Here is a 72,089-nt window from a genome sequence, read left to right as displayed (position 1 = left end):
CTATGTACAGTCCGCTGGTCATGAGCCACACGGTGTTGTGGTAATGTATGGCAGTGTATTGCTGGTCCTGCGACATGGTGATGTCTGAGGGCTACAATGTATGCGGTGTGTACCTCTGTGATCTGCAGCTGAGACATCTGTGATGGCTCCTGAGTGTGTACTGGTCAGTACATGTGAGTGGCATTCATGTACATGGGGACAGTAACACCATACTGTGCCCTTCTTTGTTTAGAATCTGTGTGTATGCAAGATGGCCCTTTGCAACTGCTGAAGGCCCTTTGCAACAGCTAAGTGTGTGAACATGCCCAGTACGCCGTTGTGTAGATGGACACACAGTACATTCAAAACTGTGCCCTTCCGTGTTTATAATCCGTGTGCATGCAAGACAGCCCTTTACAACTGCTGATGACCCTTTGCAACTGCTAAATGTGTGAGCATGCCCAGTATGCCATTGTGTAGATGGACACACAGTACATTCCAAACTGCGCCCTTCCGTGTTTAGAATCCATGTGCATGCAAGACGGCCCTTTGCAACTGCTGATGGCCCTTTGCAACTGCTAAGTGCGTGAGCATGCCCAGTACACCATTGTGTAGATGGACACACAGTACATTCCAAATGGACATGTGATACTAAGCGTGTGGGCATGCCCAGTGACACCTTGTGTTGGTGATGTGCCTCTGTGTATGGGCATGGCCATTGACATCCTGTATAGCGATGGTGGTCATCCAGGCAACAGATGTCCATTGTCTACGTCACGATGGATGCCTACATTGAACTCACTGGTTGACTGTCATGAAGGATGTACTGTCTGTGGCGCGTCACGTATCTATGTAGTGCTCGGTAGATATTTAGTTGCCCCGATCACACTACTGCCGTGTGTTTGTCTATGTCTACCTTGGGACAGTAATATGCTTTTAGACTGCTCACTATCTATACTTTCCCTATTGGCATCCTTGCCTTTGCAGATGATGTCACCTTCCCAGACGTATGCCTCTGGGAGTGCTGTGTTCAGAAATCTTGGTAGTGCATTCTGTAACTGCGTAATGCTGTAGTGTGATAAGGTAGTTAGGTGTATGTTCGACTCCCAGCCCTGTCAAGTGTGTGCCTGTGCGCGCGTGTGTGTGTGTGTGTGTGTGTGTGTGTGTGTGTGTGTGTGTGTGTGTGTGTGTGTGCGTGTGTGTGCGTGTGTGTATGTTTCCAGCTGCCTGGGGTCATAGTAATGTTTTTAGACGGCTCACAGCACATACATTCCCTATTGGCGTCTTTGCCTTTGCGGATGATGTCACCCACCTAGAAGTATGCCTCCGGGAGTGCTGTGTTTAGTAATCTCGGTAGCTCATTCTGTAACTGCGTAATGCTGTAGTGTGATACGGTAGTTAGGTGTATGTTCGACTCCCAGCCCTGCCAAGTGTGTGCCTCTGTGTGTGTGTGTGTTTCCAGCTGCCTAGGGACAGAATAATGCTTTTAGACGGCTCACAGCACATACATTCCCTATCTGCGTCTTCGCCTTTGCGGATGATGTCACCCACCTAGAAGTATGCCTCTGGGATTGCTGTGTTTAGTAATCTCGGTAGCGTGTTCTGTAACTGTGTAATGCTGTAGTGTGATACGGTAGTTAGGTGTATGTTCGACTCCCAGCCCTGTCAAGTGTGTGCCTCTGTATGTGTGTGTGTGTGTGTGTGTGTGTGTGTGTGTGTGTTTCCAGCTGCCTAGGGACAGAGTAATGCTTTTAGATGGCTCACAGCACATACATTCCCTATTGGCGTCTTTGCCTTTGCGGATGATGTTACCCACCTAGAAGTATGCCTCTGGGAGTGCTGTGTTCAGTATTCTCAGTAGCGCGTTCCGTAACTGCATATTGCTGTAGTGTGATAAGGTAGTTAGGTGTATCTTCAACTCCCAGCCCTGGCAGGTGTGTGCCTGTGTGTGTGTTTCCAGCTGCCGGGGGACAGAGTAATGCTTTTAGATGGCTCACAGCACATACATTCCCTATCGGCGTTTTTGCCTTTGCGGATGATGTCACCCACTTAGAAGTATGCCTCTGGGAGTGCTGTGTTCGGTATTCTCGGTAGCGCATTCTGTAACTGCGTATTGCTGTAGTGTGATAAGGTAGTTAGGTGTATGTTTGACTCCCACCCCTGGCAGGTGTGTGCCTGTGTGTGTGTTTCCAGCTGCCTGAGGACAGAGTAATGCTTTTAGATGGCTCACAGCACATACATTCCCTATCAGCGTCTTTGCCTTTGCGGATGATGTCACCCACCTAGATGCAGATGAGGATGACTATGGTGTATCACATTTATCACCAGGGTGTGCTGTTGGTCCCTGGAGTGTATGTGTGTAGTCAGCCAGGTGCAGGTCTCGCATATAGATGATACTGTACGTACATTGCAGTACTGTGCCTCGGGAGTGCTCCTGCCCTAGCAAACCTCAGCTAGGGGTGTGTCTATACCTGCCTGGTGATGTTGGGAGGGATGACAGCAGTGGTGGGGTAGTCAGGGTGTCCAGGCTGCATGCACAGATGTTAATCAGCACAATCAGCTGATGACATGGCCAGCCTGCACATGAACAGTACACTAATGCGAGCAAGCAGCATACACACATATATCATCCACACTCTATACCACCAGTGTATACCTGCAGAGACATTTCATGACACAGTCCAAACAAATGACATGGGCTGCAGCAGCCAACATACACCAACATGTGCAGGGGGCTGGGGCAGTGCAGATGTGTATGCTGCCGAACAACCCTTACTGGGGTGACATACGACTTTATTGACCGAGGGTGACTTACCAGGGTCTACATGGGCTGAGGATGTTAGAGCACTATGGTGTGGACAGAGACCTCCTACAGCAGCTTGTTGACCTGTGCCTAGCACATCACACAGGCCGAGGGGAACGCATCACAGTGGATACCATGGGATGTGTTGTCCTAGGAGTACTAGCCACAGGTACCTCACACAGCACAACTGGGGATATCATGGGTATCTCACAGGCATCTGCATCCAGAGTATTGCACCAGTTCACAGATGCCATGTCAACACATGCTAGTGAGCATGTACAGGTCCTCCACATACGTGATTAGTGGACCTACAATATGAATCTGTTCCACCACATGGATGAGTACCCTGGGATACTGGGTGCTATAGCCTGCACATGTAGCACCACCTAGGGAGCAGGGTAGGGCCTACAGTCAGTGCAGGGGCATACCCTCCAACAGCTAGGCCCTATGCGATGGCCAGGGCATGACATTGAATGTGTGTGCTGTCTGCCCTGGAAGCTGTGATGTGTCCGATATATGGCGTCTGACACAGCGGTAGCACACTAATGCCTATGTGGACATCCCCTACAGTCTCCCAGTGGTGGATGCTAGGTAAACACTGGTGTAGTGGCTTATAACACCCATCAGCAATGCCCACACACCTGAACACTCACACCATACTGAGGTGGATGCACAGGCAAGACATATACATGTGCATGTGTTTGGGATGCTCGGTTCACAGTTCTGGTATCCAGACACATCTGTAGGGGCTCTGCAGTATTCACAAGTTACATGCATACATGTTGTTATTTTATTTGCTATGCTACACAATGCTAGCCTGCAGTAACAGTTGCAGCACAAATGGCATGGGGCAGGGCCACACAGCCCAACACCACTGCCAAGGCCTGTACAGGCACAGTGTGACTTGGTGAAGGAACTACCTGTGTAGGGCACAGTCGGCGACAGCCCGTGCACAGTATGACCTGCCCTTGGCAAAGAGGCAACACACGGCATATGCACTGACACAGTAGGTACACACGGATTTCCCCTCTCTGACCCGCACACAGTACAATGGATCACAAACATGACAGTTCCTGTGCTCGGCCATGTAAGGGAGGTGCACTGTGTGCATCCGTAACACAACCAGGGTATGTCTATTGACCTAACAAGAGGTAGTTGTATTACAATGTGTACTTACCCATTGCTCTGGTATGTATGTGAGCATACAAGTGACTGTGGTGGCCAAATGTTAGGGCAGCAGACAGTACGCATCCATAGTGGCAGCATGACCTCTGTAGCACATACGGGATTCACAATGGTAGGCTGTAGTACACAAGGTGTCCTACCCACTGCAGATTATGGGCTGACCATCATGTGTGTCCGTACAGCCCACACACATCCCATGCAGCTGGACAGATGTGGACCAATACAGACAAATGATATATGATGGCCTATGGATATGCCCACTGACAGACCCCAACCCCATATGACACACATAGATGACAACAGGCCAGGCTGTTTGATGTAGGATGTGTAATAGGACATCCAACACCACTGTGCTGGTAATTAATGCTGGGAACTGATGTACCCTGGTATCCCTCCAACCAGCAATTTAGGTAGGTCCACACACTAACATGGAGTACCTGGCAGACCTGTACAGTAGCAGCAGATGTGTACAACTGTTGGCTGTGCTCACCATCACACCTACACATGTGAGTCATGTGCACCACCCACAGTGCTGTGTAGGACTGTGCTTGCATGTCCCCCCACACTATACAGACATGTAGCAACTGTCAATGCCACATGACCACTAGCTACCCTACAGACACAGCATGTCACCTGTCTGTGTAGAACGGAGGGGTCAGCAACACAGTACTAACTATCTGGACATGTGACACATGCAATACAGTTGACCATACTTTGCATTCTCACACAGATGACGGTATTGTCAGTCTACAACATGCACAACAGTCATACTGGGCATGCTCACACACTGATACACAGGACGGCCAAGCATACACACACCAGTGGTCTGGACATATGTGCCAGTACATTGCTATACTGTTGGATGTCTGCACTGTATGGTGTTTGTGGTCTATTGTCTGTACATCTGCCATGGTCTATTGTTCAGTCACATGAGCTATGTGCACAGGGTACATCTACCATCACATGTATAGGGCGGTTCTTTGTTTGCGGACATGCCGACCCCTTTGGATACAAACCGGGTAAGGCACAGTCCAGCAGGTGGGAGCTGTTGTGCGTGGGTTTGCACAGTGTTAAGCACTGCTGACCTCTGGTCACAGCACCTTATACACGTTTACACTCCACATTTCTTTGACAGGGCACTACTGGCATACTGGTAGTCAAACACACTTACAGCCGCTCGCTCTCCAACATGTCCACTTACATTTGTCACCCACGCTGGGTGTGTGCGATCCCTTGTGATGCGTATTACATCGGACTACATGACTACAGTATCGGGTATGTGTAACCATTTTGCAGCGGCAGCCATTCGACTGTACGGACTTGGCGGCTTGTCCAGTGACGTAATCATATTATATGTGTGTTCCTCATACAATCTGCATGTTGACCACCTTTCAGATTGCACGATGGGAGACTGTAGGAGTGACACCTTTCCCACTTTGCATGGGACAGTCCCTCATCACACATCACATGTGACAATACATTGGGGACACATTTCTGCAGACTTAGGGACGCATCATGAAAAGCAGGGACACATTTACAAATGTAGTGCTATTAACTTGACACATTGACAGAATCAGAGCATATGACATAATACACATATTGTGACATGACAGTTGTTTATAACTCCTACTTATTGTCATTAGTCAGTGAGTGTAATTCACCACCTTTTCTTCAACAGCCACTACATTTAGGAGGGATTAAGAGGGACGCAGTTAGACTTTCAGTCGAACGCAGGGACGTACCTGACATTCAGGGACAGTTGAGTGGTATGGACAATACTCTTGCCATTGCAACTGTCCTGATTAGGGGACTTTCTCAAGTTGTAGGTGTCTGTGCTGGTTGCTTGTTACAGGTCTTGTATACCTGACACGTCAATATGCCATATATAGTAGCATAAGCAACTTATACTGCTGCTAGACTATGCTTTGATTTGCTCCAATATGTACATTTCTGTACTATGCATGGCTGTATGCATGTTCTGCCCTGGTACATCTGACAGTTCTACAGACCAGGTTCCACTTTGGCTGTTCAGACTGGTGGCGGACCTATTGACCCTATATGTAGAGCTATCACATGTATCGAGGCAACACATACCCACAGCATACATCTCAACTGTCCCTGATTTTCATGGTCGTCCCTGACTTTGAATCATATTTTCACCCTGTCCCTCTTAATCCCTCCTAAAACTAGTGACATTTGGAGGAAAGGTGATGAATCACACTTAATGAATAATGACAATAAGTAAGAGTTACAAACTTCTTTTACTTCAGAAAATGTGTATTCATTTATATGCTCTTATTCTGTCAATGTTTCTAGTTAATAGATTTAATATTTTAAATGTGTCCGTGATTGTCCTTGTGTTTTCTTGACTTATCCATGATTCTGTTGAAATTTGTCCCCAACTGGTTGAGAGGTCTGAGCCACAGCCAGTAGTACACGGACGACCTCCACGATTTGCATACGTTAAGGTTATTCATGTAGCATTATAATTGATAATACTGTTTCCTATTACATGTAGCTGTTACTGATTCAACAAAGTGATGTCTGACACCACTACACACACTATATAGCCTCCATTCCCGAACTCACAGGCCCAGACCTCTCAACCAATTGGGGACAAATTTCAACAGCATCAGGGACAAGTCAGGGAAAAACAGGGACAACTTTAAAATATTAGTGCTATTAATCTGATACATTGACAGAATCAGTGCATATGAATTAACACCCATTATCTGAAGTAAAATTTTAACTCTTAATTATTGTCAGTTTTCATTAAGTGTAATTCACCACCTTTCCTCCAAAAGTCACTAGTTTTAGGAGGGATTAAGAGGGACAGAGTTGAAATTTGGGTTGAAATTAGGGACGTCTGTGAAATTCGGGGACAGTTGAGAGGTATGCACAGGCCATGTGCCAAAACTGTCATTTTGCAGGACACAACTGCCCAAACGGGTGTGTCCCTCGCAGGCGTATGGGTGTTTAACCTCTTCTATTATGCTATCATCTACCTGAAGTGGTCAGCAACTTATGCGGTTTCCGTCAGTAGCAGAACTCACATACCAATGGGTGTGACTGAACACCATATCAGGAACAATGCATAACACCCTGCGGGACACATTTAGACGATTGGTTCTATTAACCAGACCCATTCACAGTCACAGAACATACGCATTCATTCACATTTGTCAAGGTACATGCTGCTTATGACTCATACATGTTGTCATCTGTCATTACCTGTATTCTGCCACCTGTTCACCTAATATCAGTAGTTCTGGCAGTGTTTCTTTGGACTTTGGTACATTCTGATACATAACTATGGACGTCCATGCTACTCAGGTACAGGGCACTGTGTAGGTCTCTCTGTATTCCCCGATGGTTTACAAACTAGCTGGTAGATGTGCTCTTCAGGTTTGGGAGGTGTAGGCATATGCTATGCCCACATAGGAATATTAATGACTTCCACTGGGTGGGCCTACTACATCTCTGCCAACCAGCAACTGCACACGTAAGCCCATTAATGCATACCCATGGTCCACCTACCTGGCAGCCGTCTACAGCAGTCCTGGCAAATACTTACTGCGAGCGCAGCTGGGGTATGTGCACACCCCTACACATTGCCCACTCTCCCCATCTCGGGACACATGTCATACGTTTTGTCAACCCATGTATTATCATACTTGCACAACCTACTGTTCCATGTACACCTACATCCTGCTCGCATTGATGACTACAGGTTCACACGTACCCTGAATTTTTGGGGACCCGCAAGGGACACCATTATCCATGTTTAAAATGTAGACCTTGCAGAACTCTCCCACTGGTCCTTTCCTACTGGTGTTTTGGACAGCGGCAGTGTATTGATCTGTATTGCCTGTCTGTATGTCTGTCCGGCCTAGCTGGGCGATGTGGGTGGTACAAGATTTCTTTATTGGACCTCCCAGTCACAAATGCCTGGGCTGTAAATATGTTACCCCTAATTGCTGTGAAGTAACCTATTTATGTGAATGTGTATATCTACACTGACATATAGTTTGTTTTGTGTGTATGTGTATATATCACTACCTGTTGTTTGTGTATATATATCTATCTATATCCGTAGTATATCCTTGTGTGTGTGTGTGTGTGTGTGTGTGTGTGTGTGTGTGTGTGTGTGTGTGTGTGTGTGTATATATATATATATATATATATATATATATATATATATATATATATATATATACATATCCGTATGGATATATATGTGTATGTCAATTATTATAGCTATTTGTATATATAATCGTTTTTATCTATATATACATATGTGTGTCCGTTAACCTATACATTTCCCGGACATGGCCACTTACACAGGCGTATTGGTTTTATCCCTGCTTCAACAGCATACTATTGCCTTAGTCATTCTGACACCGGCACTTCACTCCGGAGAACTTGTGCTCAGTATATTGCACGTTGTGCAGTGGACAAATGTCGCAGGATTTTCATGTCTGGGGTGTTGCTGCTAGCTGGGTTCTGATAGTGTCATTCGACCTATTCCTTGTATGTGCAGCCTATTATTCCTGCTATTGTGTTTGTTTCTGTACACATTCATATTATTACTGTTGAAAGGATGTGTGTTTGTGTTACTGTGACTGTATGTCGACAAATGTCTTCATGTAGTTGTGTCTTTCTGCTTTTCCCGGTTTGGGGTTGTCACAGCAGAACTACGTTCCGCTCATGAGTGGCGTATAGGTTTTACATGCCATGCTGCCAGACCTGATGCACAATGTCTGACAATGATACGCCCAGTCATGCATGTCTCCACGCAAACAACGCTCTATGTGGGAATCGCAACTAGGTACTAGCTAGGGTTACCACCTGTTCCACTTTGTGAGGGACAGTCCCGCTTTGGGCAGTTGTGTCCTGCGAAAAACTGACATAATGGCAGGTGTCCTGAGATTATTATATGAAAATATTTCCTACGTTTTCTTTCATAGTTTCATAAAACAGTTATTTTTTCTCTGAAACACCTACATGTGATATGGAATAGCATAAGCAACTCAAATGCTACATGAATAAGATTTTATTTTGGCAGAAACGTGAAGTTCTATCATTTGTACTGGTCATGGGTATGTTTTGTCCTGCAAATCTGACATTTCTAGAGAAAATGTCCCACTTTGAGCATTTGAAATGGTGGTAACCCTACTAGCTGACCTCCAAGGGCCGCTCCATTGCACCCGGCTCAACATACCCTATCACTCCTGTGTCCATACTCGCATATCCATGGTTTCTCCTGCACACCCGTGTTGAGTTTCCCTGCATAACAGACATTATACACCTGATATCGCAGCCATGACACACCTTTACACTTTGTCCTCTCATGAGCATTGGGGCCCTCGTGTATTCACAGGCTCACCATCCATTACTATTTGCACATATGTGCCTTTCCTGGTGATATGCATTACGAACATTTTGAGTGTTACAGGTGTAGGTGGTCGCAACATGTCCTGTCTGTTTACAATGTTGACGTAGCACTTCAACAATGTTATGGCCACTGGTATAGCCCTGCCTCTGGTGTGGAGAGCGGTGCTCTACCCACACTTGTGCAGCTTTATGTGACATATGCTGCGAGCACTTCATACTTCCTAACTTGCTCTGGATTTCCTTCACAACCCTTAGGTTTGCTTTCATCTTTCAGCGTTCCTAACATATATATATATATGTATATATATATATATATATATATATATATATATATATATATATATATATATATATATATATATTTATTTATATGTATATATATATATATATATATATATATATATATATATATATATATATATATATATATATATATATATATATATATATATATATATATATATATATATAGATATTTGTATATATATATATATATATATATATATATATATATATATATGTATATATAGATAGATATGCAGCTATATAATTGCATATTTCTGTTATGCCGGTGGATATTTCTCTATACACACATCTATATAACTATATATATATAGCTGTAGAAGACAACATACATTTGCTATGCTAAGAGCTGCATACATCCACGCAGGCCCACTTGCATCTACTTATTCTGAGTTACATATGTTTACAGGCACGTCTTTAGGATTACATGTGCCTTATTCCTTATGACAGTACCACTTTGATGGAATCCGGTTAATGGACCCATGCAAACGCAGTCACCTTTACATGTATAACTGTTGGCTTTACAACACAGTGGCTTTTATTACACAATTAATATGTGCTATTGTCGTACTTGCACCGGGAATGCCTTTACATTGAGCGGTTGCTGTAACCACTGCACTATTGGTGTTCTGGCTCATTTATATGTATACCCATGGTTCATAGCTACTCTGACATATGCCTCACCACTTTCCTTACACAGCAGGCATCCATTATCCTGTTGGGAAAACCACAGTACTACAATTTGGACATTCCCTGTTTCCTACTGCTCTAGACCCATGTTGCGAGTCTACTTACTCCAAGGATATTCATAATCCCTACGCTTATAGTCCTCGCACATACGCATGTTGGATTATCAGGGTTTTCATGTGCTGGTCTGGGTTTAGGCTCAGCTCAGTTATTGTCCAAATGCTCTGACCATTGGTATCGTTGACATTGTCATATGTACGGGTTGTGCTGTATTCTGGTGACTACAGTTGGCACCTTTTCACATGGCCAGGATGAGATATTTTCAGAACACACCTGGTTTTAAATGCCGACACATACCCACGGTCAGTACAACGGATAGAACTTTACTTATTTGCCGACATAAAAGCCTATTGTTGTAGCGGTTTATTTGCTTATTCTGTTTTTTGTAACATTTAGGTATTGTAGATACTGCAAAAATTATTTTCTGCTACTTTTACATCACATATGGGACATAATTATGTCCTACAATCCCAGGACATTTGCCATTTGATATGTCTTTTGTCAGAACACAACTGTCCAACGATGGATTATCCCTCACAAAGCGGGACAGATGACAACCCTACTGTGGACACCAGATTTTGTGGGCCAACACATAGCCACGGTCACTGCAGGTTTAGAACAGTCATTTGTTTCCTAGCTGTAAGCCTTATACCTTCGGCACTTTTGTTGTTTGCCTGTTTCTTGTATGACTTACGTTTTATTCTATCCTGACGTGACCGCTTTAGGCAACTGTTACATGCAGGATGGTGCATAGTTATTCCCTACTGTCACAAGACATTTGGCATTGTACCATTGTTGGTCAGGTCACACCTACACACACATTTATTGTCCCTCACACAGTGGATCAGGGGTATCCTGTTTACGTCAGTGCCTTCATCACCCTTATACCATGTGCCACTATGCGAATGTGTGCAATATATTCTCCCGCTTATTCATGTCAGGACATGTGCATCACAGGCAGGTGTTTGATCCTGGGTGGTAGGTTATGCATGACCACTTAGGGCTGGACAGTGTCGTGCACCTCTAATGCAAATTCCAATTTGTGTCCAGATATCTACTGGAATTTGTGTCTTCCATTCTAATGTTTACACAGGTTACATATCCCATGAGGGATATCCAAAAATTGGACCGATCCACAAGGAAATAACAAACATCTTTTTGGCTATATGAAAATGTGCTGGGGGTTTTACATGCCAGGGATACATAGTGTGCACTCCTGCACCTGCCTAGGGTGACACTACCTACCACATATGCGTAGTGGTCACTATGTGTAGCTGTGGCTGCACCAAACCAGTAGGCCAAGTATGGCTGGATTTGGTGGACGCTCAGGTATGGGAGCAGGTTGTGTGATGTGGAGGGGATGCTGGGTAGTCCATTATGCATCCAGGTGTGTTGCATTTGTTATGGCCAGTTCCATCAGGACCAATCTGTGGGTATGTGCCAGTGATATGTCTATCGATTTGTATCGCACATTTCAATATTCATATGTTTGTGGAATTGTGTTCTACAGTATGGCCTGTCTGGTTGTATTGCAGCTGTTTATACATATGTTTGTGTTTCTTTCAGCTTCACCCGCTGCTCCCTCATACACCTCCAGTTCACCTATTCTGCATATGATACAGTATCGCCTTGGAGGATTGTACCATTACCCATCCCCACTCACACACAGATTCCTCACACCTCATAAATCACTGCTTTGGTTGTTGGCCCATGACACGGCCAGAGTAACACATTGAATTCCCCACATGTGTCAGGTACCTTTATGGTTGTGTGGACTACCCTGCCATGTTTGCTTTCCACATGCTATGCCTCATGCACATAGGTAGTCACCCATACTTAACTTTCATTACATGGTTGGTATACCCGGGTACTACCCGTTCAACTGTGACATATCCTGACAAGTTTGGCTTGTACCTCTGATTTCCAGATTTTGGCAGCCTGTTCTACTCATTGGTAGGATGCCACCTTTTCCTATGTCCAGGATGGGATATATTCTGTACACATATCTGACTGTACTAGACAACACGTCCCCACTGTCGACAGTATGGATAATACTGCTCCTTTTGGCCTACATGTTTCCTTATTGTTGTAGCTGTTTATATGCTCCTTCTGTTTCATTTACATGCTTATTCTATTTCCTATCACATTTGGTATGTGAACTATGGACATACCTTTTGTATGTGACTATTACATGCCTTTTGGGATATGATTCGGACATAGGGTTGCTAGATATCTACATTTATCGTGTATTTTGTTATGGACACATCTGCCCAGCTGTGTACCCTCCCTCACATTATGGGTCAGCTGGTGACCCTCACCATTGGGCTGGATGTACCTACTGGTGGCTCGCTAATATATGATGCGTTTCACTTCCACTTGGTATAGCTATCTAAATGGCATTGGACTACGGCCACACGGTCTTCCATGTCATTTATTCGTGGGATAGGGACCCGTTATTCCCTGCCATGCATTTGTGTTTGCTTCTTCACTTTCTGTTCACAGGAACTTTCTTGCATGCTTTGCATATGTTTCAGTATCCAGGGACACTGACAGATGTGATTACTATCTTGCAACTTGTTATATGCAAGCATTTTAGGTTGCACGTCGGCAGCTGCCATTTCCATGCCTCCGTGTGTCACTTCGACATGCCCTATGCACTAGCGCTCCTTGCCTGTGCATGTGGCTGTGGCAGCAGTACGCCTTCATTAATATGCATTTGGCGCTACTGCGCCATCTTCACGCCCACTGTTGGTGCAAGCCTACCGCCGTCCTTGTGTTGAGCTTCATGAATCCCGGGGAATGTGTTTGTGTTTGACAATAAGTACTATAGACAACGTACAGGTGTAGCGATGGAGACATCATGTGCAAATACGTCAATAGTGCAGTCATGCAGTGGGAGATAAAATATGTTTTTATAGCCAATATTCTTCACTTATACACTTTTATAGGAGGTTCGTGGATGACATCTTCCTTATTTGGAAAGATTCTTCAGATCAGTTCAAACATATTTGAGTATCTGCAGTACACTACTGACTTTTTGAGTTTTACTAAACAAGAATCTTATGATAAGATTGAATTTCTTCATGTTAAGTTATTTAAAAATGATAGTAATAAGCTGACTATGAGTAGATATAGGAAGATGGTACACCATAAACATGTCTTACACAGGAGTAGCAACCACCCAAGACATATTTTTCAAAACATAATAAGAGGTCAAGCTATGAGGATTTCACCCTTAACCAGTGAAACACATATTTTAAACAGAGATATAGCTCTTATGATTGAAGAGTTTTTGACTAGAGGCTATGACAGAACAGAGATAGATTCCGAAATAAGGGCTGTGATGACATGGAGGCAAGGAAGAGCAGCACCATTTTATTCTAACCTAAGGCAGTATCAATCTATGAGAGTACAAGAACATGACAAAGCAATTGCTAGATACGCTCCTCCATTATGGATACACTATTCTACCGATGTTTATTTTATTTGTGTGGCTATCAAATAGAATTGGCACATTTTGACTTCTGACAGTGATATGAATATATTAATAGGAAAAGAACCTTAATTTGTATTTAAGAGTAAAAGATCTCTCAAATATATATTGTGTTATGATCTGAGGTCAAGACACCCAGTAGATGAAATACAGGGTACTGTTGGGTGTGGGAAATATAATTTTTACCACTTTATTGATATCAATAATTGTTTCAAGCATCCAGTTACCAGGAGGATGTACATGTTTAGAGTAAATGCTGTTAAACTAAAAATGTTGCATATTTGGTGAGATGTGCCAGATGCTCCCATTTCTATGTTGGGAAAACAAATAGAATGCGTTATGAAAGGATTAGAGAACACATGAGATGTATCAGACAAGGTGATACTAATAATCCTCTAGCTAAACATGTACATGTTGCAGGTGATGAACACAAATTTTTGTTTCAAGTCAGAAAGGAAGTCTTTGAAGGGAATAGATTAGGTGATATTTCCAATCAAATGGAATGTATGGAATTATGGTGGATTTTACAGCTTCAAGCTGTTAAGAAATTTGGACTGAATGGTAAAATTTCCATTAATCCAGCCCTTAAGGCTAGAGGTATACATATGAAATAATAAGTATAATGTTCCCCTTTTAAGATGATGATTTAGATGTCACTTTATATTTTTAGCCTTATATGGGTGAGGTTCAAATGTCTAATAAAGCTCTAAGAATGGTTTTTGAATTAATGAAGTTCAAGCTTGTGGTTATTGATTATTTGATCTTATTATATTGAGTACATTCTATCTAATTCATTGCATGTTTGTTGATAAGTGCATCTGACTGGGATTTGGTTATATCTGATGTACTCTTCCATGTATATCTATATTTTGAGTGATTGCTGTCATGATGAGTTGGTTGCTGTCTCTGATGCTTTTCCTTCGATGCTATAGTACATTCACTTATTTTTTTATAAGAAATTTTGTTTTGCTTTAATGCCTTTTTACTTAGATGTTTGAGCATGCTGCTATATGATTTGTTATTAGTTTTCATTGGTATATTTGACACTCATTTTGTAGATTGGACATGATAGGTTTAATGTTCATTATGAAGACGTCCATTGGTGACTGTGCTTGAAAAATGACATCCAACAGTAGTTGTTTGACTACTACTGAGCTAAGAAGCATTTGATTGGCTATCATCAATGATTTTGATCCCTGATTGACTGTAGTTTTATCTCTGAGTGTTAGCCATTTGTAACTGTCTTGGCGTTAGAATACACGAATAATATGCATTTCTATATGCCACATTTTTACTGATCACTAATAGTAGTTGACCTGCTCATGCTTTTACTTCTTCAGTGTACAGATTTCCAAATCTGCAAATTAGTTTTGTGATGCTGATGTTTTATGTTGAGGTTAATACATATTGTTGCCTTGCAAATGGGTTGTTGTTTTTTTGAATAGTTTGTTTTTAATACTACTATGTCAAAAGTGGACAACAAAGCCACTGTTTATTAGCAGCTTCTTGATTTAGTGATGCATGCTAGTTCTTTCCTGCTATATGTTTTTTGTGAGCCATTTCAGTACATCTTTGTTATGTTTGATATTGCTTCTCAGTGCAATGGCATTGATAAAACTTCACATTGATTGGAGGAAGTTTTGAGACTTGGATCTTTATAGGTATGTCTTTATCAGATACATGGTAGAGTTAGAGTTCTCAACCAATAAGAGAACAAATGTGATGAATACTCTAGATTGGTTGTTTTTTGCCTTTGCCAGGTTGGATTGGTTACTCCTATTTAATGCATTAGTGGGGACGTCTTCCTGTATGGTGATCCCAAGTCTTTAGATTAACTGCTCTTTACATAGAACAGTATGATACTGGGGCCATTGCAGGAGTTGTTGCTGTCAAATTAGCTGGAGCATATTTACTTCACTCAGTCTATGAGAGCTGATGATGTATATACATGTTATAATACTGGATTTGCTCTAAGTTGCCAAAATTTGACCGAATTCTATTTGAATACTCTTGTGCTGGAGTTTTTAAATTATATTAAAGCAGTTGACATGGTCACCATTGATTGGTTATCTTTGGTGTCCCTTTAAAAGGTTGAGAGATGTTTTTGCAATTATGGGCATATATTTGTGAGCTAAGTAATTATATTTTTGAAAAAAATCAGGCTGAGTTGTTCGTGCTGGCACTTTTGACATATATGTATGGCTCCTATTCACCTCATTCTGATAGGGTGTTTATGATGAGCCTATATTTTGATTCGTTAATTGTGACATATTCTGATAGGATGTTTAATGTGCCCTTACCAATGGAAAAGTAATCAAAATGACTATCCCTATTGGCTGCTATGTATGTTAGCCATTGATCATTTGCTGTATTAGAGATTGATGGTATTTGCAATATGAATTTGTGCCAATAAATGAACAATTTCATTATTACTCTCATAGTTTTAATCAGTTTTCAAGGGAACATGTTATGGATGTGCTGCTAATACTTTAAGATTATTTAGGAACACAACTGTATTTTTTATGTTAATTGATTATTTGAGTTACTACCTGATTTGCTGTTTGTTCGAATAATTCTTTCAGAGTGCTTAGATAGGCTATTTGTATTTTAACATGTATTTTGATTGGTCAAAATGTTAACTGTTTATATAAGTGGTCAGAGAAGTTAGTTATAAATATTCATTATGCAAAATAAATGTTCATGGTTTAATTGTTAGCTGCCTTTGAGTGGATATTATCCAATCATTTTTACTATATAATCACTGTGCTTGGTTGTATTTTTTGAATGATCTGAAGAAGAAACTTTAAGTTGTGAAAGTGCTTACCTCTGTTTTTAACATTTTTTATTTTATTAAATTTTTCTATCTCCTCACAGTGGTGTTGGATGTTATTGGTGTTTACTGTTCTTGCACTGCATCACTGGGTTGCTGTTGGAGTGCTACTTTTCATTTGTATTTATTTGATATATATATATATATATATATATATATATATATATATATATATATATATATATATGGGATCGGTACTAATCCCCGAAGGAACTTTTCACAGAAGTAGAAACAGCTGGGCATACTTCCGCAAAAGTGCTTTTTACTGAAAAAGCACTTTCGTGGAAGTATGCCTACAGCTAGAGGGAGTCATGGGGAATGACTGTTGCAGAGATTGTACTACAGTGCAGATAAGGGAATATTCCCTTTTCCTAACTGTAGTGCGATCTTGGAGTGAGAATATTAAAGTAGGGGAGTGTGGGTGGTACAGCTCCTCACATGGGGGGTGCAGGGGGGCTTACCCCCTGCATAAAAGTAGATTTATTGGGGTTTTTTTTTAATGCACTTTAATTAAAGTGTGTTCAGTGATTGTGGATCGGTGATTGTGGATTCGGACTATTGAACTTCCGTTCAATAGTCCTAGATGCATATATATATATATATATATATATATATATATATATATATATATATATATATATAGTGTGTGCATGGTCTTAACTGTCCAAAAAATTATGGTTTTGCATGCATTGCTGATATCTAAATCTTATTTGGTAAGGCTTTTGGGGTATTTAGTTATTTATGTTGTAAAATTAGTTTTTTTAAAATTAGTTCTTGATGTGTAAGAATTAATTATTCATGAGAAGGTGACTTTAATAAGTTAATTTGCATTTATATTTGCAAAGAAATTGGTGTGTTTATCACTTGTTATTAACTTTGAAAGTGTTAAGTTAATACAAGTTTTCCAGTGCTCCTCGTGAATTATTAAAGGTGTGTGAATACATTTTGCTGTATATTTTATTGTGTATTCTCTGGTTGAATTGTGATTTCAATTCCTGGTTCTAGGCATTCTAGTCTCACTGTGGTCAATGTATGTGTGTGTGTTTGTTTGTGCTTAGTTAATTCACATTCTAAAGACAGTTTTAGAACAGCATGCGAGACACTCCTACTACCATCTTCTTCTCACAAGGCATTGCTGATGTCATCAGCTATAGATTGTTGTCTGACACTATAAAAGCCAGAAATGTGCTGTGGTGCTTGTTTTAAGTACTGTCTTCAGTAGATAGTTAGGTAAGAGTTCTAATCTCACTACAGTCAACTGATGTCTATGTGTGTTTGTTCATTTAGCAATCACTCTGGTGAGAATTTTAAAATGGCATGTGAATACACAACTATGTGAGACAGTCCTAAAATATTTTCTTGTTAACATACACTGATAATGTCATCCTTTATAAAGTGCACTCTGACATGACTCAAGTTAAACTTGTGCTGTGGCCAAGCTGCGACTCCACATCTGTGTCAAACACTCCTCCCAACATCCTCTTCTCAGCAGGAAAGTGTACTTGATTTTCCTTATAGATTACTGAAAAATCAATGCAGACGTACAAGTGTGTTCCTGTAGAACATGTATAATAACTCACAATCACATATTTTATATCAGTGTCACAGATTAATGGCTGTATTATTCGGATATTGTCCATGATTGTATGTGTTTCAAGTTCACAGTTCACGGTTTAGAGACAAGGAGCTTTTTTCACCCTGGAGATCCAAAAGACTGCAGCAAAAACACCAGGAAAGGAAATGTTGCACCTTTTCATCAAATGGCCAGTCAAGACTGGCAGACAGCAGTCCACCTATTCCAATTCCAGTAATGTCTTGTCAAACAAAGTGGGCACAGGTAGCAGGAAGAACTTCAGAAACACCTTTCCAAAGGAATGTTCAGCAAGCCTAAAAGTCAAGTACAGCATACTCACAGGAGGTAATATCTTTGGAATATAAAACATTCAACTTGACAGATAAGACTTTGACTGAAGGAGAAACTAGTGGGTTTTTCCTTCATACGTACAGCTAGATCCAATTTAGTAGAAACTATCATTGACTTAAAAGGTTACACCAGGAAACTGAATTTCGGAATGGTATTCAAAGATAGGAATTTCACACGTAATGGTGATTTTGTTCATCCCAGCACATTTAACCCACTCCTTCATGCCACAATAAAATCTTTGGAAGAAAGTTGTGACAAAGATATCAGGGCTATTTTAAAACAAAAGAGTGGCAAAAAGTTTTTTTTTTAAATTTAGTTTAAGGATATCATCAGTGATTCAAACATCAGCATTATGAAGGCATAGAAAGGGGATCCATGGTGGTGGTCCACCAGAGTGATTACATCAAGAGAATGCAGTGTTTATTAGAGGACTCCGTGTTTTATGAAAAAGTTAGTAAACGTGTTATTAATAGGCTTACAGATAGATTTATTCTTGGTTATATAGCAATTTGACTGAAGTGGTGATAGAAAATATATTCTCCTTTTCTTATACCTCTAAGCCTAAGATAGGAAAATTGTTTGAGATTCTTAAGATTCACAAAAATGTATTATGTCCACCTTATAGACCCACTGTGTTGGCACCGGCCTCTAAGCTAGAGGCTATATCTAAATTCATTGACACGGCTCTAATTATGTTGGTTAAAAATCTGTCATCTTTCATCATGGACTCTTGACTTTTTAGAAAAAATTTAAAACATCCAAGTAGAAAAAGATTTGTTAGTAGACTCAGTCTTTATATACCAACATACCACATGAAGTAGGAGCAGAATGGACAGCTTTCATGTTAAATGAAAGTAAAGATCACATGCTAGAGGAAATAAAGTTTTTAATGGAGTGTATTGATTACATCTTAACCATTTTTTTTTTTTTTTTTGAGGGTTTTTACTATCATCAAAAAAGGATGGTATCAATAGGAGCCTGTATGGCTCCAAATTATGCCAGTTTAGGAATGGCATACTCAGAAACTCATGTTTTGCCTTACATTAGTGGATATGGAGTTGTTAAATATTATTTTCAATTTATTGATGGTTTATTTTTTTACTTGGAAAAGAGATATGCCAGAATTATTTTTTTTTTAAAAAAAAATGAACGAAAGTACAGTTTTATTTAAAGTTTACATTCATTATGATATTTCTAGGATTAGTGTCTTGGATATTGAAATACAGGAAAAAGATGCAAAAACTTGTATTCAGTAGTTATAAAAATGTTTCCAGCACTGCCATTTTGCACTGTTCTAGTATGCACCCCACATATTTAATGCATAACATCATCAAGGGTCAGTTTGTGAGGTTAAGACATTTGACTACAGATTAACAGAAATGTTAACAGATAGATTCTCCAAAGCATTGCATGATCAATTTGTAAACAGGGGATACCTTAGTGATATAGCCAAAAGGGTGATGGAAGGCAATAGCATGGACAAGAACAGTGTTTTGTTTAACAGCATACAAGATTGGTCCCTTTCAATACTCCTTGCCTTTTCTTTGGAGAGTGGAGCTATTAGAAGGGTGATTATTAATATTTGGGGGATTTTGACCACAAGTGAAGAAGTAAGCAGGGTAGTGGGAGACAACCCCTTTTTTATTAACAAGAAAAGTCAAAATATAAAATCATTATTGAAAGAAGTAAGGAAAGATGCAAAGGAAAACATAAGGGCACTTTTAAATGTTTGAATTGTTCTATGTGCTGAAATATGTCAGAAAGTCCATATTTTATAGATATTGTTCTTGTGAGTCATTCTATATTTGGAAGATCAACAGAGAACCCATAAAACATGTTTACCAGCATCAATATGCTGTTAAAACAAAAAATATTGACAATGCCTTAGGCAAACACTCTATTGAATGTCAGAGTTGTAAAAGGCTAGTTTTATTTTCTGTTATGGATCATGTGCCCAGTGACTTTAATGGAGACAGAGAAAGGGAACTGGAAAACAAAGAATTGTAACAACAGATTTTGTTGCACACCTGTAATCCACTTGGTTTAAACAGTAGTATTGATTACAAGGTGGTATTACATTTTAGACAAAATTTTAATACATGTAAATAAATAATTTTTTCATTGATATTTTAATATTATTTAAAAGGAGAGTATTTCATTGTTATGCATTTTTTACACAAAAACATGTCTGTTTTATTTTTTTTTTCAGTGTCTCACTGCTATTTTTCTGCTGTGTCAAGCATTCTCTAGTGTTTCTCACTGAAACTAGGATTGCTAGTAGCTGTAGCAAAGTCCAGATCCAGGCCTGCTGCTTCTGGAAATGTTTGTAGTGGTTTGTTTGTTTTAAGCATGTTTGCCAGGTGATCTTGGATTGGAAGGGGCCTATCTGCACTTTTGTGAAAGAATTGTGTTTGATTGGGACCTGACTAGTAAAGGAAGGCTGGTCTAGGACTGGAATAAACATCCTCATTGCTCCTTTTGAATTTTGTTAGAGGTTTATTTTTTACAAGTTTTACCTTCAGTTTAAATACTTGGAGTCAGTAGTTCAGAGTAACGGTGAGTGTGGAAGACATGTGAAGAAGAGAGTACAGGCAGGATGGAGTGGGTGGAGAAGAGTGTCAGGAGTGATTTGTGACAGACGAGTACCTGTAAGAGTGAAAGGGAAGGTCTACAAGAGGGTAGTGAGACCAGCTATGTTATATGGGTTGGAGACAGTGGCATTGACAAAAAGGCAGGAGTTTGAGCTGGATGTGGCAGAGTTAAAGATGTTAAGATTTGCACTGGGTGTGACGAGGTTGGACAGGATTAGGAATAAGTATATTAGAGGGTCAGCCCAGGTTGGTAGGTTTGGAGACAAAGCCAGAGAGGCAAGATTATGTTGGTTTGGACATGTGCTGAGGAGGGATGCTGAGTATATTGGGAAAATTTTTTTCCCATTTTTTTATATTATCTGGTTAACTTGCTATGATGTCATGTGAACTTTTATGCCAATGTATTTTTTATCTGATTATATTATTGTTTTTACTTGCTATCTTTCTTATGTAACCATTTATGCCTTTTTGTAAAAGTGTACAACTGATGGAGCTTTTCTCCCCGGGCCTCTACTGAAAACGGACATATATCCAGTTGGACTAGCCCGGTCAACAAATGTAAAATAAAATAAATAAAATAATAAAAAGATGCTAAGGATGAAGCTACTGGGTAACAGGAAAAAAGGAAGACCTAAGATAAGGTTTATGGATGTGGTAAGAGAGGGCATGCAGGTGGTTGGTCTGACAGGGCAAGATGCACAGGACAGGAAGAAATGGAAACAGGTGATCCACTGTGGTGACCACTAATGGGAACAGCCAAAAGAAGATGATTATGACCTTCAGGTATTTAGGCCCTGCAACTGAGAAAGTTTATACCTGTTTGTACTGAGCTGAACTGAGGTGGGCTACCAGCCACATCTCTGAGCTGAGATACCAGATAACTATAGGCTTTTGAGCTTCCAAAAACCATAATTTACCAATCTTTTTGCTTATTTATACTATTTACTGCACTTTTCTATTGTCTGCCACCTACTTTTATACTGCATTTATTTACTGTGTACTAAACCACACTGCTATACTGCAATTACCTGCTACGCTGTGCCTGTAAAATCAATTTTTATTGCTTTTTTTCACTGTTTAGCAAGATATTGTGCTGTTTCCACTGTCTGTTAAGTATTAACTGGTGTTTTTTCACTGTTTTTCCTGCTCTGGCTTTCCCTCCAAACAGTACTTAATTAACTGACCTTCTAACTGTTTAAATCATTCTTTAGACGTCCTGGCTGATTTTCTGCCATTTTAATTCTTTTTTTTTTCAGTGTCTCACTGATACTGTTCTGCTGTGCTAAACATTCTCTAGTGTTTCCCACTGAAACTAGGGTAGCTAGTAGCTGTAGCATAGTTCAGATCCAGGCCTTCTGCTTCTGAAACTGTTTGTAGTGGTTTGTTTGTTCTGAGCACATTTTCCAGGCCATCTTGGATTGGAAGGGGACTATCTGAACTTTTGTGAGAGAAATGTGTTTGATTGGGACCTGACTAGTAAAAGGAGACTGGTCTAGGGCTTAGAATAAGCATCCTCATTAGTCCTTTTGAATTTTTTTAGAGTTGTTTCAAGTTTAGGTTCTGGTATTTAGGACCTGCATTTTTGCAGGTTTCTTCTTGTTTACGCATCATGCAACACCGCACATTGCCTCGTAACAAATTTTCCCAGGTAGAAATATCCATTTGCCATGTTCATCTGTAATAGTTTCTAAAAAATCCACCCCTAGTGACAACAGTCTTCAATCTAGCATTCTGGACAGTTGGACTACCCTTGTTTCTCCTGACACCCTTGTTGGCTTGGGTCTCTTGAGGCAGTGTAGCAACTGCCTCATGTACACAGACAACCCTCTACTAATAACACAATATAGTACAGAGTGCAAGAGATGTATTTACACCAAGAATCTAGAATCCATGCTCTCTTTCTCACTCAAAACAGTAACACGGAGAAGGTTGTCAACTCACCCTCCACTACATATTCACATAGTACCACTACTCTTACACATACCATTACTCAAATACATAGTACACATCAAACTTGTAAATCCACATATGCAGAGGTTCTCTCAAAAATATTACCGAAACACCAGAGTCCTCCAAAACACATTTGCTACAGCTAACACAGTCTCCACAGCACCCATGGCACATACTAAAACCAGTGTCTCACTCACCAAGCCCATAAGGCATAACACGCAAAAAACAAGTTTTCTTGTCATGTGAGATTCAATCATGAGGTACATGGATGTCCCACTCATCAGGTTGAACAAGGAAAAAGTCATGGTCAGCTACCTGTTCAGTGCCAGGATTCACCAAATCACACATGCACTCAGTTCTCTCATCAACAAGTACCATTATGACTCTGTTATAGTTCATGTTGGTGTGAATGACCTGAGAAGTACCTCACTGAACTATATGAAGAGAGACATGGTCGAGCTCTCTGAGTATGTGTCCCAAGTAGGTATGTCCCTAGGCTTGAGCTGCATACTACCCTCACCTAGAATAGTACCACAGTATAAACAAAATTGATTTCAACAATTGGCTTAATTTTTGGTGTGATTCCAAGGGGATCCAGTTTCTGTCTGCCTGGGAAGCCTCAATGCTTTGCCAGAGATGGTTTGCATTTGACACCCGTAGGCTTTTGGCTGCTGGTAAAGGCTGCTGCCTCCCCATAGTGCTATTTTTAGGCAAGGTCTTGAAAACAACATTACAGACATGAAATTAACCAATCAGAATAAAATAAGGGTCATGCTGCTAAATGCTAGGAACTCAAACCAAAATCTGCTCTTCCTGGAAGCACTTCTCTCACTAGAAGTTGTAGATATCTGTGCAGTCACAGAAACCTGGTTTAAGGCCTCAGAGAGTACCGCAGCACTGCAAGGTTACAATGCCTTCCACACATTTAGACCACAAAATGAATGTGTGAAAACCAAAGGAGGCAGTGTTTCAATCTATATTAAAGATAAATCCACCTCCTGTCTAGATAGACTTGACAACTACATGGAGTTACTCTAGATCCAGGTTATGGTGGGTAAGACCCCCATTCAAGTCCTAGACAGTTATAGCTCCCCCTCAGTGGGTCATGACACCCACAAAGCCTACTTAACAAAACTGAAGACAGTCCAAATTTTACCCAACACATTGGTTATGGGAGATTTCAATTATCCCACCATCAACTGAAAAATTTACTCTAACCCAAACTCGCTAGCACAAAATTTCCTTGACTCTGTAAATTTAAATGCCCTGGAGAAAATTGTCCATACCCCAACAAGAGGAACAAACATTCTAGATCTGGTCCTCACCAACATGTCAAACAGGTGCACTGCTGCAACTGTTGGATCCTCATTAGTTAAAACTGACCACAAATCATTCACCTTCAAACCAACACTAACACCTGAACTCACAAAGGTGAAATCAGACTAAAGAACTTCACCAAGGCAAACTATACCATCTGAGGTGAAGATATCAATGCATTCCAAGCCCCACCACTAGCTGAAAGAGGTAACTAAGCCAAAGCTTACACTAATGCCCTATACAATCACTTGCATAAGTGTATAAACTTGGCTGTACCAGACAGAATCAAAGCTAGAGCCTAAGTAAAATTAGGCTGCCATGGTGGACTTCCAGCATCAACAAACTCTACAATAACACAAAAAGTTGCTGTCCAAGAAAACAAAGACAAGGACCCAACAATGGAAAAGCACCCTCCTCAGCCTTAACAGGCAAATAAGACAACTTGTCAAATCTTCCAAGAGTTCTTTTGACAGAAATCTAGCAAGTGCTGCCAAGAATACCCATAAGGCCTTTTACTGCTACATACGTAACCTAAAGGGTAGGACCCAAGCATGTGCAGAACTGGTTGTCAACTGTATCACACACACTGACCCTACAGAGATAGCAAACCTGCTAGCGGATATATTTGGTGTAAAGTTCACTCCTTTATCCCCTCATAAGTTACAACAAATCCTCCCCCAAATCCCCCCCCCACCTTTCTTATCTGAAGATCAGGTCCTCAAAGCCCTGTCCAAGGCAAAGAACATGGCCTCTATGGTAACAAATGACATCCCAAACTGTCTTCTAAACAAGCTAAAACATGACCTAGCATCACCACTAAGTACCCTTTTCAATCACAGCCTAACCACAGGCTTTGTTCCTGTGGAATGGAGAACAGCTACAGTTATTTCCATCCACAAAGGCAGTCTAGCAACAGACCCAGGGAATTACCGACCCATAAGGCTGACCAGCCTCATCTGTAAAGCTATGGAACATATTATTATGGCCCTCATAAATAAAGATACAGGTGACCTCCAAACACAGGATCCTACCCAATTCAGCTTCATGAAGGATATATCCTGCCTGTTAAATCTGGTGGATTTCTATGAAAGTGTGACCAGGGCCATTGATGAGGGCATATCTGGCCCATAATTGAGTATAACTCCTCATTCGTTATGTACCATGCCAAGCACTTGCAGCAATAAGAGAGACCTCAGAGGTTTCTAACAAATAAGATCAAGGACCTCCAGCAAGTGCCTTACATGGACTGACTAATGTCCATGTCAGTATACTCCATATTGTGTAGACTTCTTAGGGGAGATTTATGCTTGGCTTACAGAGCAACTCAAGACCCACATCTAATGAACTTACTGCATATCTACAAATAAAATGAATCCAGGGCTACTCATTCCACAGACTTAAATATGGCCTGCAACTTAAATGGGACATGCTGGAGGGGCTCTGCTAGGCTCTGACAGTGAGCTATTTATCTGCACTCCTGTAGGTGGCAACAAATTCTATGTGTCAAAGCCTCCTCACTTCCCCCAGGATGGATGATTCATCATTGGCCACTCACTGTATTCCTCTCCACCTGGTTCCTTTAGTGCCTGAGTGCTAGCTGAACAAGGTCATCTGACTTCCATACAATTTTTAAAGTCTATTTGATAAGTATTACAGCTTTATTTTATGATGATAAAAGTTAGGAGTGACATGCCTTTATTAAACTTAAGCTTTATTTTAGTCTTGATAAAATAATCCATTATATCCTTAAATTGTATGTGTCGGGAAGAATGGTGATTTCCAACAGCACTCTGCCCTTATTTTAGTTGAACTCATTGGGGCACTGGAACTGCAAATAAAGGTAAGGGTTTCAAAACTGTAAGTAGCTCAAAACAGTATCTTGTTTTATTCAACATCATTATGTCCATAGAGAATACTTTAAAATGTTGCACTGCTATTTTGTCACTTGCTCAGCAACACAACACTGTGGTACAAGTTCTGCCAAACAAGAAACTTATTGTGTGAATAGCATTTATTGCCTAATCAAATATAGCCATAGATGAGTGACATCAATACATTTAAACATAGGTAATATACTTCTATGTTCCTTGTCAGTGTTCATAATTATTTGAGACAATGCAGTCAGTATGAAGGCTTGTACTGCGACGTCAGTGACATTATCTGCCTTATTAATTTTTAAAATGCATAAAAAAGTACAGCTTTGTCCTGAATGCACACACACACACACACACACACACACACACACACACGCACACGCACACGCACACACACACACACACACACACACACACAGATGCACACAGGCACACACATACACAATGCATTCTTGAATTTCAGCTCCTCTGTCAGCAGTGTCAGCAGTTCTTTTCATACAGATATTTAATGCCACAGTGACACATTTTATGCTTCTTTCTGAGTGAAATTATATCACTGTGAGATTGTCCAAAGAGGGTTACAACCTTTTGATTTCACATAATGGTGCTGCAGTTATTTCAGAACTTAGTCAAGGTTAACTCTTTTGCATAATATATCGCATGGGCCTTCACCATGACCTAAGACACATCTCAGTTAAAGTAAGAAATGTACTCTTCAGGCCTTTAAGAGGACAGTACAAACAGTCTTTATAGAGACACTGGCAGTAAAGGTATAAACTTGGTATTATTATAGGTCACTTCACATATACTAGTGATATCTGCAATGTAAAACCAAAGTCTGTTTTTTTATTGTCTCTCTTTGAAATGCTTGCAGCAACACAAAACAGTTATAAAAAATAAAAATGTAGTAAATGTATTTGTGTGCATGCATTTGTGTGTGTGTGTGTGTGTGTGTGTGTGTGTGTGTGTGTGTGTGTGTGTGTGTGTGTGTGTGCGTGTGTGCGTGTGTGTGTGAGCTCATGCATGGGTGTGGATATGTGAGAATATGTATGCATGCATTTGTGTCTGTGATGTCTGTGTGCTTGTGCATGTATCTCTTCAGTGCCACCTGTCTTTTGAATGATTACTGCAGCTTTTTATTTTTTCTAAATAGCATTGTTGTATGTCAGATTTAGACCCATGATTTTCAGAACATTGTCATTTAATGAAATGCCGGGGTTGTTCATGGTAAGACTCTCAGGGAATGAAAACAAGGGTATAAATTAGTATCATACATATTGGATGAGGATCATGTCATGTAACATGAGAATGTGGATCCAGAAAATCAATAAAATGTTAATACTTTACAGAGAGTAATAAAGTCAGACTGCACCTTTACTCAAATGACATCTGGCACAGATTTTAAAAGGATTTTGTCAGAAGCATGACACTGATTTTACTAAATATTAACTTTTCATTTTTGGCAGTTACTCATAGTAAGATTACAGAAACTGATAAGCTCTATTTATTTGCAGTTCTTATCTAGTAGCTGTGACTATTACAAACTGTACAGCAACAGAAAACACATTTTTATCATGAACAAATTAACCTGGTAAATTGATTCACTATCACACTGACTCACTGCAGCTGCTTATTATTTTGCACACCATGCTCATTATGTGCAACTTATGAATATAAAGTTGTTTTATACAGCAGAGGTAGTATAGTTAAACAGCTTTGCCAAACCAGTCTACATACATTGTTCTATATCAGGATGATTAAAATGTGTCTGATAACAATATTGGTGGCACCAAAATTTTTATTAAACATTTGGTTCATGTTACTGATTCTGTATATTAATATACACGTTAATCAAAATGAGATTTACACATCCTTCAAGATGAACCTCAGTGATGTGATGGGCATCTGCAAATTCATCCCTTCTTTCCTGGAGTGGGGGGTGGGATACTGGATGATACTACCACTCATTTAGTGACTAATGACTAGAAAGGTTTCAGCCTTCACAATAGAATTAGGAATTGGGGGCACCCTGGCATATCTCTGTGGGATTCTTCAGTTCCATCATTTCACATCTTGTACATGGAAAAGAATCTGTGGGTATCACAAAAGCTAAATAAAAATAAATATACATCTTTTTGACAGCAGTGTGATGCTGCATTGTAATGTCATCGACTGTCTAGCCATGTCTACCAAAACAGTTCCAGGGGACCACTTAATTCTGGGGACCAGGAATTTGAGAAAAGGTCTCAGGGGGAGCAATGAAGACATATACATATATATATATATATATATATATATATATATATATATATATATATATATATATATATATATATATATATATATATAGATATATATATATATAGATATATATATATATATATATATATATATATATATACACGTGTGTGTGTGTGTATTTATATGTGTACGTACATACACACACACACACACACACACACACACACACACACACATACACATATATATATATATATATATATATATACATAGATATAGCTAGATATAGATATAGATAGAAATAGATACATATATATTTTATATATCTATATATTTATATCCATGTGTGTGTGTGTGTGTTTGTGTGTGTATATTATATATATATATATATATATATATATATATATATATATATATATATATATATATATTTATATAGACGTCTTCTTCTTCTTTCGGCTGCTCCCGTTAGGGGTCGCCACAGCAGATCAACTGTTTCCATTTCCTCCTGTCCTCTGCATCTTGCTCTGTCACACCAACCACCTGCATATCCTCTCTCACCACATCCATAAACCTTATCTTAGGCCTTCCTCTTTTCCAGTTACCTGGCAGCTTCATCCTTAGCATCTTTTTCCCAATTTACTCTGCATCCCTCCTCAGCACATGTCCAAACCAACGTAATCTTGCCTCTCTGGCTTTGTCTCCAAACCTTCCAATATAGGCTGACCCTCTAATATACTTATTCCTAATCCTGCCCATCCTCGTCACTCCCAGTGCAAATCTTAACATCTTCAACTCTGCCACGTCAAGCTCTGACTCCTGCCTTTTTGTCAATGCCACTGTCTCCAACCCGTATAACATGGCTGGTCTCACTACCCTCTTGTAGACCTTCCCTTTCACTCTTACTGGTACTCGCCTGTCATAAATTACTCCTGACACTCTTCTCCACCCACTCCATCCTGCCTGTACTCTCTTCTTCACCTCTCTTCCACACTCACCATTACTCTGAAATGTTGATCCCAAGTACTTAAACTAATTCACCTTCACCACCTCTACTCCCTGCATCCTCACCGTTCCTCTATCCTTCCTCTCATTCACACACATATATTCTGTCTTAGTCCTGCTGACCTTCATTCCTCTTCTCTCTAGAGCATATCTCCACCTCTCCAGGGTCTCCTCCACCTGTTCCCTACTCTCACTACAGATCACAATGTCATCTGCAAACATCATAGTCCATGGGACTCCTGTCTGATCTCGTCTGTCAACCTGTCCATTACCATTGCAAATAAGAAAGGGCTCAGAGCTGATCCTTGATGTAATCCCACCTCCACCTTAAATGCATCTGTCACTCCCACCGCAGACCTCACCGCTGTCACACTACCCTCGTACATATCCTGTACCACTCTTACATACTTCTCTGACACTCCTGACTTCCTCATACAATACCACGACTCCTCTGTAGGCACCCTGCCATATGCTTTTTCTAAGTCTACAAAAACACAATGCAACTCCTTCCAACATTCTCTGTACTTCTCCATCAACACTCTCAGAGCAAACATCGCATCTGTAGTGCTCTTTCCTGGCATGAAACCATACTGCTGATCACTAATCATCACCTCCCTTCTTAACCTAGCTTCCACTACTCTTTCCCATAACGTCATGCTGTGACTGATCAGTTTTATCCCTCTGTAGTTACTGTAGCTCTGCACATCACCCTTATTCTTAAAAATCTGTACCAAAACACTTTCTCCATTCCTCAGGCATCCTCTCACTTTCCAAGATTTCATTAAACAATCTGGTTAAAAACTCCACTGCCATTTCACCTAAACACCTCCATGCTTCCACAGGTATGTCATCTGGACCAACAGCCTTTCTGTTCTTCATCCTCTTCATAGCTATCCTTACTTCCTCCTTGCTGATATAGACAAAATGTAAAAAACTTACTGCTTCTTTCTCTGATTGCCGGCATGGTGCAGAATACCTTTTTTTCTAAAAAAAAGAGTGCCACATCAGGCAACCTTATCTTAGTATGAGAAAGACTCCTTACACTAACTGCAACAAAGAAAGAACTACTTAACATAGCAATCAGAAAACACTTGTAAAGCTTTGTTTGCATAATCAGTGCTTAGTATGCCTAAGAAATGTATTTTCAAAGTGCTGTTATTTGTATCCTGTATTCTTGAATCTCTTCCATTATTCTAGTCTATTATGTTCAAAGTTTTCAATACTGCATATAATATAGAAAAACAAAAATCTTACACCCTGAATGATAAATCCAGGTAGAATCGCTTATAGGAACTATATCAATGAACAAAATTCCTATGAACCTATGAAAAACAGTTTGGTCAAAGTAAAATCTTTTTAATGTCACTAGTCTAACTTTCGTAATAAGCTTCATCAGGCATAATCCACTACAAATGCATTCACATTTAAATATCTTTTAAAACATCACATGATCAACATTGTATTAAAGTCACATGGTCAGTTTCATCTGAAATTAAAATCACTTGATCTAATATACAAAATTCTTAAAAGTCATTCAACTTACTTTATTATATAGTTCTTTTAACATTAATTTTATTGACACAGTTCCATTTTAACCTGGAAAAAGATGAGCTTTAAAATATAATATCCATTTCAGCTTACTGTTTTCAGTCCTGTTAATTAAATCACCACCTCTCAAGCATTGGTGTATGACTTGAAGAATCATAAATTTAAATGAGTGAGAAGAATCTGTTTAATTAATATATAATTATCATTAGTTAGAATCTGCCTATTTATTTAAGCTAATAATTAACTTACATACAATTCTTTAAATTACACTATTTGAGCTATTGTAACTATTAGGGTAAGACAAAACTATATACATTTAAATTAATCTTACCTGGAAAGATAACCTCAGTTATCTCGTGGTTTGGTTAAGCCCAGGTCTGATCGCCCTCCCTACGTTCGGGCTTGCTTCGCACCCCACCCTGCCCCCAAATTCCACCTTCCTCCACTATCTCTACATTTGTACTTTAAAGACACTCTCCCTCTTTCAGAACCAATCCCCATCACCTAGGCCATTAACATACTCCTCCCTAATTACGTATCCTAATAATCCAACTAATTAAGTAGTATAGCAGCAGTAGCTCACTGCTGTGCAACACCTCTATTATGCCAGTTAAACATTTCAAATTAGTTATAATTACCAGCCTACTACCCCTGCTGATAATTTTATATCTCTTTACCTTATATTAAAATACATCCCATCAAGGCTACCATTACCCGAGCCACCAAACTTTCACCTCAAAAAGAAAAAATGAAGTAGACTACTTTACAACTCCCATTAACACTAACTCCTTGAGCTCAAAATTGTACCAGCCCATCAGAAGCAGATATTTAAATCCCAAAACCAAGAATCACCCAACACTTTTGTTAAAATTCCTGAAACTAACAACTAGTCTGCAAAGCAACCTCACAAGAGATGGGGACATTCATTCAAACTCAGGCCCATCAACACAAGTCAATACTAACCCTAGTACTACTACTCCCACCACTCAGGCATTAAACAAACCCTCAGATTCACTTCTGGTTAGCAACCTAAATATCAGAAGCCTAAACAATACGGTTCAACACCTACATGCATTTAGACACATATTCCCCAGATATACTAGGTCTTACAGAAACCTGGTTAAAACCATCTACCTCAGATAATGAAATTCTGCTGCCAGGCTGCAACATACTAAGGAAAGACTGCACCGACAGGAAGGGTGGAGAGGTTGCAATACTTTATAAAAGTACATTGGATGTGACCTCATATTCCACACAAACACTCCATGTTAACAATGCTGAAATCCTTATTTCTAGGCTCCAAGTCAATAAAAACAAAAGTATATATATATATATATATATATATATATATAGTATGTCTCTACATTCCACCAGGTAATAATACAGAAACCCTAGAAAACATCTCCTGTTGGCTATCTGGTAACTTCCCTCAGGAAACCATTGTTCTAGGGGACGTTAACATTGACTGGTATAATTGCTCCTCAGAAACTGCAGCTACACATGTAAATTTACATGGATTTACTCAAATCATATCCTCTCCAACTAGAATTAGCAAACCTAACAACAAGGAAAGTATCCTAGATTGGATGCTTATTAACAGCCAACCCCATATGTATAGGGCAGGCATTCTACCTGAAGACATAAGTGACCATTTTCTTACTTACATTATCAGGTGTAAAGTTGATATCCCTTTCAAACCCACCTACAAGACAATTGGAAACAACAAAAAAATCAACCCTACTAGTTTCCAAAATGAACTCAAGGCATGTAACTGGACCGAACTAAAACAACTTCCACTTGAAAAGCTGTACTGAGTTTTAACACCAATTTTCTTGCCATCCCTAATACCCATGCACCAATGCACTCTATTAGACCCAAATCTAAAACTGCATCATGGCTTTCTAGTGAAATCTGACAAAAGATCTCACTTAGAAATAAGGTATGGGCAACCTTCCATGCCACTAAATCCCCCTTAGACCAACTTAAATATAAAGAACTTAGGAACAAGACAAAAAGCTTGATAACCCTAGATAAAAAAAATATTACTACCATTTACAACAGAAACATCAAAACAATCCTCAGAAATTTTGGGCAGGTATTAATAGACTTATACACCCTGGACAATCCACTACTCCTACCCCTGCAGCTACTTCCCAAAAGCCCTCAGAGGACATTGCTAACCAACTAAATACCAGTAGTACATGTCCAAAAGCTACCATAACTAAGCCAATACCCCCCTTTAACTTTCAACCAGTCCCTACAACCCTAATCTGTACTATACTTAAGAAACTGAAACCAACCAGAATTGCAGCAGATAATATCCAGGCTGAGTATCTAAAAATAGCAGCGGATGCCATAGCATACACAGTTTCTATACTAATCAATAGAACCATATCAGAAGTCACTATCCCCATCATTTGGAAGACATCCCATTTCATTCCACTCCACAAGGGAGGAAGCTCCACCGAATTTTCAAATTAAAGGCCCATAGCTATCTTATCACCTCTGGCTAAAATTATGGAAAAGTGCATCCATAAACAACTCCTAAACCATCTCATTCAGAACAATCTTCTGGCCAACTCACAACATGCCTTCAGACCTTCCCACAGTACAACCACTACTCTTCTCTCCTTCTGCAGTGTTATTAATCAAAACCGCAACAGCAATAAGCTCACTTCTGCTCTCTTTCTTGATCTTTCCAAAGCCTTTGACATGGTCAGTCGCCAATTACTCATACACATACTTGAAACTATCCCCCTAGGGGTCCAAGCTATCCAATGGTGTAAATCTCACCTGAGCAGTAGATAACAGGCAGTCCTATGGCAGAATAAACTATCTACACTTCTTCCCATCACCACTGGGGTCCTTCAGTGATCAATACTAGGACCTCTATTATTTTTCATATTTATTAATGACCTCCATAAGGCCATTCCAACAGCCACCTGCATACAATATGCAGATGACTCTACTTTGATTTGCTTTGCTACCTCCCCCTAAGTCTGCAGGCTCTTTCCCAAAATGTATTTAACACTGTAGAAAAGTGACTACACAATAGATGTCTCCTGCTAAACCCCAACAAAACAAAGCTTCTGCTCCCCCCACTCGAAACCCCCCCACCCCCACCTTGACTATAAAGTTTAACAATGGCACTGTCATAGTCCCAGAATCCTGCAACAAACTCTTAGGTTTAATTATTGACAATAACCTCAACTTTGATACACATATAAATCAAACCATCAAAAAAGTTAACAAAAAACTTGGCACTTTATACAAAATCAAAACTTTTTCTCACTCCCACAGCTAAGACGGTTATTGCCAGGACACATCTACTTTCCACTCTCCTTTATGCATCCCTCCTCTTCACTAACCCTAAGTCTGAATGAAATAAACTCTCTACTTGCTTTAATCATATTACTAGATTTGCCACTGGATCCACATATCAAACACACTACAGTCTGAACTTACAGACTCTAGATTGCATAACCAAATTCAGTTCAATCAGCAATTAGTAGCCCATAAAATTTTATATCACCCAGAAAACACTCCTGTACTGACAAACATTATCACCCCTTACAGTAACCTTAAAGTACTACACTCATCCAGCAAAATTCTAGTTCCAACAGTCAGTACCAACAACTCAGCTGGAGATTCACTCTATGCTAACTCTGTTGGCAAAGCCTGGAACTTACTTCCTGCTGAACTTACTTCCATGCCTATTCTAACCCAATTCAAAAAAAGCCTAAAACAGTATCTAAAAATTAGATGTCTTTGCTATTGTGCTAACCCTGACTAACACATGCAATATAATCATGTCATAAATAGGTCTTTTATTCAACTCCATACTGTGTTTTTTCCAGTTTGAAGAAAGTAACACGCTATTTTTGTATAATGCTGAAAAAAACAATATGTTTATCTGTAACAATGATTTTCACTATGTGTATATGTTCAAAAAGTGTATTGTCATAATAAGTATGTAACTATTCTTAAAGTCATACGTGGAGCTTTTCTCCCCAGGCCTCCACTGAAAATGGACATGTATCCAGTCGGACTATCCCGGTCAACAAATGTAAAATAAATACATACATACTTATTTCTGAAAGATGACTACTTATCCATTCCTTAAATTTACGGTTCAATCTTACCCACATAATGGACATCTCATGCCTCACAATTAGTTAGGTAAACTATCACAGTTACCATAGGCATTCAGATTGAATTTATAACCAGATACTGGATGTTGTATAAATTTATCAGTATTTATACAAGGACAACATTTACACTTATTACACTTGTAAGTACCAGTTTTATTACTAAACAGTTTTCTTAATATTTTTAGTTGTTCATTGTAACACAGTTTATCCTTTAAATTATAGCTTCTCTTATATCCAAAAAAGGAGAATGTCACTCAATATGTCCTTAAATTCCAGTATCTGAGAAACCAATGTTCAATATTTCCTAATAATATTTTTTGTGGCCTTAGTATTCATATTATATGTCAGCATGCATCTACACTTATTCATTTTCACCTTAACATTCATATCCACTGAATGAGACTCAGAAAAAAAACTATTACATCTGTATCCCTGTTATTAATTACCGCCTGTTTAATGAAGTTAACTATGTAGAGGGAAGTAGGGTAGGAAGTTACATGAGCAGGGAGAGCAGTTGTATTTTCCTTGAGTCTTGTAATGTGCTTTTAGTTCTGATTGGAAATGGGGGTAGGAAGAATTATCTTTAAGAAAACAGGAGAGAGATTCTCATATGTGGGACCAAAGACTGAGAAAGTTTGGTTTGTGGACTGAAGCCAAGTATGAGGGTGGGGCATTTAGAGGAGAGGTCCTAAGTGGTTGAGGCTTCTAAGGTCATATGTTTGTGCAGAGTTAGATATCACCCTTATGTCATTAAAGCATTTAAGAGTTCTACTACCCCTTTTAATAATGAGGATGAAGTGGATGTGATGTTCAATAAAAGTTGGGTGTCGGCAGCACATAAAAGTGGTTCAGAATGGTTGGAAATATTGATAGAGTTTGACACTGCTAAATATAAAAAGATCACAGAAGAGATTATATTAACATATAGCCAGCTTAAAAGCAACTTACAATTAGGGAAGTGAAAAAGTTATCTCAGATATTAATGTAAAGTTGAAAACATTGGAGAAACAGCCACACGTGTAAACAGAATAAGCTGGAAAGGGATATTAAAGATTATGAATTAGGAAAGCATATAAGGGAACATCCATTAGCTCTATGGGTTCTACCTCTTCAGTTGCTATGTTGGGCCTGAGTAGATCAAAAGAGAGTGTTTTTTCAGACAGAGGTAGAAAAGTGTTGCTGCAAGTAAATGATTTAAATGAAGAACAGTATAAAAGAGGTAAATAACTGAGAAAAATGCAATAACATTCACATCCCTTTATGGGACAAAAACAAGGGTATCATGATGCTTTCCAATAAGAAGGTGGTTACCAATTAAATTTCAGTGACACAAGACATAAGATACAGTTCTTGGCTATGACTGTATTTTTTAATGCTTTACCATTGGACAAGTTTGTGTTAGATACATACAGTAATGATTTGGGGATAGATAATCATATTGTGGACATTTGTGGACTACATGTTACATATATAGACATTTTTCTTCGACAAAAGGGTTTAAAGTTCATACCAATGAACTTACCCAGGGAACATTGTTTAAATGGGAAATATTTCAGTTTGCACATAAGTTACATTTAATGTGTTTCTTTGAGAGTGGTTAATTGAGTCATAGTATAATTTGATAATGATAGTTTTTTATGTGAATATAATTTCAGTAATGATATTGATACTGCTTATACTTTGACATGCTTTTTTGATAATATAAATAATGTTAGTAATTTTATTCCTCCATTTTGAAATGCTAAAATGAATATGTTTGTTGAATTGATGAATTATTCTATTCAAAACTTGATAAAAGAATGAGAAGATAGTGCTTGTGTTTATTATAATTTAAAGTGCAAAGGATAGCACTTACAAATATGTAAAATAATCATCATTTGATTGTTAGACTGAGTAATAAAGTTCAACGTATAGTTTTGCTAAATAGAGTATAATATGAAATTGTTTTCAACATTTAGATGACAATGACACCTATGAGAAAATTAGTAAGATGCAGTAAAGCTTAACAGTTTCCAATTTAATATATAAGGTAGTTGAAACTGATTTGTTTTACACATGATAAAATGTGTTTGTTTTGTAATAAAAAGAATAATAAGCCCCTTTATTTTTATTGGAACTTCAAAATACACAAAGATAAAGAAAGACTTCTATGGACACCATCTGTGAATGCTTGTGGTAGTTATATGCAAAATTATAGCAAATTGGTTAGTATTTTTAACCCAACTTGATAAAAATATGTTCTTATGTAAAGAACCATTTATTGAATTAATTGAAAAAAGTCAAACTGAATGAAGCATACCTCTCAATAAATCAGGGATAAATCTAAAAAAATCAAATAGACAAATATAGAAGTAATCAGCGGCAATCAGGAACAATTTAAATTATTAGTACTATTAACTTAAGATATTGACAAAATATGATATTGTGAATTAATATACATTTTTCAAAGTAAATGAAGACAATAACTCTAATAATTGTCAATATTTATTAAATGTAATTCACCACATTTTCTCCAAAAGTCACCAGTTTTAGGAGACATTTAAAGGGACAGAGTTAAATTTGAGTCAAAATCAGGGAATGTAGAGAGACATGATATGAAGATATGTTCTGGATGACAATATAAGTGAATTGTTTGTATACAAATATGCAGTATTGATTTTGATTACAAGCATTGAAGAATATTTAGGAGCTAGTGGTTTAGCAAATTATATATGAGAACTTGGGTACTTTTGTCTTACTAATAGTTATTTTACATGCAATGAGGATACATTATAGAGACAAAAATCAAGTAAAACAATGGGTGTGCACTTTGCCCCCTATGCTAATTTAATTGGCTTTAGTTGAAGAGTTGAATAAGAATATGTATAGTCACATCAGTTTTATTTAACAGAGGGGATGCATTATTTTAGATACATAGATGATTTGGTGCTTATATGTAAAGGAAACATGAAAGATGTTATGAAATTTGCTACAAAGCTCCATTCTAATAGCTCTGAATTAAAACTTGATTTTCAGATAGGTAATGAGAACACTGATTTTTGGATGTTACTTGTAACAGTTGTTAAGAATAATATAAAACGTGTTTTGTATAGGAAAATGATAAAGCATAGCAATCCATTAAAAGCAACTACATGTCATCCTCTTCATAAAATAACAGCACTCCCTTATGGAGAGCAGTTAAGAGCAAGAAAATCATGAAGTAACAGAAAAGAGTTTTTATGATGAGCAGATGGAATAGTGGGTAGATTTTACAGAAAGGTTATGATATAATAAGGTTATGATATAAATGTTGTGAGAGAGGCCTGCAAAATGGTAAATAAAAAAAAGAGATCAAGTTTTATGTGATAGGTAGAAGATATCAAGTTTTATGTGAAAGTGATGGGATAGGTGATAGGTAGATGTCTAGTGTAGAAAAAAAAGAATGAGGAAGGTGATTACAGTTATTTTGTAACAGTTTATGGAACTGATAGCATGGTACATGTGATGAGAGAGGGTTGTGCATATGTTTAAAAAGAGATGTGAAATTGCAAAAAGAAATCTTTCAGAAAAATTAAGAATTTCTTATAGAAGAGAAAAAAATCATAAAGAATATTTGGTAAAAAGTAATTATAAAAATGACAGATAAAGATGGGGGATTAAATTGTATGCAGACATTTAGTTGTAATAATTTGTCGATATGTCCCTTTACAAGTAAAACTTAATTATATTAATGTAAAAGGCTAAGATGCTAAATATAACTTTACATGTAAGTCATATGTGTGGTTGTGCCTTCTTTGAAGGTTGGGTGCCGGGTTGGCAACTCGGCACCATAAAACATTACTGCCATTCAATCTCTGGACAACAGATCCTCTGTAGTGACCCCTAACTGGGATAAGCTGAAAATCATTATATAAGCAGTTATCTATGCCATTAAATATTCCTACATTTTGTTTTACTTAGGGGAAACAAAGAGAAAATGTAAAGACTGAATGCACCAACATTTGTGTGTTATAAGGAATGGGAAAGTCCTTTGACCAAACACATATATGTCATACGTGAAGGAAAAGCTATGGATTTAAAAATGACAGTTTTAAAACAAATTATAGTAGAGAAAGAGAGTATGGCATACCTCTCAAGTCCAGATTTTTGCTTCATATTTTTGGTCTGTTTCTCATAAAATTTCAGCTCTCTGACAAATCACTAGCAAGTCATTGAGAACTGAAGTCAGAAAATGGTACTCATTCAATTTCAAACTGCATACCTTTCAGAAAATCCATGTTAATGCAAATTCCACTATTCTATCAACTTTCTAAGTTTATAAGAGCGCTATTTAAAACTTGTCCCTATTTTTGGGCCTTTCCCCCTTTATTTATGTCTTTGTCCAGATTTCAGGCTGAGGGGTATGAAGTATGGTTAAAGAACAGATACTGGAATAAGAAACATTGTTTATTTTAAAGTGTGACACTGAACCCTAAAGGATTAAATAATAGATATTCATTCAAAAGTTTATTGTGATTTTATTGGATAATTAATTTAAGTCATGTGATTTTATTTGTATATAAACATGATTCTGTAGTGATAGAATAAACACTGCATGGATTGGTCCCTTTTTTCATCTGGTGTTTTTACAGTGTTAATCATGAAAAATGTATGTTGGTGCATCCCTAATTAGTTTAGAGATTTTTTTTTTTGGGGGGGTCTCATTTTGCATACATTTAAACAGCTGAGAGGGAAGTATAAAGTTAGCACATTGTTTCATTGGTAGCCACTTAGCTTTTTCAATGGTTTTGCAGTGAAGTTTGTTTCTTGGGGAGAGATTGATGAACCTGCATATGGTGCTTGAGATGGTTTGAATGGAGGATGCATTTCTTTTAAAGGCTGATGTAATCTGCAGGAGACCATATTGTTGCTGAGCTGCTAAGATGACTTTCATATAGCATTCTAACAGGATTGGGAAAGAAAGGGGAAGTTATTATTACCCCAGAATAGGAGAAAGTTGATTTTTTGTGTATACAGTTCAGGTGGAAATGAAAATTTAGAGAGGGGCCCAACCGGATCCCTAGGTTTTCAGTAGTGTTAATCAGATGATTGATAATTTGTAGAGGTCTGGAAATAGAAGTGAGCTTTCCCTTGGGACAAAGAATGAGTAGTTTGTTTTAAAGGAGTGAAGCAGTAATTGTTTATCATTGCTCCATTGAATAAGGGCATGCAAATCAGCCTTAAGATTGAGTTATTTCATTAATAGTAGGCTCAAGTGAACTAGCTAAGTGGAAATAGGAGCCACAGTTTGTTAACATACAAGTGGTTAAATTTTATTGTCCCACCTTCCCAAATGATACATAGTAGTAATGCACATATAATAAAGTCCTGCCACAAAAGTCTACAGTGAATAAATAAACATACTTAGAAAATAAAGCAGTGTATACATAGATTAAATATGTATAGACGTGATAATATGCACAAAAATATAAAAGTAACAATTAGTTACACAGATAGCATATGTATAGAAGAATCTGAAGAGTTACTAGGCCTAACCACCCTACGATAAAGAAATTAATTAATAAAAAATGCATATATAGACAGACCACACTTTTTCACAGAGGTTCACCAAAATCTCCCATGGTATGACAAGACATATCAGGATAAGACCAAGTCCAGATTTAAATATGTATATACATTTCAGGTAATCACTTCTAAAAGCCTGAAATAATCAGATTACTTCATTTTCTTTTTACAGAAATAAGATTACTTCAGACTACATTGGAAGAACACGATATTTCACTTTAAACTACACACATACAATGAAACAGCTCATCTAAAATAAGGCGAATTATATAGCCATCTTCCATACCTCGAAATAATAGAAACTACCAGTAACACTATCTTGCATACATCTCTTGAACATAAATATCTGCATCCCCTCACAGTTTTGGAGAGTTGCCCCCTTTAAAGTATAGTTTTCCTGCTTGCATTATATCACTTCTAAGCTTCTTGAAGCATAAATTTACATTTTAAACACATTTCATGTATTTCACTTCCATTCATCTCTCTCGTCTCAAATTCACACGAAAACACTTATATGGTTCTACACATTTTGCAAATCAACCATTTTACGAGTATGAAATAAGAGAGAACAAAACTGCATCATTAACAAAACTTTTCTTTAGCCTGGCATCACTCCTATGACCACAAATAATATTCTCCATATTTATACGTATTAATCTGAGTATAATTTAATTCAGGTGACATTTAGCATGCTTTCTTGAATTATTAACAAGACATAATGTCATTTGGTTAATGTCTAACATATGTAGTGTGGTTATCAAAACAACACAAGTATATTAGTGTAGCAGAAATGCCTAAAGTATATTTTAAAATGGCTGTCCATAGTGATAAAAAGAAAATAACATAATAATGATACAGTAGTCACAAAACCAAAGTGTATGGTTGACTACTGTTTATTACACAAAATGTTCACTACATATGTTTTTGAAATGTGCATGCAACAAACAAAATCTAATAGAAAACTCATTGAAGAAACCTAAAGTGAAATGTAGAGATGAGCCTTCAGTGTATGAGAGGATACCACATCTTCATGTGTGCCTTGTTGAGTGTAATGCAATGATGAGCTCAGCAATTGATGATTTCTGTGCAGCACTGATTATGGACAATACCAAGCCACCTAAATACTGACAGAGTAAACTACTCAACATCAAAAAGTATGCTGAAATATTAACTGACTGCTTTATTCAAAACATTGTGGAACAGCAACATTGCAATCCCAGAGATTGGCCCTGCTCCTTGGAGCTGAGGCAGCAATCACTGACTGTGACCCAAATAATGGCTTACTAGAGAAGCTGATTTGGGATGGAAATTGGGTTTTCTTGGATCACTCACCCTAAAAGAGATCTAACATGTACAGTGATGAGGACAATGCCATAATCATGTAGCAGCTTGCTGTTAAAATGCAGCATAGAAGAGGGAGGGGGCTAAAGTATTAATTCATAGGTTGATAGGTTATTATTAGGCTAATGAAATAATTCTAAAGGACCTTTTTAAGCCTAGCCATACTTCCCAAATGTATTTTGATATATTTTTATACCACTCATTGTATAAATGGTTGTGTATGAGCAATAGAGTCATAGGTGGCAGACCAGAGGTAAATTTACAATCCCCCATCAACAGATCCAAGTTGTTCTTGAATAAGTGCAGGGAGAAATTCTGCTTTACTTGGATAAGAAGCCTGTTTCTAAGAAACATACCTGTCCCTCCAGCATGTCTTTTATATATATATCTATATATATATATATATATATATATATATATATATATATGTATTGCAGATGAGGTTTACGTTGCTATATTGGGTGTTTCTGATGCTGTTTGTTTTGTGGATGTGCAAGAGGTCCATACGGGCTGAATCAGAGGATATTTTGACAGGCAGGTATAGATTGTATCTCAGCAGTCAGTAGGAGACTAAGTACAAGGAAAAGGATGTGAAGCAGTCTGCATAGGACATGTGTACACCATGTATTCCTTTTGTGAATAACCTCTGAGAATGGCCCAGTTGTTGTATATACCTGGTCAAGTACATATTTAAAGGGGCATTGTACTCAGTGATTGGTCTAATGACAGACAAGTACAATGCAACAATGATATCTTTAGATCTGGATGTCATACCCTTGTTTATTAACTGTATAACATAAATAATTTCCTTATTACAGTAGGCCATGATAGTCAAAGGCCTAATCCCTCTGTGCATGATTTCCCAAATCGCTGACCACAGGGTCAGTTCTTAGAGGTGTATTATCAATATAGTAATTTCCAGGGGAGGTTGTCTTTCTGAAAGATAATATGATGCATTTTTTTTGCATTACGTTTTAACCTAGCACCAGTTATTAATCTATTGTCAGGCCTTCTTGGAGGATGTTTGTATCTTTGGATGATATTATAACTGCTATTAATTTGCAATAATCTGTAAACATGGTCAGCTAGGGGCCTTTGATGTTGGCCTTCATTTCAGAGATGTAGATCCCAGAACGGAGAAGCCCCACCACTGAGCACTGGGAGTTTCCACTAGTGACTGACCTTTTTGTGGGAGTAGTGGTTTCTTGTGTCCTGTCTGTGAGTCAGCTGGCTATCAAGTGGGTGACATAGTGGTTTATAGATAATTTTGTGAGCTTCTTTACAATGCCCTACTGAGTTACTGCGTCTAATACTTTGGCCAGGTCTAGGTAAGCAATATGTACCATTTTGCTCTTCTCTATTACTTTAGTGACCTTCTTGAAGAAATTCACTAGGTTGAATAGGCATGATCTATCCTTGATGAAACCAGACTGGGTTAAAGCCAATGCCTGAAGCTTGCCTGTGTCATTATTTATCATGTCCATAATTATTCTTCCCATCGCCTTACATATCAGACTAGTCAGACTTACGGGTTGGTAGTTTCCTGGATTTGTGTATGGCCTGCCCTTGTACAGAAGTATAACAGTTGCAGTCCTCCATTCATTTGGCATGAAATCTGTTTGGGGGCTACACTTGAATAGTGCTTCTAGTGAGTCCAGTAGGTCATATTTCCTTCTATTAAAGAGACATCCAGGAATATTATCAGGTCACATCAATGCAGTATTTTTGGACATAAAGACTGCTTTGAGGACCTGTTCTCTAGTGATAGTTGGTGCGGCTATGGCTGGGTGATTTTTCAGGGGTGTCTGGTGAGAACATGGGTAAAACTGGAGATGAATCTATTGACCATTAGATTTGCTATATGTTCTGGCTCAGTACTGATGGCTCCATTTACAGTTAGTTTGGCACATTGGTGTGTATTGTCTTAGACATAGCTGAAGAATGCTTTGTGATTGTCCTTAGTGCTGGAGGCTACTATTACCTAATGTTTGACTTTAGCAGACTTAAGACTCAGTTATTTATTTAGGTTGAAGAGGTGTTCTTACCCTGTAGGGTATTGCATTTCTTACTTTGGCCATAATTTTCTTTCTTTTGTTATAAAAACTATTGATGCTAGGATTCCATCAAGGTGACTTGTTTTTTTGAGTCTGCCCTGTGCTCATTTTGGTTAAGTACCACTGCCTCAATACAACTGCAAACATGATTGCAAAGGGTTTTGTTAAATGGCTTGTCATAGACAGTGCCGTGGTGTTCCCTGGATTTAGGGTGCACTTGAAATTTTCCCAGGGTGTCACATAGAAGTCATAAGTTTGCATTGGAATAATTCCTAATTATACAATTCCTCCTTATTAATATTCTAAAACATGTGCGCTGATTGGCCACAATTGGTATATTGTGTAAATCCCACAATATACCAACGGAAAAAGGTCCGGTCGCCCGGACTTTTTTCCATTGGTATAAACTGCCCCCAAATCTTTTTTTTTTGTACAATAAAAAAAAAAAAGAGAAAATGGAGCAATGGAGACTTTCTTTTCTCCTTTGCTTCCGTTTCAAAGCCTTGATGTACTGGGTATGCATGGGAATGCAAGTTTCATACGCATGCGCAGTACATCAAAAAGCAGAATCCATATACCACAACTGGCAGAAGAACAGCAATCCGTTGTTATACAAAGACATTATTTAAGAAATGTAAGTATTTTTTTTTTTAAATAATGTCATTGTATAATAGCAATAACCGACTCCGTGGTTGTGGTATATTGAAGATTTACCCATGGTTGGCTTTGTTTAATCGCTCGGGCTTCATCCTTATGAGTAAACCACACCAACCATAGGTAAATCTTCAATATACCATACCATGTCATCGGTTATTGCTTAAAAATAACATGGTTTCCTTGTGTCCCATGCTTTAGTTTTATTTCTAAAGCTTCATGGCCCAACCTGACCAGTGAAGATGTTACACTTGGTGGGGTTCCTCCACACCAATAAAAAACAGTAGACAGGTTGTTAAGTGCTTTTGTTTCAACCATAAGGGACTTCATCAGAACCTGTAGATAAATGCAAAGTAATCATATTTAAATGTTTAAAAACAATGAAGTAATTGCAGTTTCACAAATGAAATACTATAACCAATAAAAATAGGTGGTCAAAATAATTCACATTAAAAATGCATATGAAACATGTATATCTGTAACATAAGATCAAGCATGTATTTATAACACAATAAAACATATATGAAAGAAAATAAATGTGTAATAAATGTGTAAATAAAAATATATTAAGAAATGACTCCTAAATGTTACCAGCTTTTGGTGCTAAATTACTGTTAAGAACAAGTTTATCATTCAGCCCAATAGGCTGTGATGAATTCCAATAGGCTGTGATGAATTCAATCTAATTTGCCAAAAAAAAAATTGATGGATTCCAATTTAGCTTCCCACATACCACCACTTACTGCATAAGGAATTTATTCCAGTAAAAATAATATTTTTTTAAAACCCTTACAGTGAATTGAGGGCCTGTATAAATCATTATTCAAGTCCTACATATTAATGGAATAATAAGGCTCATAGATTTTAATTCTCAATGTCTTTCTGTTTTACCAATACAGAAAGAGTCACAGGTAAGACAAGTAGCAATGTAAACCACCTTTACAAGTAAATCTTCCATTGTTAGTTAACATCCTAGGGTGAGATACAATGGATTTGTTTTTTATTCCATCATTAATGCATCTATGTTGAACACATACTCCACATTTAGCCATTCTATATTGCTCTGGTTTGATAAAAGTTTTTTCAACCATGTTTTTGATATTTTTACCCCTTTCACACACAAATTTAGGTTTATCAGCAAGTGTGCATTTTGAAATAAAAAGATAAACCATAGTTTTCTAGTTCTTGTTGATCACTTCTCTAACCAGGCCACTAAATGGCCCATAACAAAGTAGAATGGGTTCCCTATAAGGTTTGTTCACTTGCCCCTTTCTTATCAACTGTTCAATTACTTTTTAGAATAGAGGAATACCTTTCATTACACTGAATCATCACATGCTGAGCAATTAATTAATTCATTGGGATAGCCCCTATTTAAAGTATATCAATCTTTTCACATAAAAACTCATTGTTAGTCACCAAGTGAGACAGTCTAACAAATTGCCATTTAAGTACATTTTTTATGCCAAATAGGATGGCAAATCTTAAAGTGCAAATAATTATTAGAATAAGTTGCCTTCCAAAAATAGTTGACTCATAACCCATACTGGATCTGTTTTTCATGACAATTATAGCAAGGTAATTAATACTGTTGAAATTCATTTCACCTGTAAACATAATGAAGCTAATTGTATTATTCAAATAATGAATAAAACATTCTACAAGTTCTACACTACCATTGCAAGTTTGATATCATGTATGATTCCCAGTATATAGTTGGATATTTGAAGTCACCCATGAGAATGGCGTTGTGTTGAATGCAGAATGAGTTGACTTCATTTAATTGAGTGGTACCAGATTCCTGGGGCATACAGGCAGACCTATAGCTCACAAAGACACTCTTTGGTGCTTTGTTTTTGGTGAGTCATATGTGGAGGGGTTGAAGTGCATCATACTTCTTGAGCAGCCTTCAGGTGTGTCTGGCGTTTATGTAAAGTGAGATAACCCTTTATCATTTTCCACTTTCTGTGCAGTAGCTGATGTAAATGTGTGGAAGACATTAAAGATCTGCAGTGCTGGGGTACACTCCACAGCTTTAAACCATGTGTCACTAATTACAAAGACATCTACATTTTCCAGGGTGAGGACAGGTTGCAGGAATTGGTGTTTGTTTTTCAGACTCCTGGCATTTAGTAGTATCACCTTTAGATTAGTCTGGGTTAGTTTATCTATGTCAGATGGTTTATCAGGCTAGCTATGCCTAAACATGGCACTGTGGGGTGGACAATGTTTAAGTCACTACTCAAAAGCCTAAGAAGGACAGGTGCAGACCATCACTGGTGAAGTATTGTGGTTTATCAGCCATATCCTCCTAGACTGAGAAATAATGTAACCCCTTCAAATGAAACCAAAAACTAATCCAGTTATTAAAATCAATCATTTTTGGTGATATTGTGGCATTATCCTTGGAGAAGGTAGAATGCTGCTCAATGCTAGGCTCATATCAGCCTGGGATACATAGTCCAAGAGCTCCATCATATATCTTTTCATATAATCCATGGAGGTACATCTCAGATCACTTACTCCCACATGGACTATGACTAAGTGGTTCAATGACCTGAGTGCATAAGTGAGCTGTCAGATCCTGACACCTGATAGGCAACTGATCATAACCTCTCCTTGCTGAGTGGGACATCAGTGAGTCTCATATGACCAGATTGTCGGATTGTGTGGTATTCTGCCTTATGGGCAGAGAGACACTGAGATCGGGCCAAATGGGTTGCAGCTGGTGTTGCTTTGATGCTGTGTTTTTCAAATTGCTGAGGTAACTTATTGAAATTACTGCATCTGGGTGGCCTTTTATGTTTTAGTTTTGGCAGATTATTTTTAAGAGCACCAAAATGAAGCCCAAATTACAGTAAATAAAGATAAATAGTAAAACCAAACAGCCAACGTGATCAGGCAGAAGTTCAGAAACTCAACATATCATTACAGTGGTAAAAATGCAGGTTAAAATAAAAAGGATGTCATATGACATCCATATCTCAGTACATTTACAGCAAAGAAAACAATCCCTGAAATATCGTACAGTGTATGTGACAATTCTATATGCAATGCCCTAAGCCTCTTCTCATTTCTAACAAATCAATGGATAGGTCTCAGCCATAAGGGCTAGTCCCAGGAGATATGAAGGGAAAAACTGAGCAATGAGAACAAATTTAGAGCAGTGGGTGGTTAGCTGGAGAGTCACACAAATGGAGTCGAAAATAGTAACAAAAATAACAATAAGAAAAACAGCTAGGGATGTCAGTATCTTAGATATCAACTGCCAAACTGTGATCAGTCTTTTTACTGGAGCCATGGTTGTGTTTCCTGTAATTACCACAGATACTATTATTTATAATGTATGAGTACAATCATCTTCAGTAATAAATAAATCATTTTTCATAGACTTTACCACTGAAAACTTAGATTAAATTAATTATATATTTGCAGAAGCAGACTGCAGTACTTTCCTCAGCAACATAAGTAATTCTAGTTATGATATAGACAGTTCAGTTCATTATAATATAATGTATTCATGAACGCCTACTGGTAAGAATTAAATGCACAGGTAATTTCAACAGTAAAACTGTTTTGTGGGACATAAATGAAAGACATTTCAGAAATTACCCTAATCATAAAAGCTAGCATACTTTAAATAAAAGTGCAAGCAATAGTGAGTTGGCAAATCTTCCAGATCTATAAACAAACTCAGGCTGATCTCAAAGACAGGACGCAAATATGATGTATTTATTAATCACATCAGGGAAGGTAAGAACTGTGAATTTTATATATAGGTTCATAGGTAGGTACTAGGCTATTGGCCCTAGGGCCTATATAAGCCTAGCCAAAAGCTACCCTGGCTTTTGCCACCCAAGAAAATTATTTTCCTGTGCCACTGTTGAGCAGAGCCACAGAAGTGATCCCCGGGGTAAATTTCCTATCTCCCATCCAATCATCAAGATTTTTCTTGAAGAGTGCTAATGAGGAGCTTTGTTTGGTATAGATAGGTAGTTTGTTCCAGAGTATGGGAAGCCTCTGGGACAGGAATCTATCCCTCCAGCATGTTCTGTTTATTGTGGTGACAAGGTTTAGGTCCCTAGAGCATGTAAGGAGGGAATAATACTAGCATTACCAACTTCCGGCCCATCGCCATCCTCTCTCCCATATCAAAAATTCTAGAAAAATGTATCCATTTACAACTCCTTCCCTATTTATTAGACAACAATCTAGTAAGTCCTACCGAACATGGCTTCTGCCCTAATCATAGTACTATGACAGCCCTCCTTTCATTCCTTGAAACTGTGAATAAAGCTAGAGACTCCGGTCTCACAGTATCTACCATCCTTCTTGATCTCTCCAAAGCATTCAACACTATCTCCCATAACCTACTGCTCACTAAATTGTCAAAGCTAAACCTATCACCTGCAACTCTTAATTGGTTCACCAGCTATCTCTCAAACAGGCAACAAGCTGTCAAATGGAAAAAAGCCATCTCCTCTTTCCTACACACCCCCACAGGGGTCCCACAAGGCTCCATATTAGGCCCCCTCCTGTTCAACATCTTCATAAATGATTACTATCACTCCATCCCCCATGCTAGTATCATCCAATACGCTGATGATTCTACAATCATCTGTGCAGCCTCTTCCATTCCAACCCTTCTACAGTTCACCCAAGAAGCATTCTCCACCACAGAACTGTGGATGAAAGATAACCATCTTGCACTTAATGCAGCCAAATCAAAATTAATGATATTTACCCCCTCTAAAACAAACACATTTGATAAACAACTATTCTCCATCACCAGTCAGAATAATACTCCACTTGAACTGGTATCCGAAACCAAACTTCTAGGAGTTCAAATTGACAATAACCTTAAATTTGAGTCCCATCTACTAATAAACATAAAAAAACCCCACCAAAAACTCGGCCTGCTCTATCGACACAAGCGATTCCTCTCATCAACAACCAAACTCACTCTCTCTACTACATTTCTCTTATCCTCTCTCCTTTATGGTGCCCCCTTTTTACTAATCTACAATCATCTATTAGAACTAAACTATCTACCTGCTACAACAAAATAGCCAAATTTGCCACTAGTACCAAAGCTTCAACACACCACTGCACACCACTTCATAAACTAAATTGGCTCGAACTTCCCAACTACCTCTCCTACACTCAACTCACATTTGCACACTAACTCATCTTCCAGCCATCCCTCTGTCCCACCCTTTCTTCTACCTTTAAAATTCACCAGACTCAAAGACCTCTCAGATCCACTAATCAGAACCTAATAGTAGTCCATAGACCCCTTCGCCCCCCAGGACAAAAGCTCCTCTCTTTTTCCATAGCTCGATTATGGAACTTCCTACCTCCCTCCATTCGCACCATCGCTAGCCTTCCTACCTTTAAAAAAACACTTCACTCCTACCTAACATCCAGATGGGAATGCTCCTGCTCCCTCCCCACATAATCATTCTCCACTTCCTCTATCCTTATTACTTTCATATCCTATATTTTGCTCATAATCCTCTATCAACCTAAAAAAAAAAAAAAAAAAATGTATATAACTACACTCTATCATTATTTTCGTGGATTATTCTACTGTTTATAAACTTTACCTTGCTATGAATTGTATACTATGTAATGTATATCTCTGTAACATGTATTCTTGTTGGAGCTTTTCTCCCCAGGACTCCATTGAAAATGGGTTCACTTGGCCCAATGGACCATCCTGATTAACTAACAGTAAATAAATAAAAATAAAATGTAGCTCAGAGGGATTGGGATTTCTTTAAGGGGAGCATGTCCAAAAGCTCTGGGTTTGACATAGCTTTGTGTGTTAGGTAGAGATTGCCTCTAAGTAGGCAATATGTGACAGAGTAAATCTGCAGTTTTTTGAGACGGTCTGCGTAGGGCATCTGTTTGAGGCTGGTAATCCTCTTTGTGTGGTATTTCTGCGACCTTTCCAGTTGTTGTAAATGTCTTGTGAGGTACATACCAAAAGGGGCGTTGTACTCTATAATGGGTCTAATGAGTGATGAGTAGAGGGGAACAATGACCTCTTTTTTCCTGGATGAGAAACCTTTTGTGATGAGGTGTGCCATGTAGAAGGATTTCCTGACATCTGTGGTGATGTGATTATCAAAGGAGAGACTACTGTCCACCTGTGTCCCAAGGTCTCTTATCGCACTTTCAGTGTTAAGTAGACTACCGCCTATGTGGTAGTTCATGGGTACAGAGTTTTTACCAAAAGGGATGACAATGCACTTTTTGGCATTGAGCTTGAGGCCATGGCTTTGACACCAGGCATCTGTCTCAGTGAGGCCCTTTTGTAGGATGTCCACATCTTTTGGAGTTTTGATTATGGCTACTAGTTTTCAGTCATCTGCAAACTTCATTAGGCAAAGACCTTCTGTGCTAGCCTGTACTTCAGAGAAGTAGATACCAAACAGGAGAGGACCCAGGACTGAAACCTGTGGTACACAACTTGTCACTGGTCTGAAGTTGGATTTGGAGTCGGCTACTTTCACAGTGTGGGTTCTGTCAGTGAGTCACTTGGCAACTCATCTTGTGACATAGGGATTTATACCTAGTTTAGTGAGTTTATCTCTAATTCCAGAGTGGGGGATGGTGTCAAAAGCCTTGGTGAGATCTAGATAGGTTGTGTGAACCACCTTACCCTCATCTACGGCTTTGGTGACCACTTCAAAGAAGTCTATTGGGTTTAGGAGACATGATCTGCCTTTTACAAACCCTAACTGGGTGGGGTCCAGAGTTTAGAGATTACCAATGTCATTGTTTATAAGTTCTATGATGATACGTTCCATTGCCTTGCAAACCAGGCTCGTCAGGCTAATGGGGCGGTGGTTTCTGGGGTTCATGGTGGCTCCCCCTTTGTGGAGAGGGATAACCGTCGCTGTGTACCATTCAGTGAGCATATAGCCTGAGGTGAGGCTATGATTGAACATGGTACTTAGGTAGGATGCCAGTTCATTCTGTAGTTCATGTAGAATGCAGCCTGGGATGTTGTCAGGTCCCATGGATGTTCTTGGCTTTGGAGAGTGTGTTTTTTACCTGTGCAGCCATGATTACAGGAACTTTGCATTCTTCAGGTATAGAGATGGGCCCTTTAGGGAATGAGAGGGGGGGGGTAAAGTTAGCACTGAACCTATCTGCCAGGATGTTGGAAATATCAGTTGGTTCTGTATATTTAGTGCCATTGTGCTGTAACTCAGAGCAGATCTGAGTGTTGCCATTGAGATTCTTGACATAGCTATAGAATGCTTTGTGGTTGTCTTTAGAGTCAGTGGCGATTTTGTTTTCATAACTAGCTTTGGAGGATTTTATGAGGGCTCTCAGCTTCTTACTGAGGCTGACCAGGGATTTCCTCCAATCATGGGATTTTACTCTTTTTTACAACAGTTTCTTTCTTCTGTTGTACAGTTTGTTTATGGCGGGGGACCACCAGATTAGCTTCCTTTTTTTGGAGGATAGCATCTTGGTTCTGTTAGGGATTGCACGATCCATGCACTCATGTAAGTGCTTATAAATGCATTTGTGTAGGATTCAGCGGTCATACCTCTATTGCCCGTCAGCATGGGTGTATTGAAGTTTGCCACTTTTGTCTTAAGAAGCATGAAGTTGGCTTTGGAGAAATTTTTTTACGGTGGTTTCCCTAATGGGGGGTGGGGGAGGGATGTGGATGTCTGGGGTGATTAACTTGTGGTTAGATCTGACCAATGAGGAATTGAACTCTAGTGTGGAGCACCAGTTGCCTGTGTTGGTAATAACCAGGTCTAGGATATTGCTGCCCCTGGTGGGGGTGTGGATAAGTTGATCTAAGGCATTGGAATTTATGAATTCCAGAAAACATTGAACACAAGAGTTGGTACATGAGTAGTTTTCCCAGTTAATGGTGGGGTACTTGAAATCGCCCATTATTAGGGTGTTAGGTTGTACCCTAATATTTTCCAGTGTATCAAGAAATGAGCAGTGGGAATCCTGGGGCATGGTGGGGGATCTGTATCAAGCTACAATTTGGATTGCGGTCTTGCCCAGAGTTAGTTGCACTTGGATAATCTCGTCTGCATTATGCTGAGCAACTAGCCTGGAGGTGTGGATATCCTTAATGAATATGGACATGCCTCCACCTTTAGTGTTTCGGTCCAGGTTAGGTGGCCGAAAGGTGTGGTATGAATTATAGCCTGGTAATGCAGGGGTACTCTCTGGAGCCTTGAACCAGGTCTCTGTCACTGCACAGATATCGATGTTCTCCATTTTAAGGAGTGCCTCAAGTGAGTGCATTTTGAGGTTTAGACATCTAGCATTGAGTAGCAATACCCTCAGATTCTGCTTGCTTGTACCTGTTACAGTGGTGAATTTGTCATTTGAACCTTGCCTAAAAAAGGCACTATAGGGGTGGCTAGAGCCTTAGCCAGTATCCGGAATCCCAGGGGCGACAGGTGCAGTCCATTATTAATAAACAACAAAGTGATCATCCAGCTGAAGGATGTAGTGAATGCACTTAAAGAAAAATGATGCGCCAACTTCAAATGAGGCTAAGAAGTCAGATTTTTAATTTACACAAATAATACAAGATTTTGTTTTCACAAGCATTTCATTATGCTTGCATTTCAGTGTTGAGAGCAAACTGAACTTAATTTGAAGCATTTAAAATCCAACAATTAGCACAGTTTTATATACATATATATATATATATATATATATATATATATATATATATATATATATATATATCTGTTAATGGTTTATGCTTAAGCCATTTCTGTCTTAAAACTGGCTTTAAAACATATGTGTCATTAAGACTAGCCCTGGTATTCATTAGCTCCTCCTTAATCCCAAAAAAAACAAATTACTACTTTTCACCCCAACCCTTAAATCCACCCCAATCTCATTTTCCATTGTGTCCTGTAATGGCACTATCATTAAACCTGACTATTCCACCAAACTACTAGGCGTTACTATTGACAATCAGCTAAGCTTTGACAACCACATTGATCTAACCATCAAGACTGTAAATAAGAAAATAGGTGCCCTCTACAGACTTAAGCCCTTTCTTAGTGCTACCACCCGAGTGTCTCGTGCCCAAACTCACCTCATCTCCACACTATTGTATGCCTCTCCATCCTTTATCAACATTTCTAAAGCCAACCTTTATAAACTTAACACAGCCTACCATAGTATTGCCAGGTTTGCCACAGGATCCCCTTTCCGTACTCATCATTGTCTCAATCTAAAAAAACTTCACTGGCTAGAACTTCAGAACCTAATACTCCTGCGTCAATTAGTCATCACTTTTAACATTCTACACTACCCCTCCAATACACCCATACTTAATAACCTAATCACCCCATATAAAAATCTTACCTCACTTCGCTCAGCCAACAAGCTTCTAGTAACTGCTCTTAAATCCCACAATAAAGCAGGTGACTCCTTATTTGCAAATACTGTTGGATCATATTGGAATAAACTTCCCGTAGAACTGACCACCCTAAGCTCATCTCACCTTTTCAAAAAACAAATAAGACACCATTTCCAAACACACTGGCTATGCCCATGCTCTAATCCTGACTGAGCTCAACATAGAATGCACCTCTTTCCAGTCCCCTCCTCTTCACTCTTAATGATTATCCTTTACTTCTGATTTATCCCTCTTCTGACCTACCTGCATATTTATTCTTCCTTCTTTTCTTTTTCACTTCCTATTTCTTCCTTCTTCATGCTGTATCACTACATCTTGTCATTTTTTCCTTACTTACATACATTCTGATCACTTCAATGCTAATCTCTTTCCTAATACTAGTACCCTGGCATAACTTGTACTATTCTAAATTGTAATTAGTGAATTTGTTACTGACTCTCCATATGTCACAATTTTTTCTCAGTCCTCTTCATTCCTTGACAGTCTCACCCTAGCAATTAATTCATTGTAATACTGCCTCTCCATTGTTATCTCTTGTTCAACTACCTCTGAATTTTTCTAAACTGCATAATAACTGTTCCTAATCTGCTTACTTGTTTTTTACATTTGGTTTATTTGCTGTTTGCTTTTTGCATTTGTGTCTTTGTTTGAATTTATTGATTGTTTGAATTTTTTGATTGTTTTTCACTGTTAGCTACTAGTATGTTAATGGAGCTTTTCTCATCGGGCCTCTGCTGAAAATGGACATGCATCCAGCCAGACTAGCCCGGTTAACAAATGTAAAATAAAAATAAAAAATAAAAAATAAAGCTATCATATAGGCTTCGTATAAAGCATACATGATCTAAGCATGTTAGCGAGATGGGTAGCAGCTCTCATTGGATATGCATGCTGCTCATCACGATTAAATGTTTACAAGTTTCTTTTCATGGCTAGCAGCAGTGTTGGCTGCCACCCGCGAAAAGGCACAGAGAATTACACAATGTAAACAAAGCAATTGCCTGTAAGCAAACCTATTATGTGAGCAAGAACGGACAGCTTATATAAATGCATGGAAAGTTAAATGGGAAGAATGTCACAGAACACAACAATAATAGTGCTGTCATAAGTAAGAGGGGCAGGTAAACTGAAAAATGTACTCAGTTATTGCAGTAAAATTGGATTATGTCACAAAGAAACATTTTAAACATAGATACTTCCATTCTGACATAATAATAATCCTGTTCACAATTCTTAGTCCATGCACATAACTAAAAATCAACATGGTAACAAGGGATGTGAGAGGGCCACAATACAACAGTGTAACTAAGAGAAGTAAATGAGATATTAATGTTGATAACTTGCTGAGTTGAGATAACAATTAGCAAGGACAGTGGATACTTTAGGGGCTATCTGCATAAACTGCCATTTATTGAATATAACATGTATATACCAGGAAGTTATTAGTAATAGTTGGCAGTACTGCTGTATTCTCCACATCATTGTATATAAACAAGAACTAATGAGCCCTACAGCTGTTTTGTCATGCACATCAGAAAGGGACATGTTTTGACATTTGATTTCATTTGTCACCCATTGACATGGAGTGTATTTCTTTGAAACATGTATTAGACAAGCATGTGTTGTACATGGTTTACCATTACATGTGCGTATTGCACATAGATGAACAGCAATTTTCTGAAAGGCAATCTGCAATGTTTGCAAACGCCGAACGGAAAAAGGTTTGAATGTGCAATGAGCGAATGCACAGTGAGATTCGCTCACTGCACATTCGACATTCTGGGGTGGGTTGCACTACAGCGGAGATCGGGAAATGGTTCCTTTCCCCACTGTAGTGCGATCTCGGAGTTAGAATAATAAAGTAGGGGGTGTGGGGGGTGCAGTGGGGCTTGCCCCCTTGCTTTACACTTCATTTTTTTTTTGTTCGACATTAATGTTCGAAAAACGGCGAATCTGCTTTTTGATTTGCTGTTTTTCGAACATTAAGGACTGTCGATGTTTTCACTTTTGTGGTTTCAAGTCGCTCATATGAGCACTCAAACCACTGTGATTCAAGATTTTAAAGGTAAACCATTGTATATTCATGTACATTTTAAACAGTAATATAATAATACTCAAAATATGCAAGTGACAAATGACCACACAGATCTGATGGCATTGTAGTAGCTTAATGTGTCAATTCTTAAACAGAGTGCATAAAGCTACATGATTATATTGGGCATGCTCACATGAAATTACAGGGATGCTGCAATAACGGCATGGAAATGACACAAACACAGAAGAAAGTATCTAGACACAGAGCCAATCACACTTTATGATGATCTTACATCATGCTATACAGTAAGAAATGTTATGTTAGCTCTTGTGTCCTATAAACTGTACAGTGTAAAGAAAATAATGACAGTAATTCAAATATGTTTGGATGAAAATATGTAATACAGAGCATCATTATCTGGAAATTAAGTTATGCGTGTAAGCAATCAATAACATATTCAACATTTGCTTCTTGCCAGACTTGAACATATGCCATGACAGATATCAGAAAGCTGTGTATCAGCCTTTAATGACACAGAAATAGGAATACTTTGTGTGTCATTTTTTTATTTGAAATGAGCTGCAATTCTCATAATAGGAATCCCCATGTACACAGCAGACAGCTGGGTGATACCACTGTTACCTACCTGCACATTCACAGTCATATTGACATAAGTGAGTCTAAGGAGGAATGGCTGGATGTGATCCGACTAGCTAAGATTAAGAGATAGAGAAGACTGCCTGAATTGCATGCCCCACATGAAACATTTGTTTACAATTCATCCAGAGTTGAAAGATTAAGAGAATTTTTGGAATATATCAACAACACTGGCAATTTTTTAAAATTCTCATCTCACTTTGATGAGCATAAGATTTCCTTTTTAGATGTCGAGATAGGGAATGATATCTCAAACGGCTGTTTTTATTCTACAATTTTTTGAAAACCCACTTTTTCTAACACCTATCTTCATTACTCAAGCTGGCATCCCAGACATCAAAAAAGGGTGGTAGTCAAAGCCCAGCTTGTGTGTATTGCAAGAATGGTGTCAAATCTGGATATGTTCTTTATAGAGCTCAATAAGGTACTAGACATGTTTCGAAAAAGAGATTACCCTGAACAAGTTTTAGTAGATATATACAACGAGGTTGTTTTTAAAAGAAATAATGGGTTTTACACACCCATTTTAGGGAAACCTCAATCAAGTATTGAACATATGGCAATTGTACATCCTGTGGTTGAACAATGTAATAACTATAAGAACAGTTTTATTACAACATTCACGTTGGATAGTTATCCTGTATTTGGGTGTTTGCATAAAAATTGGGAAGTCTTTTTGAGGGATGCTGATTTAGTAGAAAAAGCGGGGGACACGCCTTTGGTGGTTTATAAGAAGGGTAAATCACTCAAAAGTTATTTGGAGAAGAAGTTTAGTCCTACACTACATGTATATAGGTTTGCTGCCAAAAAGTTTGGAAATTGTTCTTCGTGTTGATATATCAACAGTGCCGATAATTTTAACATTAACCATCGGATGTACTATATAAAGGGCTGTTCTTCTTGTAATACATCAAGTATTGTCTATTTAGCCCAATGTAATCAATGCTCTGCATTTTACATCGGATAGAGTAGTAGTCATTTTAAAAGGCAGGTATATGAGCATATTTTGGACATAAAAAATAAAAAAACTACAAACGCCCTTTATAGACATGTTGAGAAAAATGACAATCACAGTTTTAATTTTTTAATTATTGACCAAGTCAACCATCTTTAGGGTGTGTTACTCTCAGATATGTCCTCAATATCTATTATTTGTTTAACGGGAAAGCCTGACTGGGAAAGAGCTTATTATCAGCAGAGACCTGGGGAGAAAATGCTCCAGACACATCTTTGGAATGTGGGAGGAAACCCACTTGAACAAGACAAGACATGCAGTCTCCACACAGAAAGCACCCTAGCCAAGAATCAAACCAGAGAACCTCTTGCTGTGAGGCAACAATGCTAGCCACTGCACTAGCAATCACATTTTCACACTGTCATGCTCTGCATAATAAATTGTCTGCTATAGGGAGAAAGAAGGAGTTGGACAGCAGAAATAACATTAACACAAAATAAGGATACGGTTGGTTTGGCAAGTATACATGTTGGGGATGGAAAAAGTTTGCAAATGCTTTCTTGCTGCACTATTCAAATGTTATGTTAATACTTGTTTTCCCACATTTCTTAGCTAGTATAGTCCAGTTTTCAGGTTAGTGCTGAATTCAGGGCTATGTTACAAGTTTCTGTGTTTGCACATACCTTACTTGGATAGAAGGAAGTTTCTCTGTTCACCTGTGAGAGAGTGGAGCTTTGAGCAGCCTTTCTGTCCCTGGAGGAGTGGTTTCAGCTCAGAAATTAGTAGTTTATTGGCCATTTTGGGCTAATTTCTATCTTTTTCATTTCCCTGATCTAAAACCCGTATTTGTGAGGGTTTTGCGCTTGTATACAGCTCAGCAAGTTCCTGCCTGGTGCCCTGCAGAGTTCTGCAGCAGCTGAGAGACAAACGAGAGACATTGTAGTGATTAAGTATCATTTTTCTGCATTTTCTTGCTGCATTTAGCTAATTCCACCAAAAGCACAGAATTTTTAGAGTTTCTGTTATTTTAAAAAGCTTGTTTCAACCACATATTGTACTTATTTTACTGTCTGCACTTTAACAAAGTTGTTTTTGTGTTTAAATTACCTGTTTGACTGTTATAGGCTACACACTCAAGTGTGATAGCCATTCGTGTGCATTTTAAGTGTTTTTTGATTGTATCTGCTTTATTTTCTGAAAAAAAAACTTGTTTTCCCGCCTTTCTAAGCTAGTATAGTCCAGTTTTCAGGTTAGTGCTGAATTCAGGGCCATGTTACAAGTTTCTGTGTTTGCCCATATCTTGCTTGGATAGAAGGAAGTTTCTCTGTTCACCTGTGAGGGAGGGGAGCTTTGAGCAGCCTATCTGTCCCTGGAGGAGTGGTTTCAGCCCATAAACTAGTAGTTTATTGGCCATTTTGGGCTAATTTTTATCTCTTTCATTTCTCTGCTAAAAAACATGCATTTGCAAGGTTTTTTGTCCTTGCATACAGCTCAGCAAGCTCTTGCCTAGGCCCTGCAGAGTTCTACAGCAGCAGAGAGACAAAAGAAAGACTTTGGTGTGATTAAGTATAATTTTTCTGCATTTTCTTCCTGCCTTTAGCTAACTCCACCTAAAACGCCAATTTCTTACAGTTTCTTTGATTTAAAAAGCTTGTTTCAGCTACGTATTTTACTTATTTTACTGCCTGCACTTTAACAAAGTCATTTTTGTGTTTAAATTACGTGTTTAACTGTTGTCGGCTACACACTCAAGTGTGATAGCAATTTCTGTGCATTTAAGGTGTTTTTTATTGTATCTGCTTTATTTTCTGAAAAAAAAAAAAGCAAAAAATATACTTGTTTTCCCCACCTTTCTAAGCTAGTATAGTCCAGTTTTCAGGTTAGTGCTGAATTCAGGGCTGTCTTACTAGTTCCTATGTTTACCCATACCTTACTTGGATAGAAGGAAGTTTCTCTGTTAACCTGTGAGAGTGGGGAGCTTTGAACAGCCTATCTGTCCCTGTAGGAGTGGTTTTAGCCCAGAAATTAGTGGTTTATTGGCCATTTTGGGCTAATTTCTATCTCTTTCACTTCCCTGCTATAAAACCCACATTCATGAGGTTTTTACACTTGTATACAGCTCAGCAAGCTCCTGCCGTTTGCCCTGTAGAGTTATACAGCAGCAGAGAGACCAAAGAGAGACTTTGGAGTGATTAAGTATCATTTTTCTGCATTTTCCTGCTGCCTTTTGCTAATTCCACCTAAAATGTCATTTTTTTCAGTTTCTGTGATTTAAAAAGCTTGTTTCAGCTACATATTTTACTTATTTTACTGCCTGCACTTTAACAAAGTTGTTTTTGTGATTAAGTGTTGTGTTACAAGTTTCAGTGTTTGCCCATACCTTACTTGGATAGAAGGAAGTTTCTCTGTTCACATGTGAGAGAGGGGAGTTTTGAGCAGCCTATCTGTCCCTCTAGGAGTAGTTTCAGCCCAGAAATTAGTAGTTTATTGGCCATTTTGGGATAATTTCTATCTCTTTCATTTCCCTGCTATAAGAGACTTTGGAGTGATTAAGTATAATTTTTCTGCATTTACTTGCTGCATTTAGCAAATTCCACCTAAAACACTGATTTTTAAGAGTTTCTGTGATTTAAAAAACTTGTTTCAACTACATATTGTACTTATTTTACTGTCTGCACTTTAACAAAGTCATTTTTGAGGGCTAATTTATATCTCTTTCATTTCCATGCTATAAAACCTGCATTTGCAAGGTTTTTACGCTTGTATACAGCTCAGCAAGGTACTGCCTGGTGCCCTGCAGATTCTAAAGCAGCAGAGAGACAAAAGACGTCTAAAACACCGTTTTTTTTTAGAGTTTCTGTGATTTAAAAAGCTTGTTTCAGCTACATATTGTACTTATTTTACTACCTGCACTTTAACAAAGTCATTTTTGTGTTTAAATTACCTGTTTAGCTGTTGTAGGCTACACACTCAATTGTGATAGCCATTTCTGTGCATTTAAACTGTTTTTTTTTATTTTATATGCTTTATTTTCTGAATATATATATATATATATATATATATATATATATATCTTCTGAAAAAAACAAAAAACAAAGAAAAATACTTGTTTTCCCACCTTTCTAAGCTAGTATAGTCCAGTTTTCAGGTTAATGCTGAATTCAGGGCTGTGTTACAAGTTTATGTGTTTGCCCATACCTTACTTGGATAGAAGAAAGTTTCTATGTTCACCTGTGAGAGAGGGGAGCTTTGAGCAGCCTATCTGTCCCTGGAGGAGTGATTTCAGCCCAGTAATTAGTAGTTTGTTGGCCATTTTGTGCTTCTTTCATTTCCCTGGTATAAAACTCACATTTGTCAGGTTTTACTTCTTGGATACAGCTCAGCAAGCTCCTGCCTGGTGCCCTGTAGTTCTATAGCAGCAGAGAGACAAAAGACTTTGGAGGGATTAAGTATCATTTTTGCATTTTCTTGCTGCCTTTAGCTAATTCCACCTAACACAATTTTTTTTATTGTTTCTGCGATTTAAAAAGCTTGTTTCAGCTACATATTGCACTTATTTTACTGCCTGCACTTTAACAAAGTCATTTTTGTGTTTAAATTACCTGTTTAACTGTTGTAGGCTACACACTCAAGTGTGATAGCAATTTCTGTGCATTTAAAGTGTTTTTTTATTGTATCTGCTTTATTTTCTGCAAAAAAAAAAATATATATATATATATATATATATATATATATATATATATATATACTTGTTTTCCCACCTTTCTAAGCTAGTATTGTCCAGTTTTCAGATTAGTGCTGAATTCAGGGCTGTGTTACAAGTTTCTGTGTTTGCCCATACCTTACTTGGATAGAAGGAAGTTTCTCTGTTCACCTGTGAGAAAGGGGAGCTTTGAGCAGCCTATCTGTCCCTGGAGGAGTGGTTTCAGCCCAGAAATTAGTAGTTTATTGGCCATTTTGGGCTAATTTCTATCTCATTCATTTCCCTGCTATAAAACTCAGATTTGCAAGGATTTTGCGCTTGTATACAGCTCAGCAAGCTCCTGCCTGGTGCCCTGTATAGCTCTACAGCAGCAGAGAGAACAAAGAGAGACTTTGGAGTGATTAAGCATATATTTTCTGCATTTTCTTGCTCCCTTTAGCTAATTCCACCTAAAATGCCAATTTTTTAGAGTTTCTGTGATTTAAAAAGCTTGTTTCAGCTACATATTGTACTTATTTTAGTGCCTGCACTTTAACAAAGTCATTTTTGTGTTTAAATTACCTGTTTAACTGTTGTCGGCTACATATTCAAGTGTGATAGACATTTCTGTGCATTTTAAGTGTTTTTTTTTATTGTATCTGCCTTATTTTCTGAAAAAAATATATATATACTTGTTTTCCCACCTTTCTAAGTTAGTATAGTCCAGCTTTCAGGTTAGTGCTGAATTCAGGGCTGTGTTACAAGTTTCTGTGTTTCCCCATACTTTACTTGGATAGAAGGAAGATTCTATGCTCACCTGTGAGAGAGGGGAGCTTTGAACAGCCTATCTGTCCCTTTAGGAGTGGTTTCAGCCCAGTAATTAGTAGTTTGTTGGCCATTTTGGGCTAATTTCTATCTCTTTCATTTCCCTGCTATAAAACCCACATTTGTGAGGTTTTGGCTCTTGGATACAGCTCAGCAAGCTCCTGCCTGGTGCCCTGCAGAGTTCTATAGCAGCAGAGAGACAAAAGAAAGACTTTGGAGTGATTAAGTATCATTTTTCTGCATTTTCTTGCTCCCTTTAGCTAATTCCACCTAAAATGCCAATTTTTTAGAGTTTCTGTGATTTAAAAAGCTTGTTTCAGCTACATATTGTACTTATTTTAGTGCCTGCACTTTAACAAAGTCATTGTTGTGTTTAAATTACCTGTTTAACTGTTGTCGGCTACATATTCAAGTGTGATAGACATTTCTGTGCATTTAAAGAGTTTTTTTACTGTATCTGGTTTATTTTCTGAAAAAAATACTTGTTTTTCCACCTTTCTAAGCTAGTATAGTCCAGCTTTCAGGTTAGTGCTGATTTCAGGGCTGTGTTACATGTTTCTGTGTTTCCCCACACTTTACTTGCATAGAAGGGAGTTTCTATGTTCACCTGTGAGAGAGGGGAGCTTTGAGCAGCCTATATGTCCCTGGAGGAGTGATTTTAGCCCAGTAATTAGTAGTTTGTTGGCCATTTTGGGCTAATTTCTATCTCTTTCATTACCCTCCTATAAAACCCACATTTGTGAGGTTTTGGCTCTTGGATACAGCTCAGCAAGCTCCTGCCTGGTGCCCTGCAGAGTTCTATAGCAGCAGAAAGACAAAAGAAAGACTTTGGAGTGATTAAGTATCAGTTTTCTGCATTTTCTTGATGCCTTTAGCTAATTCCACCTAACACACTATTTTTTTTTATAGTTTCTGTGATTTAAAAAGCTTGTTTCAGCTACATATTGCATTTATGTTACTGCCTGCACTCAAACAAAGTCATTTTGGTGTTTAAATTACCTGTTTAACTGTTTTAGGCTACACACTCAAGTGTGATAGCCATTTCTGTGCATTTAAAGTGTTTTTTTTATTGTATCTGCTTTATTTTCTGAAAAAATATATATACTTGTTTTCGTACCTTTCTATGTTAGTATAGTTCAGTTTTCAGATTAGTGCTGAATTCAGGGCTGTGTTACATGTTTCTGTGTTTGGCCATGCCTTACTTGGATAGAAGGAAGTTTCTCTGTTCACTTGTAAGAGAGGGGAGTTTTGAGCAGCCTATCTTTCCTTGTAGGAGTGATTTCAGCCCAGAAATTAGTAGTTTATTGGCCATTTTGGGTTAATTTCTATCTCATTCATTTCCCTGCTATAAAACCCACATTTGCAAGGATTTTGCACTTGTATACAGCTCAGCAAGCGCCTGCCAGGTGCCCTGTAGAATTCTACAGCAGCAGATTGAACAAAGAGAGACTTTGGAGTGATTAAGCATATATTTTCTGCATTTTCTTGCTCCCTTTAGCTAATTCCTTCTAAAATGCCAATTTTTTAGAGTTTCTGTGATTTAAACAGCTTTTTTCGGCTACATATTGTACTTATTGTAGTGCCTGCACTTTAACAAAGTCATTTGCGTGTTTAATTACCTGTTTAACTGTTGCCGGCTACACACTCAAGTGTGAAAGACATTTCTGTACATTTAAAGTTTTTTTTGAATGTATCTGCTTTATTTTCTGAAAAAAAACAAAAAATATACTTGTTTTCCCCACCTTTCTAAGCTAGTATAGTCCAGTTTTCAGGTTAGTGCTGAATTCAGGGCTGTGTTACAAGTTTCTGTGTTTGCCCATACCTTACTTGGATAGAAGGAAGTTTCTCTGTTCACCTGTGAGAGAGCGGAGCTTTGAGCAGCCTATCTGTCCCTGTAGGAGTGGTTTCAGCCCAGAAATTTGTAGTTTATTGGGCATTTTGGGCTAATTTCTATCTCTTTCATTTCCCTGGTATATAACCCACATTTGTGAGGTTATTACGCTTGTATACAGCTCAGCAAGCTCTTGCCTGGTGCCCTGTAGAGTTCTACAGCAGCAGAGAGACAAAAGAGAGACTTTGGAGTGGTTAAGTATCAATTTTCTGCATTTTCTTGCTGCCTTTAGCTAATTCCACCTAAAATGCCAATGATTTACAGTTTCTGTGATTTAAAAAGCTTGTTTCAGCTACATATTTTACTTTTTTTTACTGCCTGTACTTTAGCAAAGCCATTTTTGTGTTTAATTACCTGTTTAACTGTTGTCGGCTACACACTCAAGTATGAAAGACATTTCTGTGCATTTAAAGTTTTTTTGATTGTATCTGCTGTATTTTTTGAAAAAATAAACAAAACAAAAAATATACTTGTTTTTCCCACCTTTCTAAGCTAGTATAGTCCAGTTTTCAGGTTAGTGCTGAATTCAGGGCTGTGTTACAAGTTTCTGTGTTTGCCCATACCTTACTTGGATAGAAGGATGTTTCCCTGTTCAACTGTGAGAGAGGGGAGCTTTGAGCAGCCTATCTGTCCCTGTAGGAGTGGTGTCAGCCCAGAAATTAGTAGTTTATTTGCCATTTTGGGCTAATTTCTATCTCTTTCATTTCCCTGCTATAAAACCCACATTTTTGAGGTTATTGCACTTGTATACAGCTCAGCAAGCTCCTGCCTGGTGCCTTGCAGAGTTCTACAGCAGCAGAAAGAAAAAAAGAGAGATTTTGGAGGGATTAAGTATCATTTTCTGCATTTTCTTGCTGCATTTAGCTATTTCCGCTAAAACACTGATTTGTTTTAGAGTTTCTGTAATTTAAAAAGCTTATTTCAACTACATATTGTACTTATTTTACTATCTGCACTTTAACAAAGACCTTGTGTGTTTAAATTACCTGTTTAACTGTTGTAGGCTACACACTCAAGTGTGATAGCCATTTCTGTGCATTTTAAGTGTTTTTTTGATTGTATCTGCTTTATTTTCTGAAAAAAAATACTTGTTTTCCAACCGTTCTAAGCTAGTATAGTCCAGCTTTCAGGTTAGTGCTGAATTCAGGGCTGTGTTACAAGTTTCTGTGTTTCCCCATACTTTACTTGGATAGAGGAAGTTTCTATGTTCATCTGTGAGAGGGGAGCTTTGAGCAGCCTATCTGTCCCCGGACGAGAGGTTTCAGCCCAGTAATTAGTAGTTTGTGAAGTTTTTGTGCTTGTATACAGCTCAGCAGGTATCATTTTTCTCCATTTTCTTGCTGCATTTAGCTAATTCCCCCTAAACACAGATTTGTAGAGTTTCTGTGATTTAAAAAGCTTGCTTCAGCTACATATTTTACTTATTATACTGCCTGCACTTTAACAAAGTCATTTTTGTGTTTAAATTATGTGTTTAACTGTTGTCGGCTACACACTCAAGTGTGTCTGTAAGGTAAACACCTTGACCATGATAGCCCCTTTCTGTGCATTAAAAGTGTTATTTTATTGTATCTGCTTTATTTTCTGAAAAAAAAACATATACTTGTTTTCCCCTCCTTTCTAAGGTAGTATAGTCCAGTTTTCAGGTTAGTGCTGAATTCAGGGCTGTGTTACAAGTTTCTGTGTTTGCCCATACCTTACTTGGATAGAAGGAAGTTTCTCTGCTCACCTGTGAGAGAGTGGAGCTTTGAGCAGCCTATCTGTCCCTGTAGGAGTGGTATCAACCCAGAAATTTGTAGTTTATTGAGCATTTTGGGCTAATTTCTATCTCTTTCATTTCCCTGGTATATAACCCACATTTGTGAGGTTATTACGCTTGTATACAGCTCAGCAAGCTCTTACCTGGTGCCCTGTAGAGTTCTACAGTAGCAGAGAGAGAAAAGAGAGACTTTGGAGTGGTTAAGTATTAATTTTCTGCATTTTGTTGCTTCCTTTAGCTAATTCCACCTAAAATGCCAATTTTGTACAGTTTCTGTGATTTAAAAAGCTTGTTTCAGCTACATATTTTACTTATTTTACTGCCTGCACTTTAACAAAGTCATTTTTGTGTTTAATTACCTGTTTAACTGTTGCCAGCTACACACTCAAGTATGAAAGACATTTCTGTGCATTTAAAGTTTTTTTTATTGTATCTGCTGTATTTTTTGAAAAAAAAAAAAAAATATACTTGTTTTCCCCACCTTTCTAAGCTAGTATAGTCCAGTTTTCAGGTTAGTGCTGAATTCAGGGCTGTGTTACAAGTTTCTGTGTTTGCCCATACCTTACTTGGATAGAAGGATGTTTCCCTGTTCAGCTGTGAGAGAGGGGAGCTTTGAGCAGCCTATCTGACCCTGTAGGAGTGGTGTCAGCCCAGAAATTAGTAGTTTATTCGCCATTTTGGGCTAATTTCTCTCTCTTTCATTTCCCTGCTATAAAACCCACATTTTTGATGTTATTGCACTTGTATACAGCTCAGAAAGCTCCTGCCTGGTGCCTTGCAGAGTTCTACAGCAGCAGAAAGAAAAAAGAGAGACTTTGGAGTGATTAAGTATCATTTTCTGCATTTTCTTGCTGCATTTAGCTATTTCTGCTAAAACACTGATTTTTTTAGAGTTTCTGTAATTTAAAAAGCTTGTTTCAACTACATATTGTAGTCATTTTACTATCTGCACTTTAACAAAGACGTTTTGTGTTTAAATTACCTGTTTAACTGTTGTAGGCTACACACTCAAGTGTGATAGCCATTTCTGTGCATTTTAAGTGTTTTTTTGATTGTATCTGCTTTATTTTCTTAAAAAAAAATACTTGTTTTCCCGCCGTTCTAAGTTAGTATAGTCCAGCTTTCAGGTTAGTGCTGAATTCAGGGCTGTGTTACTTGGATAGAAGAAGTTTCTATGTTCACCTGTGAGAGGGGAGCTTTGAGCAGCTTATCGGTCCCTGGAGGAGTGGTTTCAGCCCAGTAATTAGTAGTTTGTGAAGATTTGTGCTTGTATACAGCTCAGCAAGTTCCTGCCTGGTGCCCTGCATTGTTCTATAGCAGCAGAGAGACAAAAGAGAGACTTTGGAGTGATTAAATATAATTTTTCTCCATTTTCTTGCTGCATTTAGCTAATTCCCCCTAAACACAGATTTTTAGAGTTTCTGTGATTTAAAAAGCTTGTTTCAGCTACATATTTTACTTATTATACTGCCTGCACTTTAACAAAGTCATTTTTGTGTTTAAATTATGTGTTTAACTGTTGTCAGCTACACACTCAAGTGTGATAGCCCTTTCTGTGCATTAAAAGTGTTCTTTTATTGTATCTGCTTTATTTTCTGAAAAAAATATATATATAATTGTTTTCCCCTCCTTTCTAAGGTAGAATAGTCCAGTTTTCAGGTTAGTGCTGAATTCAGGGCTGTGTTACAAGTTTCTGTGTTTGCCCATACCTTACTTGGATAGAAGGAAGTTTCTCTGTTCACCTGTGAGAGAGTGGAGCTTTGTGCAGCCTACCTGTCCCTGTAGGAGTGGTTTCAGCCCAGAAATTTGTAGTTTATTCACCATTTTGGGCTAATTTCTATCTCTTTCATTTCCCTGCTATAAAACCCACATTTTTGATGTTATTACGCTTGTATACAGCTCAGCAAGTTCCTGCCTGGTGCCCTGCAGAGTTCTACAGCAGCAGAGAGACAAACAAGAGACTTTGTAGTGATTAAGTATAATTTTTCTGCATTTTCCGGCTGCATTTAGCTAATTCCACTTAAAACAAAGAATTTTTAGAGTTTCTGTGATTTAAAAAGCTTGTTTCAACTACATGTTGTACTTATTTTACTGCCTGCACTTTAACAAAGTTGTTTTGTGTTTAAATTACCTGTTTAACTGTTGTAGGCTACACACGCAAGTGTGATAGCCATTTCTGTGCATTTAAAGTTTTTTTTTATTTTATCTGCTTTATTTTCTGAAAAAAATATGTATACTTGTTTTTCTGAAAAAACAAAAAATATACTTGTTTTCTCACCTTTCTAAGCTAGTATAGTCCAGCTTTCAGGTTAGTGCTGAATTCAGGGCTGTGTTACAAGTTTCTGTGTTTGCCCATACCTTACTTGGATAGAAGGAAGTTTCTCTGTATACCTGTGAGAGAGGGGAGCTTTGAGCAGCCTATCTGTCCCTGCAGGAGTGGTTTAATCCCAGAAATTAGTAGTTTTGGTCCATTTTGGGCTAATTTCTATCTCTTTCATTTCCCTGCTATACAACCCGCCTTTGAGAGGTTTTGTGCTTGTATACAGCTCAGCAAGCTCCTGCCTGGTGCCCTGTAGAGTTCTACAGCAGCAGAGAGAACAAAGAGAGACTTTGGAGTGATTAAGCATATATTTTCTGCATTTTCTTGCTCCCTTTAGCTAATTCCACCTAAAATGCCATTTTTTAGAGTTTCTGTGATTTAAAAAGCTTGTTTCAGCTACATATTGTACTTATTTTAGTGCCTGCACTTTAACAAAGTCATTTTTGTGTTTAAATTACCTGTTTAACTGTTGTCGGCTGCACATTCAAGTGTGATAGCCATTTCTGTGCATTTAAAGAGTTTTTTGACTGTATCTGCTTTATTTTCTGAAAAAAACAAAAAAACAAAAAATATACTTGTTTTCCCCACCTTTCTTAGCAACTATACTCCAGTTTTCAGGTTAGTGCTGAATTCAGGGCTGTGTTACAAGTTTTTTTGTTTGCACATACCTTACTTGGATAGAAGGAAGTTTCTCTGTTCAACTGTGAAAGAGGGGAGCTTTCGGCAGCATATGTGTAGGAGTGGTTTCAGCCCAGAAATTAGTAGTTTATTGGCCATTTTGGACTAATTTCTATCTCTTTCATTTCTGTGCTATAAAACCCGCATTTGTGAAGTTTTTGTGCTTGTATACAGCTCAGCAAGTTCCTGCCTGGAGCCCTGCATTGTTCTACAGCAGCAGAGAGACAAAAGAGAGACTTTGGAGTGATTAAGTATCATTTTTCTGCATTTTCTTGCTGCATTTAGCTAATTCCCCCTAAACACAGATTTTTTTAGAGTTTCTGTGATTTAAAAAGCTTGTTTCAGCTACATATTTTACTTATTATACTGCCTGCACTTTAACAAAGTTGTTTTTGTGTTTAAATTATGTGTTTAACTGTTGTCGGCTACACACTCAAGTGTGATAGCCATTTCTGTGCATTAAAAGTGTTTTTTATTGTATCTGCTTTATTTTCTGAATATATATATATATATATATATATATATATATATATATATATATATATATACTTGTTTTCCCTGCCTATCTAAGCTAATATAGTCCAGTTTTCAGGTAAGTGCTGAATTCAGGGCTGTGTTACAAGTTTCTGTGTTTGCCCATATCTTACTTGGATAGAAGGAAGTTTTTCTGTTCACCTGTGAGAGAGGGGAGCTTTGAGCATCCTATCTGTCCCTGTAGGAGTGGTTTCAGCCCAGAAATTAGTAGTTTATTCGCCATTTTGAGCTAATTTCTCTCTCTTTCATTTCCCTGCTATAAAACCCACATTTTTGAGGTTATTGCACTTGTATACAGCTCAGCAAGCTCCTGCCTGGTGCCTTGCAGAGTTCTACAGCAGCAGAAAGAAAAAAGAGAGACTTTGGAGTGATTAAGTATAATTTTCTGCATTTTCTTGCTGCATTTAGCTATTTCCGCTAAAACACTGATTTTTTTAGAGTTTCTGTAATTTAAAAAGCTTGTTTCAACTACATATTGTACTTATTTTACTATCTGCACTTTAACAAAGATGTTTTGTGTTTAAATTACCTGTTTAACTGTTGTAGGCTACACACTCAAGTGTGATAGCCATTTCTGTGCATTTTAAGTGTTTTTTTGATTGTATCTGCTTTATTTTCTTAAAAAAAAAAATACTTGTTTTCCCGCCGTTCTAAGCTAGTATAGTCCAGCTTTCAGGTTAGTGCTGAATTCAGGGCTGTGTTACAAGTTTCTGTGTTTCCCATACTTTACTTGGATAGAAGAAGTTTATATGTTCACCTGTGAGAGGGGAGCTTTGAGCAGCCTATCTGTCCCTGGAGGAGTGGTTTCAGCCCAGTAATTAGTAGTTTGTGAAGTTTTTGTGCTTGTATACAGCTCAGCAGGTTCCTGCCTGGTGCCCTGCATTGTTCTACAGCAGCAGAGAGACAAAAGAGAGACTTTGGAGTGATTAAATATTATTTTTCTCCATTTTCTTGCTGCATTTAGCTAATTCCCCCTAAACACAGATTTTTTGAGTTTCTGTGATTTAAAAAGCTTGTTTCAGCTACATATTTTACTTATTATACTGCCTGCAATTTAACAAAGTCATTTTTGTGTTTAAATTATGTGTTTAACTGTTGTCGGCTACACACTCAAGTGTGATAGCCCTTTCTGTGCATTAAAAGTGTTCTTTTATTGTATCTGCTTTATTTTCTGAAAAAAATATATATATACTTGTTTTCCCCTCCTTTCTAAGGTAGAATAGTCCAGTTTTCAGGTTAGTGCTGAATTCAGGGCTGTGTTACAAGTTTCTGTGTTTGCCCATACCTTACTTGGATAGAAGGAAGTTTCTCTGTTCACCTGTGAGAGAATGGAGTTTTGCGCAGCCTACCTGTCCCTGTAGGAGTGGTTTCAGCCCAGAAATTTGTAGTTTATTCACCATTTTGGGCTAATTTCTATCTCTTTCATTTCCCTGCTATAAAACTCACATTTTTGATGTTATTACGCTTGTATACAGCTCAGCAAGCTCTTGCCTGGTGCCTTGCAGAGTTCTACAGCAACAGAAAGAAAAAAGAGAGACTTTGGAGTGATTAAGTATCATTTTCTGCATTTTCTTGCTGCATTTAGCTATTTCCGCTAAAACACTGATTTTTTTAGAGTTTCTGTAATTTAAAAAGCTTCTTTCAACTACATGCTGTACTTATTTTACTATCTGCACTTTAACAAAGGCATTTTTGTTTATAAATTACCTGTTTAACTGTTGTAGGCTACACACTCAAGTGTGATAGCCATTTCTGTGCATTTCAACTGTTTTTTTGATTGTATCTGCTTTATTTTTTGAAAAAAAAAACTTTGTTTTCCCGCCGTTCTAAGCTAGTATAGTCCAGCTTTCAGGTTAGTGCTGAATACAGAGCTGTGTTACAAGTTTCTGTGTTTCCCCATACTTTACTTGGATAAAAGAAAGTTTCTATGTTCACCTGTGAGAGAATGGAGCTTTGAGCAGCCTATCTGTTCCTGGAGGAGTGGTTTTAGCCCAGTAATTAGTAGTTTGTTGGCCATTTTGTGCTAATTTTTATCTCTTTCATTTCCCTGCTATAAAACCTGCATTTGTGAGGTTTTGGCTCTTGGATACAGCTCAGCAAGCTCCTGCCTTGTGCCCTGTGGAGTTCTATAGCAGCAGAGAGACAAAAGAAAGACTCTGGAGTGATTAAGTATCATTTTCTGCATTTTCTTGCTGCCTTTAGCTAATTCCATCTAACTCGCCAATGTTTTATAGCTTCTGTGATTTAAAAAGCTTGTTTCAGCTAGATATGGCACTTATTTTACTGCCTGCACTTTAACAAAGTCATTTTTTGTGTTTAAATTACCTGTTTTATTGTTGTAGGCTACACACTCGAGTGTGATAGCCATTTCTGTGCATTTAAAGTGTTTTTTTAT

Source organism: Protopterus annectens, chromosome 1.part1, assembly GCF_019279795.1.
Source record: "Protopterus annectens isolate FY-2018-M chromosome 1.part1, PAN1.0, whole genome shotgun sequence".
In the NCBI taxonomy this organism is placed as follows: Eukaryota; Metazoa; Chordata; order Ceratodontiformes; family Protopteridae; genus Protopterus; species Protopterus annectens.
Note: the sequence above shows the minus strand (reverse complement) of the source record.